Here is a 72,089-nt window from a genome sequence, read left to right on the forward strand (position 1 = left end):
GCACACATCAAGTTTTTTGGCATCGTTATCATGAATAGAAGACGAGGTGTTTTTCTTGTCTTGCATGTTTGTATACAGACGTCGACAATGTTTCTACATGAAAGCTTGGTGCGTCTTTGGTCACCCCGATGTAGACTTCCAACAATAAGCACTCCAGATGTCACGCTGCAAAGAATGACAAAGCTAGGTTAGAAATCCATACCAAGGATGGGACCCCGATATTTCTCTCCGATGCCAATGTTAGATGTCACATTTTGGATTAGGGTTTGACTGAAATTGCTAAAGATTGCTTACCCTTTCCGAAAGGTCGAGGTTCGTTTTAAAGTTAAGATTTTACCCAGTCCACAATCTTCTCTTTTAGGTCTTTCTTTGGTCCCAAGGTTGTAAGGGTAAGACCCTTACAATAAAATAAAGTTTCCTTTTCAATTTTTCCTGGGATATTGCTTTATAGGTTGTGTACAGGAGATTAGATGATTCTTGGTGTACGTGGTCGGTAGATCTTGGTGGGCGGACTACCATCCCATATTTATTTTTTGTTTATGTCTTTTCATCAAATTGAGTTTTTTTCCCATCCTAGTTTTATGTGTGCTAACACCAACACCCAATTATGGATTTCTTGTTTATATGTTAAATAGGAACTTATTCAATGACTTAGATGATGTTTGATGACAATAAATTTAATTAGAATGCTCAAATGTATCCATGATAGCAGAATCAAACAAACATAAGTTTTATATGGTTTTAGGAGAAATTGTGATGAAACCAATGGAGTATGTGAGCATTTTATGAGTATATGATACTCATAAACATGAGTTAATACTAATATTATGGTTTGCATTCAAAAACATGAGTGCTTGAATGATGCTTAGTTGAATCTATGGAATATTTGGCCACAATTGAATTTTTTTGAAATATATGCATAACTACATGGTGATTGACATCTAAGAGGTGAACGACATTCACGAACATGAATTGACAGTCTAGAGATTATATTGGAACACAAACATGAAGGGATGCTAGTAAAGTTCTAGCTCTAGTGATTATTTTGGACCAAAGGGCAATTTGGGAATATCAATGGAATTGAGGATTCCATAGTTATATTAGGTGTTTAAAATGTGATTAGTTATGGTTTTATGCACTTTAAAACAATCTATTGAGTTTTCAACAAGTTAAGAAAACGTTTTGTGAACTTTGGAATGTTTAAGTCCAAAATTGACTAGTTTACCCTTCTTTTAAACACTTTGGAATGTTCTTAATGTGTTCAATAAGAACTTAATGGATTATGTAGAGTGTTTTAAGATGATAAAACACATCCTAACCATCTCTAAGAACACATACAGGGGATTTAGAATGATGTTGGATGAGAATATTGGTCATTAAGAGCTTAGTTGCTAACTAGGATGCTTAGATGTCATTTTATGCTTTCTTATAGCTTTGGTGACATCTAAAGATATTAATGATTAACTGATAATGATGATAGGACTTAATTGAGTATTTGAGAAGTTGATAACCTTTATTTATTCCTTAATAACAACTTGGTAAAATTTGGTGGCCATTAGAGGTGTAGGGGACAAGTTATAAAGTTTTTAGCAAACTTTTGCACAAACGGTGACCTGCACTTTTGACATGGGGGCGTGTCAAACGGTGACCTCTGATTGCCTTCAAACTTTATTTATAAGGTAATGGAAAGTGGATAAGCTTAAGAGGAATATATAAATGTTAAAAATCATTGAAGGGTATTTTAGTCATTTGGTTGACTTTCTCAATCTCGGTATATAGGTGGTATTTGAGAGTGTTAATCTAAGGGAAAGGAACTAGAAGGGGACTAGCTAAACTTTATGTGATTGAGGTGAGTATGTGTTCGCATTTTCACACTTTAGGCTACATGGTGATATGATTTTATGATCATGAAATGCAATGCTTTGATATATGAAATGGTTTGAAATGAAAGTCTTAAATGTTTTTGAAAAAATGTATTGAAAGAATTCCTTTAAAGTAATAATGTTTTGAAAGCAGTGAATATTTGGAAGAATAAATGTTTGATATGTAAAATGTCTCTTTTCAAAGTATATCTTCCTAATAACATAAGCATTGATAATGTGGAAAGTTAAAGCTAAAAAGAAAGTAAAGAAACAACGAAAACTTCCCGGGACATGATGCCTCATATAAGGCACTATAGGAATCTAATAGGGTGGTGCATTCCCTGTTGCGAAGTATATTTCCTAATGGAAATGATATGTTAGTGGATTGATTTGTTCTTTCCACCGTGGTCTAGACTTGGGAGTGGTTTTTTTCTTGGACGTACACCCTAAATATAAAAATAGTAACGATTTAACACCAGAATTAGCCCTTAATGAAAGAAGGAATTGAATGTGAAAGGAAATGTCTTTTGAATTATTTTATGACTAATGAAATGTTTTGATATGGAACGAATTGTGGGAAATTTCTATTTAATTATGTTTTGCAAAGACAAAATGTTTTAATGAAAATGTGATAAATGCTTTGTGTCGCAAGCTCACAAGATATTTTTGTTGGGTTTTGTATACTACAACATCCTATGGTGCACATACAACCCTAAATGTTTTGGATCTATGTTTTCTCTAATTATACATGCAATACATTTCCAAAGCATAAAACCTACAACTAGCATACAATTGACATAAACAACATAAAAATGAGTTATAGAAATTACCTATTTGTTGTAGCTTGTAATTTTGGCCTTTAAGAACTTAGCACCTCAAATGTGATGCCTCAAATGGTTCACAAACACCATGAACAAAGTAGGTCTTGAGAGAGAGAATACTAGCTTCATAAATCGGCTCCAATGACCTCCAAGATAACTAGTAACTGATTTTAGGGTATGGAGTAACATATATAGTGTAGGATTCCAAAGGTCATGGGTGAACCCTAATCCATACACATGGGTTTATGATCCATGGTTCATGTGGGGTAACTCTTTATGTATCCTTTACATAAACTTAGTCCAACATGGATCAATAGCCTAATCCATATGTTTCACTACATTACCATAATTAGTCGTCTAAATTTAATTAGTCTCTTTTGATCAGCAAATTAATTCCAAATTAATTCTTGATCAATACTAATTAAATCATATGATTTCATATTAATATATTAGAACTTATAAGATATTAATATATCATAAATAACCTCTTCTCAAAAGTCCATCCTATCAAATTGATCTGGTGAAGGCAACCCAAATGGACAATGCTACTCTCGGGTCAAGTACATACCAATTATAGTTATGGGATTAGACACCTAATCCAACAGTCTCCCACTTGGATAAGTCTAATAGCTATTATTGCAAGTACGACTCCACATCCCGACTAGCAATCGTAGCTCTTAAAAGCCGCTGTCAAACTATGACCTAGTCAATGACGCGTCCATTAGATAAGGGATCATATATTCCTCCATTCTACAAGATATCATATGGATTAAGACATGGATTATAATCATTCTCTGTGTCCATCTGTTGTTTCCCTGTTTCCAATTTATGACAATTGACTAATTGAACAAATCAAATCAGTCCAGGCTTAGCCAAGCGCTTCGGGTGTCATCACTAAATCATCGAGGGCCCCATAGATATCGCTTTTTATCCCTCTAAGGGTAAAAGGAATGGATAAACTTTGACTCATATGCTTGCGATATTTACTCATCAAATCACACACAATAATGCATTTTATAACACCAAGTTATTGGTGCGTTTACGCATCATCAATGTGTAATCGATTTGTAAGCTACAACTCACACGTCTCTGTTTTAAGAATATAAGATATTATTGTCTCATAATCACTCATGATAAAATCCATGAAGTGATTCAGATGAGTGTGGGTTTAATCCAATACTCGAATCTTATTCCAGGAGTACTCATGAACACTGCAGCGAACTTGTGCTATGTCTAAAACACCTAGACAATCTACAGTCAGATTCATGAAAGTCTTGCCTCAATACCTACTTCCAAAGTATGATCAAATGTTGATAGTTTGAATAATCTTATTATTCTGGAAGTCAAATCATGCAAAGTGAAACACAAGAATAATTGAATTCAATATGGTCTCAGAACTTATGAATATAAACAAAACACCTTTTATTTAATCACCATATTGATTACACATTATTCATTGTACAATGTTTCGATTAATCAACTTAATACTTGAATTAAAACAATAGTCATTCCATTCTCCAAAAATGCACACTACGTATGCCTATGGTCCTCTCTTTGTGAAATAGATCAATGGACAACATTTCAATGATGCTCATTTCACAATTCCAAACCCTTATCATAAATGTAAGAATACCAAATTCTTTCCATTTGCTAAAATATGTTAGATTCTAAACTTGTATGCAATGATCCTCTTGTAATGACTATGCACAAAAATCATAAAGACTTGGCAACTACATTACATAGTATTCCCTTTGGACATTGGTTACTCGACCAATTCCATGGAAGCGAAGTCTCATATTCAAAGTACATTTCTTTGAACATCCTTCTTGCATTAAGGTTTCTAATCTTACACAGATTTTATGTTTAACTTCCACTTGTGGAACATTTCCATAATTCCATATGACTAGGACTTCTGAACAAGAGTTACCTCTTCTCAGAACTTGTCAATATGGACCTTCCAAAACTTATACTATACTTCCAACTCTCCATAAGCAACCAATCTTTGGTAAACCATAGATTGTCCTCGACAATTGCTTAACCATTTCAATCATATCTCATTCTAGTCCCTTTTCCCTCTTAATGCCCTACGCATTTGGAAAATTAGAACAGATTAATATTATAGCATATGTAATTGATCGTATATCCGAAGCATATGGAATACGATTCATAATGGTTTACATAAAGACATGATACTTTACCAGTCTCTCACTATAACATTTCCATATATAGAATTTCCTTATGTCAAATCTTTTCAACATAACATTCATATATATCCTTTGACTAAAATTGATTAAGATCTCAGTCTAAGCTTTTAGATTTGAAATGAAGTATGAATTCCTCTCTCTTAATTATAGCAAAACAACTTTTCAAACCCTGCATCTTTGCCAATTGAAACTTTTGTTTTCTATAATTAACATTGCTAACTCGAAACTCTTAACATAATAATTGTGCTCCCACTAGCATAATAATTACATTCTTATTTTCATAACACTTATGCTCCCACTAGCTTTGACATGTACTCAGAAATCAGCTGAACTTCTAGAAATCAATACTTATTGAAATCACCCAAAGTTCAGATTTCTGATATAAGATGCTTCGATAAGACTTTATCTAGGCTTATCAAACTCATACACCTTTCCTTAGATAACTCACATGTGAGTCTAAACAATTTTAGAACTTACAGCAATAAGTCTCAAATGTTTAGACCTTTGCCATTTCTCACAATTCAAACTATGAAGAGGGATTTCGTAATCATAATCGAATTTGAGAATGCAAATATCACAATACTATTTAAAATCTACTTAGTGAAAGCGTTTCCTCATAAGCATTTTCATGAATTGGATAGAAACCTTATGACATTTAGATTTTAAGGTGTATGTGTTCAATTTCTTGCCACTTGGCAGCTCAAGTGGCTACCATTGCTTTCAAGTTGTTATTCAAACAATTGAGCACCCGTAGAACTTACATGCATAGTAAACTTTAACTAGAATGGGCACAGAAACAAGAATATGTCAACACGATAGGTTGTAAATCTTAAGTCGTGTGCTAGTGATAAACAATTGGTTTGCTCTTGATTAGTTCTTGAAACTCTTCAAGATCGTTAAGACTCCCACTGACCTCTTGACATATAAGATTCTCTTTGTCAAGAAACATTACTTGACAAACAAATATTCAAGAATTAGTATGATTTCTTATCATGACAAACACTTCTGACAATTGGTCTAGTTGGTCTTTGTTTTATCCAAAACCTCACAACTTACTAATTTCAAATGTACAAGAGTAGAAAACATTTTATTCTACATGTGATAAGTGTTATAAACATTTCTTAACATTATGTCACTCGAGACTCGATCTTGGAGTGTTACTCTAAGACTCGATTTTGGAACAAAGTAGGATTCATCTTTTTGATTTAACCATTTCAACAATTCACGATTCCTCTTCTTAGCCATACAAATGCACTAAGATGTTCTTAGAGAATTAATTGTGATATGGTTTCATAATCACTAAGATAATCATAAAACATGATACTCAAGTACTTTCCCTTCTTTTCAGATTGGAGAAATTTTATCTTTCTGCCTAATTTGATTTTTCTTATTCGTTCTGCCATACATTGAAACTTTTCTAATGGTTCAGAATTATAATTAATCTTGTAAGTATAACCATATTTACTAAAATTTAGTAAATCATAACGAATATTCTTACCGTTCTTTGTGGTCAACCTGATCACCGAGTGCACCCGATGTACTAGTCCTTCACTTGACTCACATATACAGGTAAACAAGGAATTAGTCTTAATTTCCCAAAGATGAAGTTCTCATTCATCACACAATAAAAGTTGTATGTTTCCAAGTTTCTATCCAACTGAAACTTGGGTGATGAGAATCTTTCCTTATTTGGTAAATTATGACACTACCACAAATGAAAGAATCAAATCCATTTCCAATATTGCTATCAATGGAAACATATAAACAACAATTTTCACAAATGTCATTGTAAGGAAACTTAAAATAAGATAAATAACAAAAAATTTCTTTATTTATAAAAAATTGCAGAAAACTAATCCTTACAATGGAAATACATATGAAAACTATGTTGTTATCTATTCCTAAGCAATCTATCATAACTCTTAAGCAACGACTCAAAATTCTGATCATCGACCATGCGATTGAAATCCATCTCTTCACGATCAGAATCAGCTTACTCTTCTTTTAAGCTTCCTTTCATTTCTTCGATTCTACAAAACATCAAAATGTAATTACATTACATCATGTATTAAGAATCTCCAATTATGAACTTAATAGAGTTAGATAGTGGATTTTACCTGAAGTAGAGTCAAACATTTTGAGTTCGCCATCCTTGCGATCTTTCAGGTAAATATGGCAGCTTCGCAACCAATGCCCCTTCTCTTGGCAATAGAAACATATGGACTCTTTGGAAATGGTACACGCGACTATCTCAGACTTAGCCTTTCTCTTTACCATTTGGTCAATTGACTTGACCATGGGTGATCCCTTTCCATTGGGAAGAGAAGAGTTTTATGGACTTCAAATGTTTCCATTGTCAATGTCCATGGATGTTTGGGGAGTAGATCTTCCAATCAAATTTGCTTTACCAGTACGCCAAATCATCTTTGATTCAGTAGCAACAAGCAAATAGGTAAGATCGATAAGGGTCATTTCGTGGTCTGTCATATAGTAGTCTTTAATGAACTCACTATACAACTTAGGGAGTGACTGAAGAACCAAGTCAACAACTAGCTTCTTCGAGACTTCTACACCTAACTCTACCAGCCTGTCAATATGTAACTTCATCTCCAAGACATGAGCACATACGGACTTTCCATCTTTGTGTTTGCTTGCCAATAGGTCTTGAGTGACCTTGAACTTTTCAAGTCTTTGAACATGTGGGTTAGGGAAAATTATTGGAGGGGGTGGAGCAAGTGAAGTTCCACTGCAACACGAAGAAGGGATTAATCTTTCACCTCAATTGTCTTGCGGAATATCATCTTTACAAAGAAGAAGGGATTAATCTATAGGGGAGAAATTTCAAGTTTAGTTGATTTAAGTTCTTAATATAACACCCAAATGAAATATTAAGGCTAGGACCCAACACAATATTTCACAATTCGGAAGAGGGATTCCGTAATCCAATTGCAAAATATTTGAAGGTAGGTAAATGATGATTTACCAATTTTCACCATGAAAAACGAAAATGAACTTTAGGTTTTAAATAAATTGAAATTCCTAGTGTTGGATTAGTGTCTAAGGCTGTAACTATATTTGGTAAGTACTTGACCCGATTGTGCATGGTCCTTTTGGGTTGCCTTCACCATAGCAACTTGATAGGGTGATTTAGAGAGAAGAGATATTATTTATATATTATAAGAATAATATATTAAAAGAATAATTATATTATTTGATTAATATAAGTCATAGGTTGATAAGGAATTAATTTAGTGACTTAAAGAGATTAATTGAATAAAGGGGTATAAACTGTCAAATGTATGAAAGTTGTATTTTGAGCTGATAATCCTTATGGACATAGGGTTGGACGATTTTAGGGATATGAATCACCTAGAAATCGTCCAAGGCCTTATCCTGGGAAGGGATTTGGATTGCTTTGAGGCTAAGTTATCCAATTAGGGTTTAGGGGTGAAACCCTAGGAGCTTACAATATAAATAGACCCATAGGGTTGAGGAAATCGGCCACCCTTGTGTTTGGAGAAACCCAAGAGCCGACTTCCCTCTTCCTCATCTCTCTCAAGTCACCTTCTTGCTAGTTGGTGTTTGTAAGCCATTAGAGGAGTGACATTTGTGACTCTTAGCTCCAACAAGAAGAAGGTTTCAAGCAAGTAACTCAAGGTATTATTCTAGATCTCTTTTCATATGTTTTGTTCTTAGATCTAGCCATGAAAGTCTTGAATTATGGCATGTTCAATTAGTAAAACCTAGATCCAAGCTATAGGGTTGTATGTGCACATAGGGAAAGTTCTTATGTCCAAAACCCATCAGTGGTATCAGAGCCATGATTGGTTTCAATTGAATATGATGCTTAACTGTTTTACTTGCTGAAAATCGTTTTTCTTTCCCTCTGTCGACCCAACTCGACGAGTCAGTTTTTGGACTCGGCGAGTTGGCCCTACTCGGCGAGTCCGAGCGTCAGACAGAGGATAATTCGGGATTTTGTTGCTGTTTTGTCTTAATTTGATACCTAAATCGTTTTATTATGTAAAAATCCGAATTTTAACTTAATTTAATGATTATCTTTGACATAAATAAAGATAAATTCAAATCTTTTAAATATTGATTATTTATATGATAAATATTGGACTTTTTAAGATTATTTGGTAATTATCTAATGACTAAAATTGGATTAGGTCAAATATAGATAATTATGAAATTAATTGTTTAATTTGAATTATTTTTTATTTGATCCCTATTGTTTGAAAAGTTTAATTTCTATCCCGAAGTTTTGAAATTTGAATTTTGTGATTAGTAGTTTAATTTAGAAGAATTTAAATTTCAACCCCTAGAATTTTACAAGTTTAAAATTCAACCCTATACTATTATATTATTAAAGGCTTAATAAATATATAAGTAAGATTAAAATGCTAGTCTTACCGTTAGTAGGCCTCATTCACGAAGCCGGTCTATAAGGTGGGTATAAGGTTGCTGCATATAAAATGGCGCTTAATGGGTGTACACTCACACCTACCGCTTGCTTGATCGGTGGAGGGTCGTTAGCCGAACGGGTAGGATAGGGCAACTCTCTCTCCTCATTAATAAGTATATTGAATCTATAAAGTAACTAAACTATTTTATAAAATTCCCAATCTTAGTTACTTTAGGAAAAGTGAATTGATGCAATCCCATGAAATTGCACTTTGCACCCTTGCTAAGAAGTTAGTGGAGCATGTGTGGTTTACCGGCACACTAATTGGTTCTAAGCAAAGGTGGCAAAGGGTGATTCATTGTTTATCATAGTTCGATGGGGCGTGTGTGGTTTACCGGCACATCGAATAGATGATTGTAACAATGAAGGCACCATGTAGATTTGCATGGTAATTCACACCCGCTTTATGATCCTCGGTATCCCAGTCACAAACTAGAGGGGCATATCGAGATTTAAACATGCCATTGAAAGGTTCAATGAATCTCTAAAATCTAGGAATTCTCAATAAAACTTAAAGTTATGTTTTCGTGGTGAAGACCCGTCTATTACACGGGTTTATTAAAAATAAAATTTTAATATCAATATATAAATATGAAATATTTTATAATGTAATATTTTACATAACATAAACAAGAATATACACGAAAGGATTTACCCTGAATTACTTACAAACTACCAACAGACTAGCGACGAAAGTATATTCTCTAGGTGACTGGTTGGTATTCCATAGGAATTTACCTAAGAAATTTCAACGGAAATTAAGAAAACTCTAACTTTATAATCAAGTTTAATATATTGTAGGCCTTATGTACGTTACCTACAGATTACCTACATAATTGAAAAAAACGGGAGTTTTTTTTCATTGTCGTAGGTAATCTTTAGCCAATTGTTTTCATTTCCCTCTCTTTTATTATTGTGATTATTATTAGTTATTTTATTATTTATTATTATTATTGTTATTCATTAATTCTTTTATTATTATTATTATTATTATTATTATTATTATTATTATTATTATTTTTATTATGTGTTAATGTCTATGAATTTATAGGTATGTGTATATATGTATGTAATGACGCATTTTCTAGGTTACAATTAAAGTAATTAAACATGATTTGCACAACGGAATTTTACATAAACAATTATGGGCATATACAACCTAAAAATCTAATCTATGGGTTTTTTTTTGCATAATATCAATACACTTTAATAAACCCTAAATAATCTACGTATATAAAAAATCGCATAGAATGAAACACATATCTTTTGCTATAATCGAATATAGCAACCTACTTTGAAGAACCCTTCTTTGGAATTTCATACCCAATAATGTGGAAGCTTGTAATCCGTCACACCCAGAACCTAGTAAATTGTGACATCCTTATTTTTTCCGGCCAGAAAAGACCGATTCAGTTATGATTATTTCATTTCAGAGTATCCTTTTTAATGAATTATAATGTGGAATTTGTTCCAAATAATGTGATAGTATTACTACCAAGCATTTCCGAAGAAATGTGTTTCATTAAATTTGGGATGTCATCCTCAATACAGAAATATAAGCATAACGGAAATATTACATGCCTCATACTAGTTTATTACATTATGGTCTACAATTATCCATAAACCACTCAACATCTTGGGCCTTGATACCGTTACCTGTGATACAAGGAAACTGAATGGGTCAGACTAGAGAGTCTGGTGAGCACATAGGATTTTCAACCCACAATAATTAAGTTCTTTAATTATATATATATATATATATATATATATATATATATATATATTTATATATATATATATATATACATATATATATATATATAAAAACCCACAACAATTAACTTTTTTAATTATATATATATATATATATATATATATATCACATCAAATAATTTACCCGATTACCTATTCTCGTTATTCTCACCTACTGATCATAAAATACCGATCTCAAGGGATTTATCCTAAGGATCATCATCATCAACAGGTAAACAATATTGCTTAAGGGATTCCCTTAGCAATATGTGTCATTAAGGTAACCATGGGGGATAGAGTACATCATAAAACTTATGGTTCACTACACTTACAGGTTGCGAGCCTGCTAGTGTTCCACTGGACTGTCTAAAATAGTCTGTGGTCGTCATCTATACCCTGCTAGATGACTGGTTCATGAAAAGTCAAGTCCTCTCATAATCATCTCATCATTTTCATCACCCATTAATATTGCCATATTTATACATATTTTTAGGCAATATTTGAATACATATTGTTTAATATTTTGGTTATTTGCATAGATAAATGGTACGTATAAGATTAAATTACATTTTGCAGCCAAAAGAAGTCATCTTGAAGAATAAGGACTAAAAGCGATAAGGATTGGAACTTTGGAGGTTAAACGCTTAAAAGATGAAGAATTCAACAAAAATTCATCCTCGCGACGTGAGGAATCAAGCCTCAGGACGTAAGCATGGAGGTTCTAGAAGATAAACATTTGGATGCAAGAATCTGTGTTCGATACAGATTAATATGGAACTCATGATGTGAGTTCCTTTTCTCACGACGTGAGTAGGGTCAATTCGACATCTATAAATATCCTTGACACTTATGGATTTTAGAGATTGGTTAGATAGAATAGAGTTTCCAGAGACATTTTTTAGAGGAAAAGAAGGCAGAAATTTAGTAATTTCAACCATGGAAGAAGAAGAAGATCACACTTTATTTTTAGTTTGGTACATTACTATGTCTTTAATTATGAAGTCTATTTTTTTATTTCTTCTATGAGTAGCTAAATCTAGCTACTTCTGCTAGCTAGATGAAGCTAGAACTCATGGTTTGGTTATGTTAGTATGGATTTTTCTAGTTGGTTAATGAATTGTGTTTGATTGTTTATACCTAACATGCTTAATTTGATACTAGATTGCTTTAATTCATATTCTGTGTAGTTTAGTGACCATTAATCTGCATGAATTTGATTACCTAGTAATTTAGTGACCATTAGATTGTTAGAGCTAAGATCGAACCAATCTTAGATAAGTAATTAAAGTATTGAATTTGGTTGTGCTGGAGAACACATATTATGACCATAATTGTGTTTGTTAACTCAATCTTACATAGCTCCAATCCTATCTAATAATTGATTATGTGTTAAATTATGTATGACCATGCATAACTCTACATGAATTAATTTAACATTAGTAAATTTGGACTTGAATTTTAATAATACATTAATTGGGAACCAGCGAGAATTGTCCATAATTAATAGCTAACTATTGAGGGAAAGTGGATTCAAACTAACAGAAGTGTTTTTAATATTTGATTGAATAGTTGTTGAGAATTTAAGTTTGTCTAAACTTGCAAAATTAGATAAAAACCTTTTTACGTTTGCTTAGATTTTTAGGTAAATCTAATAGTGAGAATGTTAAATAATTAATCCCGTTCCCTAAGATCGATACCCGAATTTTGTGTTATACTATTTGCGAAGGGGTACACTACCCTAAGTCGAATAGCTAGTAGGATAGTAAGTAAAATTAGGTGTAGCTATTTGTACGCATCACCCATTACTACCCGACATATTTTATATAATTATATAAGAAAATACATATATGATTAACCAAGTAAAATCATATAATTTATCTAAGACAAATATTACGTAATTTAGATAATACACACACATATCAATTAATCATCTAGATATTTTATATCTATGTGTAAGTTGACGGTAACTATGCACTCACTTGTTAACATGGATGAATGGTAAGTTAGGCAGCGCTTCGCTTCAGCACTTAGACTTTTCTTTAATGTGACCTAGGTTCAAATATCAATAAGTCTTATTTTATTATTTCTTATAACTAATTAATAGTCTAGATTATTAAACAATCCTAAAGTCTACATCAAGATCTAACAAGTCAGGAACAACCATGTAGGATCATATCATAGGTATGGTCTGTTTGGTATACAGAGTATACTGCTTGCAAATACCACTTTAAACACCTCACTAAATCCAGCTTATGCATCATCCCCGTAAGTAGATCATTTGGTATAACAATTTGGAATCACTGATAAATCTTATTTATATGTTCATAATAATGACCCATGACTATAAATATAAGTTACACTGAAAGAGAAAGAGTGCAACTTAACTTACCGATTAGTTTGATGAAAATCGAGAAATATGCGGGTAGAACTCTGCCCTGGGTGCTTCTACTAGAGAGCTATTACTAGTTTGGTACTTAGGGTATCGCAGGGATTTGTCGGGATGCTAGAAAACTTAAGGAAAATGAGATACATGAAGGAGAACTCAAAGAGAGGGGATGTAGGAGCGAGATTTAAGGAGCATATATGGAATGGAGCTATTTATATGACTTTTTTAAATGCGCTTTACGCATATGGTCGGAAAATGTGACGTATCACTTACTTATGGTGCGACGTGTAGCTATTTGGGAAGTATACTAGTTATGTGGCACACACCTTTTCTGTGCGCACGGCTGTGCCTGAAAAATCTTATTTTCTTCCAAAATGCATATCTTATTCATATGAGCTATATTTTTGACGGGTTTTATATCTACATGTAACTATCGACGAGATCAACAACTTTCATTTAGAGTTCGTCGACTAATTTTTATTTATTTTTAAAGTTATATTTTTAACAGGCTTAGACTATTAAAGTCTGTGACTTGGTTGTCGCTTCTTTTCAACATAGCTCTTTTGTCGACTCTAAGTTGATAACATCCTTTCCCTTATTACTTTCAGTTTCTTTCTTGTTTGATATACAATCTCGAGACCCATAAACTGCTTCTCTCCAGCTTCAAGCCAACAAGACAACATACAACCTTTATGATCATACAACGCATTATAAGGTGCCATGTTAATGCTCGAATGGTAACTATTATTGTCAACATATCTTCCAATGTTTGAATTGTTCTTTCACTCTAACCATCAGTCTGTGGATGGTAGGTTGTACTCAATTATAACTTTGTACCCATTTCTTCCTGTAAGCTCTCCCAAAACCTAGGAGTAAAACGACCGTCATGGTTGGACATAACTGTCAAGGGAACACCGTGAACTTTCACTATCTATTTTACATAAACATTTGCAAGCTTATCCATAGACCATCTCATTGGCTGCTATGATGTGTGCACTTTTTTATGAATCGATCCACCATTACCCAAATCATGCCATGACCACTCTTTGTCCTAGATAATTTGGTAATAAAATCCATGGTGATGTCTTACCATTTACCCATGGGTACAGGTAAAGGCTCCAAACTACCATATGGTTTTTGATATTGCGCCTTAACTCTTGCACATGTCACACATTCACCCATTTTTCTCGGTCAGAACACACCAATTTAATGATGGATTCTAGCCATATGAACATTCCTATGTGCACATGCAAACCCTAATGCTTGGATCTAGGTTTCTCTAATTGAACATACATTGAATCCAAGACTTCTAATGGCTAATATACAATAACAACAATATGAAATCAGAGATTAGAAGTTTACCTTGAATCACTTGCTTGATCTTGTTGTCCTTGAGGCTTTAGAGTCACAATTGTCACTCCTCTAATGGCTTACAAACACCAACTAGCAAGAAGATGATTTAGGAGAGAGGAGAGGGAATCAAATCGGCCAGGGTTTCTACTCAAAGCATAAGTCACGAATTCCCTTAGCCCTAGGGTTCTATTTATACTTGTAAGGCTCCTAGGGTTTCACCCTTAAACCCTAATTGGATAACTTAAGCCCTAAGCAATCCAAATCCTTTCCATGATAAGCCTTGGACGATTTTATGGCTATCCTTAACCCTAGAAATCGTCCACCCCTTATCCATAAGGATACATCGCTACTCCCGAATAGATGGTTGTCTTTGAGACACACGAACGTGATGCAAAGAAAGTACATTGCATCATTATAGCCACTATGAACCAAGAATTCCAAAAGTCCTACGAGGACATGTATCCGTATGAAATGCATCAAGACTTGATGGAGAGGTACCACCAAAGCACGAGACAAGAGCGCTACGAGATCTTCACTAATATGATCACCGCTAAGATGGGAAATGGAGAATCGTTGACTGTGCACTTGCAAAAGATGCAACGATATGTTGATCATCATCGCAAGTTAAATGTTAACTTTGGGGAGGATTTGGCCATCGACATTGTTATTCATTCCTTGCCTTCATGCTACAACCAATTTAGGATGACCTACCACATGAACAAGGAAGAGGTCAACCTAAGCAAACTCCAAGGACTCCTTAGAACTGCTGAGAGCAACCTAAAGGACATGTCTGCTGCACCATCTCCCGCACCAACCGCTGCTCCTGTTTTGGCTATAGGGCAAGGAAAGGGCAAGAAGAGGAAAGCTCTGTCAAAGAGCCACCGCAAGGGAAAGTCCCAAGATGGTTCTTCTTCTAGTGGGACCAAGGTTGATCCCGCTAAGACCAACCCTAACCCGAAGGAGGCAGAGTGCCATCATTGTCACAAGATAGGGCATTAGAAGAGAAGTTGCCCGGAAAATCTGCAAGCCATCAAGGAGGGAAAGATCAAGCCATCTTTTGTAGGTATATACACAATTAAATCTAGTAATTCATCTCACACTATTTCTTGGGTTCTTGATACAGACTGTGGTTACCACATTTGTTCTGATTTGCAGGGACTAAGAAGAAATAGAGATGTGGAGTAAGGAAGAATAAATCTAATCATGGGAAACAGAAGATCGTCTCCTGTCACCAAGATTGGAGTGTATTCTTTAGTGCTTAGTAATGGATTAGGTCTAGATTTAAATAATTGTTGCTACTCGCCTGATATGGCAAGAAACATCATTTCATTTCATGGTTTGTTTAGACAAGGATTTAGATATTCGTTTAATAATATGAATGGTTCTATTTATGCTTATCTAAATGGTGTTTTATACTTTGAAGCAATGCCTTGTAATGGAATTTATGAGACTGTTATGGTTGTAGATAACCTAGGAAATGATGTGTTGTGTATAGATTCTTCCAATAGTATGGACAAGGCATCTTTGTGGCATTGTCGTCTTGGACATGTCAACAAGAAGCGCATAGCCAACTCCAAAAGGATGGAGTGTTGGAGTCATTCGACCTTAGGGAAGATGACACGTGCGAATCTTGTTTACTTGGAAAGATGACCAAGTCACCCTTCACTGGCACTTGTGAGAGGGGTGAGGGTTTATTGGATCTCATACATACCGATGTATGTGGGCCCTTTAGATCCACCACAAAGGATGGAAACCGCTTCTACGTGACTTTCACCGATGATTATAGTAGATATGGGTATATTTACTTAATCAAACACAAGTCTGAAACGTTTGAAAAGTTCAAAGAGTTCAAGAATGAAGTGGAGAATCAATTGGGCAGGAAAATCAAGATGCTTCGATCCGATCGAGGAGGAGAGTACCTAAGTTTTGAATTCCACGACTATCTCAAGGAATGTGGAATAGTTTCACAATTGACGCCACCTAGGACACCGTAGTTAAACGGTGTAGCAGAAAGGTGAAATCGAACCTTGTTGGACATGGTTCATTCTATGATGAGTCGTTCTTCACTACCTATCTCATTTTGGGGGTATGCCTTAGAGACTGCTGCTCATATCCTTAACCGAGTCCCTACAAAGAAGGTTGCCAAAACACCTCACGAGATGTGGACAGGGAAAGCTCCCTCGTTGGCACATATCAAATTTTGGGGTTGTGAAGTTTTTGTAAGACGAGAAACTCATGACAAGCTCGAACCTTGAAGTGAGCGATGTATTTTCATCGGCTACCCGCAGAAATCCTTTGGATATCTCTTCTATAGACCGAGTGACAATGTGGTCTTCGTTGCGAGGAGAGGGGTTTTCCGAGAGCGAGAACTCATAAACCAAGGAGACAGTGGGAGGCAAATCGATCTTGAAGAGATTCATGAGTCGAGCGATGAAGGAACCTCTACCGCAGGCGCTCAACCCGAGGAGGAAACTCCGATTGAACCAATTGACGAATCATTGCCTCTTAGACATTCCGAAAGAATTAGAGTTCAACCCCAGTTGTATGGTTTTCATATTACTACCGAAGGGTACACGTATATTAGTGATAGTACACTAATAAATCTAGATGAACCTAATTCCTATAAGGAAGCCATGGCAGGCCCGGAGTCTGCAAAATGGAAAGAGGAAATGGACAGCGAGATTCAGTCCATGTATGACAACCAAGTTTGGAATTTGGTTGACAATGTGCCCGGATGTAAGACGGTTGGGTGCAAATGGATATTCAAGAAGAAGACCGACATGGATGGGAATGTGCACACGTACAAGGCACGATTGGTTGCGAAGGGCTTTACTCAAACTCCCGGAGTTGACTATGTTGAGACCTTCTCACCAGTTGCGAAGATAAAGTCTATTAGAATGATGCTAGCTATTGCCGCATTTCATGATTATGAGCTATGGCAAATGGATGTCAAGACTGCTTTCCTTAATGGGAAGTTGGCTGAGGATGTTTACATGGCTCAGCCAGAGGGTTTTGTCGATCCGAAGCATCCGAATAGAGTGTGCAAGCTTGAGAAGTCCATTTATGGACTTAAGCAGGCATCTCGCAGATGGAATCTTTGCTTTGATGAGAAGGTCAAAGAGTTTGGATTTGTACGAAACGAAGATGAATCATGTGTATATGTCAAAGCCAGTGGGAGTATAGTTAGCTTTCTCATTTTGTATTTCGATGACATACTGCTCATAGGAAACGACGTCCCGACTCTACAGGAGGTAAAGTCCTGGCTCGGGAAGTGCTTCGCTATGAAGGACCTCGGAGAGGCTTCCTATATTTTGGGAATAAGGATAGTGAGAGAATGAAGTAAGAGACTAATAGGACTTAGTCAGAATACTTACTTAGATAAGGTACTAAAACATTTTAGTATGGAAAACTCGAAGAAGGGAGAACTACCGTTACAAAGTAATACCAAGTTGAGTAAGACTCAAAGTCCGAGTACCAAAGTCGAGATAGCTGAGATGAGCCGAGTACCTTACGCTTCCGCATTTGGCTCGATCATGTATGCTATGACTTGTACTCGACCTGATGTGGCCTTCGCTTTGAGCATGGTCAGTAGATATCAAGGGAATCCTGGTAGAGCGCATTGGATTGCGGTCAAGAACATTCTTAAATACCTTCGGAGGAACAAGGAATGGTTTCTAGTCCTCGGAGGGAGTGATGACTTAAAGGTGCGAGGGTACAGTGACGCCAATTTTCAGACCAACAGGGACAACTACCGTTCGCAGTCGGGATGGGTCTTTACCCTTAATGGAGGAGCGGTAACTTGGAAAAGTTCCAAACATGAAACTGTCGTTGATTCAACGTGCGAATCATAGTACATTACAGTGAGCGAAGCGTCAAAGGAGGCAATATGGTTGAAGAACTTCATTGGCGACCTTGGAGTTGTGCCTGTCATAAAGGAGCCCATGGAAATTTTCTGTGATAATGAAGGAGCGGTTGCCTTGACCAAGGAACCGAGGGATCATGGTAGATCTCGGCATATCGACAGAAAATATCACTTTATTAGGCATCGAGTAGAAGAAGGAGACCTCGTGGTTAAGAGGATATCATTAGAAGATAACCCAGCAGATTCGCTTACGAAGGGACTGATCAGGGTTAAGCACTTGCAGCATGCTAGGAGTATTGGGCTGAAGGATGATATTAGTTTAGATTAGATAGTATTAGAAACGTGTAATAGATAAAAGTAATTGACATTTGATGATTAAATAAAGGAGTATTATTTATAAGTATTGTTACTGTCTTATGTTAATTGTTTAGCTACTGTTTCACTTTGCATGTTTTGACTTCCAGAATAATTAAGTTTATTAAGAATAATCGAATTATTCAAACAGTCCACAATCGTTCATATGTTGGAAGTAGGTATGAATGAAGATTGTCATGAATTGGTGTGTAGATTGTCTAAATGGTATTAGACATAGCAAAGGGTTGCTACAACGTTCATGAGTGCTTATGAACAAGTTTTGAGCATTGGAATAAACCCGCGCTTGCTGGAATCATTTTGGAGTGATCGCAAGATGATAATATCATATGGTCTTAAAACCTAGATATATGGTTTATTATTTACTAATTGGTTGTACATTGATAATGCGAAACCGCATCAGTAAATTGATGTCATAAAACGCATTGTTGTGTGTAGTTGGTTAGTCGATAAGTAAATGCATATAAGTCGAAGTTTATCTGTTACTTTTATTCTAAGAGGGTAAAAGCGATATCACGGCCACTCGATGATTTGATTTGACTTATGTGTCGGGCCCAGTCAGGACTGAATTGATGTGTTCAATTAAGTTCTATGACAAATAAATCTAAGATCGAGAAAATAGTTGCTAGACAATGAGTATGACAATGTCTCATGAAATCATCTGCACGATATCAAAACAGAGGGTTGTATGATCCCTTATCTAAAGGACAAGTTACTGATAAGATCAGAGTTGACAGCGTCTTTGAGAGCTACGATTGCTAATCAGATTGTGTTTGCGTTTATAGTTACTAGACTTATCCAAGTGGGGGACTGTTGGATTAGTGTCTAAGGCTGTAACTATATTTGGTAAGTACTTGACTCGATTGTGCATGGTCCTTTTGGGTTGCCTTCACCATAGTAACTTGATAGGGTGATTTAGAGAGAAGAGATATTATTTATATATTATAAGAATAATATATTAAAAGAATAATTATATTATTTGATTAATATAAGTCATAAATTAATAAGGAATTAATTTAGTGACATAAACCATCTTTGTGTTTGCTTGCCAATAGGTCTTGAGTGACCTTGAACTTTTCAAGTCTTTGAACATGTGGGTTAGGGAAAATTATTGGAGGGGGTGGAGCAAGTGAAGTTCCACTGCAACACGAAGAAGGGATTAATCTTTCACCTCAATTGTCTTGCGGAATATCATCTTTACAAAGAAGGGATTAATCTATAGGGGAGAAATTTCAAGTTTAGTTGATTTAAGTTCTTAATATAACACCCAAATGAAATATTAAGGCTAGGACCCAACACAATATTTCACAATTCGGAAGAGGGATTCCGTAATCCAATTGCAAAATATTTGAAGGTAGGTAAATGATGATTTACCAATTTTCACCATGAAAAACGAAAATGAACTTTAGGTTTTAAATGAATTGAAATTCCTAGTGTTGGATTAGTGTCTAAGGTTGTAACTATATTTGGTAAGTACTTGACCCGATTGTGCATGGTCCTTTTGGGTTGCCTTCACCATAGCAACTTGATAGGGTGATTTAGAGAGAAGAGATATTATTTATATATTATAAGAATAATATATTAAAAGAATAATTATATTATTTGATTAATATAAGTCATAAGTTGATAAGGAATTAATTTAGTGACTTAAAGAGATTAATTGAATAAAGGGGTATAAACTGTCAAATGTATGAAAGTTGTATTTTGAGCTGATAAACCTAGAAATCGTCCAAGGCCTTATCCTGGGAAGGGATTTGGATTGCTTTGAGGCTAAGTTATCCAATTAGGGTTTAGGGGTGAAACCCTAGGAGCTTACAATATAAATAGACCCATAGGGTTGAGGAAATCGGCCACCCTTGTGTTTGGAGAAACCCAAGAGCCGACTTCCCTCTTCCTCATCTCTCTCAAGTCACCTTCTTGCTAGTTGGTGTTTGTAAGCCATTAGAGGAGTGACATTTGTGACTCTTAGCTCCAACAAGAAGAAGGTTTCAAGCAAGTAACTCAAGGTATTATTCTAGATCTCTTTTCATATGTTTTGTTCTTAGATCTAGCCATGAAAGTATTGGAATTATGGCATGTTCAATTAGTAAAACCTAGATCCAAGCTATAGGGTTGTATGTGCACATAGGGAAAGTTCTTATGTCCAAAACCCATCACCTAGATCTTTTGAGATTCATTGAACTTTTCAATGACATGTATAAATCTTGATTGTGCCCTTCAAGTTTGTGACTGGGATGCCGAGGATCACAAACAACATGTGAATAACCATGCAAATTAGCTTGGTACTCTCGATGTCGTTTATCACCTAATCAATGTGTCAGTTAAACACACACACTCCATTGATTTATGACAAACATCGAGCTACCCTTTGCCACCCTTGTTAGTCCAAGTTAGTGTGTCGGTTAACCACACACGCTCCACTAATGACTTGGCAAGGTACAAAGTACAATTTCATGAGTTAGCACCAAATTCACATTTTTCCTAAGTAACTAAGATTGTGAATTTATAAGTGTTTAGTTACTTTGTATTTTCATTATACTTTTAATGAGAATTAATTTCCTATCCTACCCGTTCGGCTAATGACCCTCCACTAGTCAAAGAAGCGGTGGGTGAGAGTGGACAGCCATTAAACCACCATTTTATAGGCAGTAACATTATACCCCCTTCTAGACCGGCTTCGTGAATGAGGCCTACTAACGGTAAGAATGACTTGTCTTATACATATATATAATTATTAAACTTTTAATATTATAATAGTATAAGGGTGTATTTTAAACTTTTAAAATACTAGTGTAGCACCTGGCTCCTAATTTGGAGAGGGAAGTAGAGTAGATCAAGAAGAAGAGGAGGAGGCTAGGAATCTTTGTGTTACATCAGTGATTTCCTTGAGCCGGAGGATTTCCGGGGCAGCAGCATCAGCAGACAGTCAGTTCCCGCGCAGATCAACAGCTACTTTGAGGTACCTCTTCTTCAAAGGGGAAGGAGCTGGCGCGGTAGCGGTACATCACACACATGCTTTATATTTCGCATTATGATATCACCTGGGGATTTGTACTCTGACACTTTTATGTTTTATAAAAATGTTTTCCAGACATGCAATATCTTTTGTGACATGATATGATCGTTGAACGTTTTATTCCTAATGTTTTGCTAAGTACATGTTTTTAAAAATGAAATTTTTGGCTCGTATTTTTGGGATGTTACAAGTTGGTATCAGAGCCCTGGTTTGAGGGATTCGGACACACCTTCGGGGGTGACTGAACTCAAATCGAGGGATTGAAAATTATTAAAGAAGAAAATATTTTCTGAAAAGCTAAGTGAAGAGTTTTAAGAAGGAACGAAGTGTGTGATGTGCGCAACCGGCCGAGCTCAAGTAAGTATTCCCCAAAGTACCCATACGAGCTTATGTTATGTTTATCAGTCTCATTAGAACAGCATGCTAGAATAGGACTAAGGATCTAGGAGTGATGCCTTATGTTCCTTCTTTATGTGCTTCAGTATATGAAAATTGCATGCTAGAATTGAGTAGACATCAGTAGGGTAGCCTGTTTAGGTTATGCCTGATAGTACGAGTTTAGCACTGTATGCTACTTCAGTTTTTCTCTATGAGAACGGAATTGCTTGAGATTGTTCCCTTTTGTCTGAATGTTGCTTGCTTTGTGCTTTGTGGGATTCTGAGTGATGGGAGTTAGCCATTAAGTGAATACGTCACATCACATGTGATCAGGGTTGAATAATTAGAGAGTGCTGGATTTGGCCCTATTGCGCAGCTCTTGTTTGAGTCTAACCGTTATAGGGACGAATCTGTTACTCGAAGGATTATCTGAGCCTCATCACATGTGATGGTGTTCAGGTAATGGCTAACTGGCATCACAAGGAGGCCTTCAGCAGCTGAGGACCGGGTCGAGTGGAGATAGAGATTTTCCTATGGCAAGCCTAGGGTGAGTATAGCGGTGATCAGCGATAGTGACAGGGATCTGGTGGAGTCAAGGCAGTCCTTGGAGAAGGTACGGATAGATGTGGAAGGTAGTATGGGCCCATACTACTGAAAGCAGAGGATCCGTACCCGAACCGAGGAAGGCCAAGATAAGACCAAGAAACTTGTAGTAGGTGTGATTCCTCCAGAGGTATGAGTATCACTAACGGTTATTATTTATGTATTTCAGAATGGTAGTACTACGCTCGAGGCCAGTAGTTGGCAGTACAGGAGAGGGATCGGGTTCGGGATCAGGTTCCGAGCCAGTAGATGAGGGGCTACGTGAGTTCATCGCGTCAGAGATCACCAGAGGCATCCTTGAGTCGACCCCCATTATCTTCGGGTCGATCAAGGAAGGGATATTGGAGTTGATGGAGGATCGCCTTCGGGCATTCAGGAGCGACATGGCATCTGGCCAGTCGGGATCTCGCACACTGTCCTTCAAGGACTTTGGGGGCAGTGGTGCGCCGGATTTTCATGGGGCGAAGGACCCCATAGCTGCCAAACGATGGATTGTAGACATTGAGTCTGCACAGATGATTAGCTTCTACCCTGAGGGGTCAAAGGTGAGGTTCGCAGCAGGGTGTTTAATAGATCGAGCTAGGGATTGGTGGGAGTCCGTGGGGGACTCGTTGGGAGCCTCGGCTGTCGAGGCTATGACTTGGTCGGACTTCGCGACCAAGTTCAGGGCAGAGTTCGCGCCGGCTGTCGAGCTTCAGCAGCTGGCCAGGGAGTTCTTGGATATGAGGCAGACGACGGAGACTGTGGTGGAGATCACTGCCAAGTTCCGGGAGAGAGCATTGTTGGTGCCCAAGTATGCGGGTGATGAGGACATGAGGAGGACCCGCTACCATGATATGCTCCGAGCTGATATTCGGGAGCATATCAGTTTTTTAGCTTGCACCACCTTAGACTCTATGATTGCCAGGGAAAGGGAGAGGGAGATAGATCTGGAACACATCCGGAAGAGGAAGGCGGAGGAGAGGCATGTTATGGGGGCTTCGGGGAAGAAGCCCAAGGGATTGGATGCGGGGCCGAAAGGCCAACATGGACGGGGCCGCTGTAAGAAATGCGGCAGGGCGCGCAAGGGAGCGTGCAAGATGGGATCGTCAGGCTGCTATAAGTGCGGCAAGTCAGGGCACTTCAGCCGAGATTGTACCGCCCCTACACCGGTGATGCAGACGTCTGAGTTTCTGTGTTTCCACTACAACCAGAGGGGCCACAAGAAGGCCAATTGCCCCCAGTTGACAGCATCAGCGCCGGTTAAGGCGCCAACTCCAGCTACCCTGCGGATTACAGATGGCCGGCAGGGCAAGGCAGAGGCTCCAGTGGTGAGGAGCCGGTCGTTTCAACTGACGGCAGAGGAGGCACGCGCTGCACCCGATGTGGTGACGGGTATGATTCTTTCCCTCTACTTTATTTTTATGATGTTATGATATTGATATGTGCTCTGTGTATATGCATTAGGATCGTTCCATGTGAACGGTATTCCTGTCCAGGTGTTGTTTGACTCGGGTGCCACCCGGTTATTTGTTTCCCTTGCACTTAGCAAGAGGTTTATTGAGTCTTCGGGCATGTTGGATTGCCCTTTAGAGGTAGAGATTGCCGATGATCGATCGGTACGAGCATCAGCAGTGTTCAGGGATTGTGTTCTGAGATTATTTGAGGAGCGTTATTTGGTGGATTTGGTTCCTATCCCGTTGAGGGGGAACAAGGTGATTATAGGCATGGATTGGTTTAGCCCTAATGGGGCGGTGATAGATTGCGCACAGCAGCTAGTGCGGATCAGGACCCCGAGTGGGGGAGAGTTGGTGATCCATGTCGAGAGGCCACAGCGTGGACCTGCAGTATGTTCAGCAGCAAGAGCTAGGCGCTACCTTCAGGACCCCGAGTGGGGGAGAGTTGATTGATACTTCTTGTTGTACATTGAGGTCATGGTTTGGGTAATTTCGAAGTACCCCCTATATCTTTTCCATGCTTCATATAAAGACTCTCCACCTTGTTGTTTGAAGTTGGCTATATTCTTCTTGAATTTCACAACCTTGGATGGTAGAATATATTATTGGATGAACTCTTCACGAACTTGAGCTCATGTGGTGATGGCTGCGGGTGGAAGTTCTTTAAGCCGCTTTGCCGCTCCTTTAAAAGTCATTGGAAGCATACATAACAACACTGTTTCACTAGGAACATTGGGAACATTAAAATAGTTCGCGATTTCGTTCAATTCGTCAATACGCTTGTAAGCATCTCTGTGATCTTTCCTGTAGAATGGGATATCCTTAAGCATAGCCAAAATATGTTCCTTGAGTTCAAAATTGGCGGTGTTCGGAATCTCTGGTTGAACAAGACCCAAACTGTTATCACGTATCCACTTCTTGTACTCTTCCATTGTCGTATATGCTATGTCCGCTATCTCTTCTACTTCGCTCAGGATGTCGTCCTCTGCATCATCTTCAGTTTCTGGCTAGTATCCAGTTCCTTTCTTTCTTGGAGTCTTCTCAAAGTGTTCGAATTTTTCAAATTCAAAGGTGCTACTCGACTCACGAACCTCCTTGTTTTTCATCTTGTGGAATGTCGATTCATGATCTTCAAGTGGTGGAACTATTTGAGTTTTGAATCCTCGGGTCATATATCACTGAATTTGAAACAAAATAAAAACAAAACACGTAAAACATATAAAAATAAAATTGATTTTTTAGTGACCATGACGTTGCCAAAGGTGACCATGACGTGGTTACTGGACTAACATAAAAATTTAAATAATACAGAAAAATAACTTTTTGCGGTTTTTATCCCACAAAAGGATCAAATAAATAAAGTAATTAAACTAAAAATCAAATAAGTCGTCCCCAACAATGGCGCCAAAAACTTGAAACGTGCAAAAATACCTATCAACTTTTAAATTTATAAACCTAACTACTTAACTAATTTATGCACCTATTGATAGTGTACCTAGTTGGATCATAGAATAGTTCAGGTAAGTCGGATATTGAACACAGATAACTCAATTTAATTAATATAATAATGACTAAAATCTAAAGTAAGAAACAAACTTAAAATGTGGGTTTTACTGATTTTGCAAGATCAGAAGAACTTAAATCAAACAACTAAGTTAAGCAAATTCAATATTAAAAAGATACTTTCATTAGATCCGAATCCCCCCTTTTTCATATGGTTGATTTCTTATTAAATTACTATTATTGGTTACCAAATTATTATGAAACTATTTATTATGATCAAATAACTAGTTATTACCAATTTATGACTACTATGTTATGATCAAACATAAGTAAACACGAAATTGATATTAAGATGAATTTGACTATGTACGATAAATCTAATAGTTACTTTCCTATGATCAAGTCAAGCTACCAAACACAAATTATGGATCAATTATGCTCTCTACACAGTTAAAGTTACTACCTTTAATTACCTAATCTAAGATTTGTTCAACCCTAACTCTAACAATTTAATGATCATAAACCACTAGGAAATCAAGTTCATGCAAATAGAATGATTATCTACTACACTAAACGTATATCAAAGCAATCAAAGACTAAACCTAAAACATGTAAGGTTTCAATTTATCAACATTAGAAAAACCAACAATAATTAATCATAAAATTGACATCAACACATAGTTTAAAGGGTTCATCTTCACCAACGAAAGTAAAAGGTTTTTAGCCTCTCATCATAATAGAAAAACATACTAAGTCAATGTAAATAAGACTAGACATGATTCAATCTAGCAAAAAAATAGATCAATGTTGTTTTCTTCTTGATCTCTTCAACTATTAAGCTACAATCGTTTTCAGAACTTCAATACACTTTCTAGAGGGTTTTTGTCGCAATCCTTCTCCATAAAATCAGTCGGAAGCCTCTTTTTTCGACCTAAAATCAAATATTTATACTTTCCTTAAATTTGACTCCCACGTCATGGCAAAACTCATCATCGTTGGTCGGGAATCTTCCAATCGCCACGGCGTGGAAGGAAATCCCTACGCCGTGGGCTTCAAAAATCGTGACTCTTTCGCCTTCAATTGTCTCCGCCCACTCTTTCTTGCTTCCAGCTCCTCATTTGCTTCCTTTTCATCCCGAGCATGTCTTTGCTACTACAAAATAAATTTCAAACATAATAAGTACCTTTTGTGCTAAAGTAAACACAATTATAGCTAAAAATATTAGGAATATGCACAAAATACATGATTGAATATCCATATATCAGTGTCCTAAAAAACTAGTGTTTCGCTTTGAACTTTCAATTTTTTTTTATCAAACTAAGAAATCAACCCAAAAAACTTACTTTTACATACAACTGTATCACTATACAAGTTTGAAACAAAATAATAATAATAATAAAATAATACGTAAAAAACGGAAACCGTAGGTGTGGTATGCCATCTACGGTGTACAACCTGATAATACACAATTTGTGCATTAACAACTTGTACACCGTAGGTAGAATACCATACTACGATTTCTATAACTTTTTTTTTCTTTTCGTTTTTTGCAAAAAAAAATATATCAAATGCTAGTAGATTTTATAAAAAAACTATAAGCATAAAAAAATAATAATAAAAACGAAAACCCGGAAGAATACGAGAAATACATGGTTGTTTGGAACCGCCGTTAAGAGTGTTTTTATAGCTTCAAATAGTAAAAAATGAACTAATTTTCAACTTTATATATTCTTTATATATTTTGTACTAATAGACCATCAAAAAAGTAAACATGCTCCAAAACTATAGCTCAATGCCCTCAAACCGTAGGTTTCTTGAGGAAACCATATTTTTCTTTAATTATCTACTGTTTGGTGTCTATTTTAGCTTAAGGCTAATTTTTGACTATTTAGTAGAAAATAATTAGTAAAAAACAACTAAAGTTAATTGTATCATATTTAGATGGGTTAGGTTAGCAAGCAAGCAGTTTAACCCGATTGATGAACATCCAACCTTCAGATTCCGAGTTCTCATGTGTTTTCCTCTAAATGAAATAATTCTTAGACCATCTAATATGCTCACAACGGCCAGGTCCGTGGTCTAGCTGTCCACGATCGTGGTCCGTGCAAACCATACCGGCTGGTCGTGGTTCAGCGTTATGGTTGAGGTTCGTTGTGGGGAGGACGAAAAGCAACGACCAATAGGAAGAACGGAACCCATTAGTTCCCTGAACACGTGATTGAGTTATAGAAGTTTTAATTCGATTTTGCAATTAGGTCCCTCTCTTAGTTTACATTGCACCAAACATACCCTAATCCTAGATTAGATTAGAGGTATTCACGGTCCGGTTTTTGCGGTTTTAGCTCAAACCGAAGCCAAACCGTTAGTTATGGTTTTTTTCAAGCTCAAACCGAAGCCGAACCGTTTAAAAATTAAAACCGAACCGTTACTAACAGTTTGGTTCTGGTTTGGTTTCACGGTTTGGACTTGTTAGACCCATTTTAATCGAGTCCATTAGATTGTTAAAAAAATTCAATATTGTTACAGCAACAAAAAAATCTGCCAAATATTGTTAAAAAAACTACAATATTGAAGCTGTCAAAATAGTATAAAAAACTGTCAACAAAAAATCTGACAAATATTGTTTTAAAAAACTACAATATTGTTAAAAAAACTGCAATATTAAAGTTGATAAAACTGCCAAAACAGTAAATAAAAAGCGGTAAATGAAAACAATAAATATTGTTCTATTACATCAATTATTTGTATCGATTCATACAACCTAAAAACCATCCAAAACAGCAAATAAAAACAACAAATATTGTTCCATTATATCAAAGATTAAACTAATACACACAAAACAACAAATATTTTTCCACTATTCGTTAGCTCACTTCCAAAATGCCATCTAATTCATAAACTTATTAAAAGATCACACCAAAAATTGAATATAAAACCATGAGAAGAAAAATACATTTCAATCGATATTATAATTGTATTTTATTGTATTAAATACTAGTTTATATATATATACATATATATATATATATATATATATATATATATATATATATATATATATATATATATATATACTTTAAGTTCCATGGAAAACAAAAAATCCTAAAAATCATTAAAATGCATAAAAAAATACTTAGAGATCACAAAATTTTTTTATCAAAAAATCGCAATTTTTAGGTCAAAATCGCTGAAAACCTTTTTTGATTTTTTTTTAGAAAAAAAAATTGATTTTTTTTTCAACGAAATTGTAAAAAATGCTGCGACTTTTTGATAAAAAAAAAAAAGTTTTGTGGTATCTTGGTATTTTTTTTATGCATTTTTATGATTTTTAGGGTTTTATATATATATATATATATATATATATATATATATATATATATATATATATATATATATATTATTTTTTATATATATAATTGTATTTTATTGTATTAAATACTAGTTTATATATATATATATATATATATATATATATATATATATATATATATATATATACTTTAAGTTCCATGGAAAACAAAAAATCCTAAAAATCATTAAAATGCATAAAAAAAAATACTTAGAGATCACAAAATTTTTTTATCAAAAAATCGCAATTTTTAGGTCAAAATCGTTGAAAACCTTTTTTGATTTTTTTTTAGAAAAAAAAATTGATTTTTTTTTTCAACGAAATTGTAAAAAATGCTGCGACTTTTTGATAAAAAAAAAAAAAAAAAGTTTTGTGGTATCTTGGTATTTTTTTTATGCATTTTTATGATTTTTAGGGTTTTTTAAGGTTTTTTTGTTTTCCAAATAACCCTTCCCTATATATATATATATATATATATATATATATATATATATATATATATATATATATATATATATATATATATATAAACTCTACGGTCCGATCCGATTTTTATACGGTTTAAAATCTTAAAAACCGTAAGCCAAACCGTTCACTACGGTTTGAAATTTTCAAATCTACAAGCCAAACCGTAAATATCCCTCTCTCATTTAAAATTAATATAATGTGTGTTTAATTGAATAAAAAATTAGTTTAAAAAATATATATGTTTATTGTATTTTTTTAATATAATGTGGTATTTTAATATAATAAAAATCTAATATTTAAAAAAAAATCATATGTTTTTATTGTATTTTATATTAAATTTAATTAAAAAAAATGAAATGAAATGATGTGTTAATAGTAAATATCTCATACCTAGGTTGTGTTTGGCGCGCCATAGCTAGCTGATAAGCTAGCTTATTTTTCGAGCTTTTTTATGTTATCGTGTTTGATAAGCCAAAAAGTAGCTTATAAGTTAACTTATAAACTAGCTTTTTGAAAAGTTACTTATACGAGTTTTGTTAAAATTTTCCAAATAAACCCCTTAATTAATTATAGAAACACATATTCTTATATGTCCTTTTATGTAATTATATATATTTCAGCTAATTTTACCAAACGTTATTTTTTATCAGCTAGCTTTTCAGCTATCAGCTAGCTTTTTATTTAACATCTAGTTTTTCAGCCACCAGCTAACTTTTCAGCTAACATCTAGCTTTTCAGCTAATCCGTCAAACATAGTCTCCACACCGCCCTTAACAAAACAACGAAACTGACGTGTACCATCAAACTAAAATAAAAACTTTATTTGAAGACCAAAAACTTGTAAAAATGAAATTACAAAACAAACATATTCTTCATAAACATTAACATGTCCAGAAAGCATTAATGGATTCTGGTATACAGTAAAGCCAACTCAAATGGAGAAATTATCTTTATCTAGCCTCCTTAAAGCAGCACGTGTTTTCTTCTTCTTCCTCCTCAGCTTGTCAGTCCTAAATGCCTCCTCCAACTGCTCCACCCTTCGACTTAACGAGTTGATCATCCGTGTCTGCATTTCGTTCCTCTCGGAAATCTGTATCATGAGTTTCATCATCTTCTCATTATCAGCCATCAACTTCTCCACGACTTCCCTCTTCCCCTTATCATCATTTCCTCCGTCGCCTTCCTTATGGACTTTCTCTACTTCCATTGAACCTGCAATGGATGTATGATCCTCTTCCTCAATTTCCGTTAAATCTGCTGCAATTTCCACATGATTGTAATTGACAACCATCTCCTTTACGACATCATTTTCTACGGATTGCGAATTGCCAGTGTCACCGGAGGTTTCTGTGATCTGTTCGGAGGTACTTCTACAGACATTGTTAACATCAATTTCGCCAGAGTAGTTAAGTGAATCTAGGTTTTGTTGATCAGCGTGCGCAATCGAGTCCACCTTCTCCTGCAGCGCGATTGCCTTACTGGTAACCGCTTTCCTCAAAAGCCTAACGCCACAATCAACACCACGAATCGAATCCAATTTGAAAAGCAAAGACATTAGGGTTTCGTTCACTCTCAACCGCTCCTTTGCATCTCTACGAATCAAATCAATAACTTCGATATCGTTAATCCTCCGTTCGATTTCACTAACCTCGTTTCTAATTGAACCGACCTTCTTCACGCTCTTTCTCACAATAAAACCTCTGACCACTTTTTGGATCTTAAGCGCCGCCGAATCCTTTAACATCGATAATGTAGTTCGTGGTTGCTCAGATGAAATGAAGTGAACTGGCACAGAAACCACCTTCGGCGATGATCTGTGTTGTGTTTGCTGGACTGGAACAGATCGTGATGGTTTTTGAATGGAATAGTTTCTGAAAAACGGACCGCCGTTCATCGTCGATTACCGCTAGTCGCAATGAAAATGATGAAATTTGTAAGTATTTTACTGAATTTGATGCGTAAAATTCTGATGTCGTGATCATAGTTGGTACAGATCGATGTTTATTTATACCACAAGTTTATAATCTAATGGAAGGAGAATTGCGTTCTAGAGCGTTCTCGATGTCTGGCTGATATTTGTCATTGGGGTCGTGTGTTATATTCTAGACGCCTGTAGAATGTTCTGTGCTCACAGTATCACGCGCGTGACTTGTCATCTCGTTCTCAAAGATTTTTAACTCTTTTCCTAATTTTTTTTTTAAATAATTATAGACATCGACACAAAAACATTTGAGTTTGTCAAAAATAGATGGTCTTTTTTTTTTCCGTTAGATGTCTAAACTTTGCATGGGTATTTTTTTATTGGGTTATTGTCAAGCTTAATTATGTTTCGTATATTAATTTAAATGGTTCCTCGTGATTTTGTTTTTGCATTATAAGGTACAAATTCATGTTTTTAAGGTTTAAAAGATCATTTGGAAAAAATTGAAGGGGTCATCTGGTAAACATTTCCTAGTCAGCAGGTTTAATATGCAAAGTCAATTATTTAACTCCCACCCCAATTGCCACTGGCCGACAATAACCCTAAATTCAATAATGATGACCATGAAATCAATGAAGACTCCTTCTGCTTCTCGTTTTTTAGAAAATCAATAATCACATATGAATTGCATCATAAGAAATCAGAGGTTCTAATAAGAAAAGATAGCAGCGGTGTCTCTTTTGATTTCAATCAACATTCTTCTAGTTCTTCACTCTGTACTTCATGACTCGGTTTTTTTTCCAATCTTCAATCAATGATTTATGTTGAAGTTGTTGAAGGGCATCCCTTAGCTCTCTCTAGAAATGATCGAAGAGTGTAGGGTAGTGATTTCAGGCTTTTAAGCATACATATTCAAGGCTGAAGAGCATTGGAATGACGTCGATGTAACGATGAGCTTGTATAACAAAGGTGAGACCCCACCCGCTGTCTAACCTCGATAAACTCTCCCTGCAACTCCGCCCACCTAAAATCGGTGGTGACTGCCTTCATCCCCTGGCTTATCCATTTGACCATAGATTTCCCCAAATTTCTCTGGTCTATCTTCGATTCTGTCTACCTGCTTTCCTCTGATTTTTGAGTAATTATCATCCACCACAGGTTTACCTGTGATTTCCGTATGGGAGATATTGTTAAATCCAAGTTTTTTGTTGTAGTTGTTGCCGGTGCCGGTGTGTCGTCGCCTTTTGGTGGTGCTGATACTGACAACGATTTTCTAATTAGAACTGTTCTTGATGTTGATTCGTAACGGAAACATCCAAGAAGATTGCGAATAGGAGCATCCCTGAAAGGAAGAAGATGAGAATGAGGAAATTTCCATGTCAAAGTGAGGAAATCGGAGGAGGGTTAGCGACGCTTCCATCATTCATCTTTCAATACCCACAATTCTTTTTGTTGTTACACTCACACCTCCCACACGAGAGTCGCTTACCTGCATCACCATTTGGATCATGTTTGTGTTTTGTATGCTTATACCTCCAACAGTTCCGCCATGTCGGGTTGTCGTATTGGAGAATATTTAAGTAAGCAGCAGGCAACAGCCTCCTCCACTCCTTGAATGGGAAGGTGTAAGCCACGTGGCAAAGGAATCTCCTTTCTCTTTGATTCAGAATTTTAGTAGGAAGATAAAGATTCTTGTAAATGTAACGGTTTCCTCTTATTAATTTTAGAGATGACCTTAGTCGTAAAAATGGAAGAAATACACAAGCTCCTCCCTGGTTTAAGCTGGATCATAAGTTAGGTAATGAAAATGTATTCTCAGTTCTTTGATTTTGTTTCAAGTTTATTAGAATACTGATGTAGAAAGGGAAGACAAGAACAAAAAATAGTATGGGTTTAAGCTTGAATTTAAATGAAGGTGAAGGAGATGGAGACAGTGGTGGTGATGATGAACAAGGAAGATTAAAAGAGGGGCCCACAAGGAAGTGTAACCTTCAAACATAGGTAAAGGTACCGGATTAACAGGTAAAATAAAAGTTCGTACCCTTCAAAGGAAAAAAATCACCAGGGACCATTTAAACCAATATACGAAACATTGTTGGGTTATAGTGACAATAACCCTTTTTCATTTATCTCATTTTGAATGTCTCTCAAGTCACATATGTTTGTGTGGTGTTGATTGGAATTTTCGATAACCATGTTAGTGTGTTGGTGGGTTACTAGGTGTATGTCTTGTTGCTTTTAATTGTGTTTGTTTGAAGAAAGCAAACACCTAAAGTTAATGGGTGTCATACCATATTTTGCATTGTTATGTTATCACTATTTTATTTGTTTTTTACCTTATAAAACTACTGAATGTCATGTTATATATTTCCACACTTTTATTTAATTTGTTGGTGATTTGTTTTACTAATGTGATTTAAGTGTAATGGAATTACTTTGTTGACCAAAAGTGATATTGATAAATATTAAACAAGTAAGGAAGGTGTGAAGTGCACACTTGTTTAAATTTATTCAAGATTAAAAGTAGACTGTCATTTAGGGGCGAATCCCCTGAACGAATGGGGGTCTGAGGGTAGCACCGCTGGGAGCGGGGTCCAAGGGGCAGAGCCCCTGGCTGGGATCGAGCAGTTGCAAAATTCAGAATATTGTTGTATTAAAAATGCATGAGAAATCCAAAATTAGAATATTTGACTCGTTTTTTTGGATTGGTATTAATCATTATAGAAAACCCAAACTTATGACAGTTTGCCAAACTGTTTTATGACAGTTTTGACAGTTTTAAGACAAAGGAGGTATTTAACCAATCTTTCTCAGTTTTTTCTGGTACTCACGAAATTCATATATCTCATTCTCTGTTCTTTTCTCTTCTAACTCTTATCCAATCAAAGATTAGAGAGTACCACCAAATACTTTGATTTGATAGTGAAATCACAATTCTCAGAATTTCCAAGGCTATTATTATCCCATTTTTCTAACATAATCTTCCCATACTAACAGATTAGTTTTGGTTTACCATATGTAATGCTCTTAGAGCTCCTAATTAATGATATTCCACATGTCACTCTACTACTTCTTCATTTTAAAAACTAATCGAATACCTGCGCGTTGTGCAAAATACAATAATGTATTTGAAATCTTTATAAATATATATTTTAAAATATATCAATGAATTGTTAGCTCTCATATAATAAGTCGGTATAAACATTGCTTGTTTTGAATTATATGATAATGTAGTAGACATCTTTTAAACTTCTATAATCTCAATTGTCTCAATGGCCTCTACATGTGGGTTACTCATGAATAAAATTAAAATATAATATATGGTTTAATGATATTTATAGTTGTTATAATTAATTAATTTTAAAACCCTTATTTGCTTAAGATTTTAATTTCTATCATTGTAATTATTTTAAACATCAAACATTATTTTTGTTTTTAAAGGTAACAATATATTTTTTTTATATATAATGTTACCTTTAACTATTGTTGTTGTAAGTTATTTAAAATAACGTATTTGAAAACTCTTAATTATTATAGTTTAGTTTCAGAAATTTAAGTTTTTTAAAATTTATTTGATGAATATTGTTCGTTTCTTTAATTATAATTATTTAAAACACCAAACATTGTTTTTATTTTTAAAGGTAACATTACAATTTTTTTATATAATATTACTTTTAACTATTGTATGTTATTTTTAAGCTACCTATTTGAAAATTCTTAATGATTACAAAAAATAGTTTCATTTTTTTTGTTAATTTAAGATTATAATTTAGGTTTAATACTACAATTTATAAATTTTAACTATTTATAAAATAGTCTCCATTTTTTTCAAGTTTAACTGAGATTTTGAATTAAGTTAATCGTTTAACGTTATAAAGAAATTAATAATTTAACTATTTTGCATAAAATCATAAATTATAAAAATTTGTAACTTTAGATAGACAATTGCTCACATACGACAATATATCTAAACTAATAAGTTAACTATAATATGTTAAAAAGTTAAAGTCATAATTTTATAAATAGAACTAAAATATGATATTTTAATATTGTAGTCTAGTTAATTTATGATTAGAATTTAGTTTTTGCATTAATTTAACATTTTTAACCAATTTATAATAATTATTAGAAATAATGTAACATCCCGAGTTTAGAAGTGCAAGTTCAAGGTTCAATGTGTAAATGTGAAAGGGCAACTCGGCGAGTCCATAGGTGGACTCGGTGAGTAGGGTCGCGATTCTGGTCGCGTGTTAAGTGGCCAACTCGGCGAGTCGGCGGCTGGACTCGGCGAGTTGGTGTTGTGTGGAGAAAACCCTAATTTCGGAGGATGAGCCCTATTTAAAGGAAATTATACCCTCTCCCCAGCCTCTTTACCCTCTCTTGAAGTCCAGAAACCCTAGAATCATGTATAACCTCCATTGATGAAGAATTAGAGCTTGGGAAGAGAACTTGAGAAGAAGAAGGTTGAAGATTAAGAGGCTAGCATTTGGATATTATTATAGATCAGGGATCTACTCCTCCTTTGGATCATTTCTGAGGAAACAATCTGTTACCTTGAGTTTCCTTCTTCTTGATTTGTTCTTAGTTGCTATTTTGGGGATTATGGCTTGAGTGGATTTAATTGAAAGTTTTGAAGCTAGATCTGAAGTTGAAACTTCAGATCCAAGTTGGTAATGATCCTATTTGTTGTAAAGGTGCTGCCCAAGAATGGTTGATGAAGCCCTTTTGTCCCAAACCCAAACCCTAGAGTGTAAAATGCTTAGATCTACCTGGCTTCACGTAAAGTTTGCCACTTTACATGATGGATGGCTTGTATAAGAGTAGATCTATGGATTTGAGACCCTGCATGGCTTGAAAAGCCTCTGTATGGGTTATGAGCTAGTGGCACTCGGCAAGTCACATGGGTGTACTCGGCGAGTTGCATGAAGGTGGGCAGAAACTCAGCGAGTTGGAAGAACAACTCGGCGAGTTGGTTGAAGATAGCCTTGGACTCGTCGAGTCTGGTCGTGAGGTCCTAACCTTCTTCTGGTTGAGCCGTGAACCGGTTAGTCAAGGGAGGACTCGGTGAGTTGAGTGCGAGGGGACTCGGAGTTGTTGGACTCGGCGAGTCTCGGGGTGACTCGGCGAGTTGAGTCGCGGATTGGGGAAGTTCTGAGCTTGGGGACTCGATGAGTCATCGGGTTGACTCGGCGAGTAGAGTCAGTCAGGAGGTTGACTTTGACTTTGACCTTGACCAAGGGCTGACCATTTGACTTCCTGGGGCATTTTGGTAATTATTGGCATTTGTTTTGAGTTCAGTGTTGGTGTTGGCTAGTGGTGAAGATCGTGTCAGTGGTCGGAGCATCTTGATATTATCTTTCAGTCGGTAGTTGCGAGGTGAGTTATCCTCACTATATCGACAGGGTCTAGGGCACCAAGGCCAGCCCTTTATCGGATTGTGATCCGGGTATCGTTGTTATGTTTTTCTTTGCTATGTTTGCATCCGGTAGTTATGATGGTATATGTTAGAGACCTGATTAAGGTCGGTATCCTGGTATATAGGATGATGCTATGCTAGTGACCGGTTAGGTCGGTATCCTGGTTAGGATGATGTTATGCTATGTGATCTGTTAGATTGGTTTGTTTAGATGCGATTCGTTATATGATTGAATGTTTATATGCACGTGGTTGTTGGACTGGGGTTGGGTTGAGGCGGGTCCTGCTTTGTGCTGTAGGCCGACATACCCAGGGCGGACCGGTTATCCCGAAGGCCCAACGAGCGGTCGGGATAGGCTGTAGGCCCCAAGAGGGCGGATCAGACGTGTCGAGGCTCGGAGAGTGGACTAGGCCGACTGAAGGCCCAGTGCGGGCGGACCAGTCATATTGTAGACTCAGAGAGTGGACCAGGTGGATTGAAGGCCCGGTGTGGGCGGACCAATCACACTGTAGACTCGATGTATATGGCTAGACTCGGAGGGTGGACTAGGTGGACTGAAGGCCGGTGCGGCGGACCAGTCACACAGTAGACCCGAAGTGCATGGCTGTTATGTGTTCTGTTATGATATGGCATGTTGTGCGTGTATGGTATATGTGGTTGGTATTTTGGGGGTATCTCACTAAGCTTTCAGGCTTACAGTTGTGGTTTAATGTTTTCAGGTTCTTCAGGAGACCGTGGCAAGGCAAAGGCGTGATCGTATCGATCCTCATGATTGTGTTTTATGATGTGGTTCTGGGAAGACTCTGATAATAATTGTACTGAAAACCTTTTTGTAATAACTTTATGAAAATGGGTTGTTTTTGAAAAGTTTAAATTGATTGAAATTTTTAGACCGTTACAAGTTGGTATCAGAGCCTTGGTTTGAGTGAATTGGAGGAACATTCGTGTGAATCCAATCTCAAATCAAGGAGAGTTTTCAAAAGAGAATTTAAAATGGTTTTCAAAATGAGTAAAGGAGGACGCAGAGGTACGATCAGCCGGAGCCAGTAAGTAACCCCAAAATACCATACATGATATTTGTGTTTGAGCTATGATAGAACAACATGCTAGTACTAGCCTAGGGATCTTCAGGATTTCATGATAATGTTGCCTGATTTATGATGCCTGCTAGCCTAGGGTTCTTCTGTGGGAGATTTCTAGTGTTCCTCTAGGAGTGAGGGTTGAGTGCTTGTTATGTATGTTTTTCTCTAGGGTGTTATGGTAATACTTGATACAAATGTGGGTGGGTATGGAAGGTAGTATGGGCCCGTACTATTGAAAGCACAGGACCCATATGCGTATCAAAGAGACCATGCCCTCTAGGGTTGGGTTGGGGGTTGGTTCTCGGGATAGTGGGAAGTATCTGAGATCTTGTGATGTTTTTCAGTATAGTGGTTACGAGGCATGCTGGGAGCAGATCCGGGTCAGGATCGGGAGCAGGAGAGGGCGGTCAGGGTGGGTCAGTACCACCCGAGGTTATTGGTTAGATGAGCACAGGCGAGTTGGATGCTAGGATTCGTGAGATCCTGCATGATGAGGTTGCTACGTTGTTCCGGACCGAGTTGTCGGAACTGTTTGGGTCGATCAAGACCGCCATGGTTGAGTATTTTGATGAGCGCTATGCGGCACTCACAGAGACGGCTACCGCGGCGGCTACAACGGCTGTAGCAGCGGCAGGGGGAGGAGCCGGTCGAGGTTTTCAGTATCGGGACTTTGATAATACGAAGCCCCTACCTTCAATGGATTTTAGGACCCGATTGTCGCTATGAGATGATTGTCGGATGTGGAAGGGTGTTTCTTCACGTGTTCATGCCCTGCTGATCAGAGGGTGAGGTGTGCTCTGAACCTGTTGAGGCTCGGGGCGAAGGATTGGTGGAGATTGACCACGGGGTCATTTTCGGATGCGAAGAGGGCTGCGGTTTCTTGGGATCAGTTTTGAGAGATGTTTAGCACTCGTTATGTTCCGCAGGTTGAGAGAGAGAGGTTGGCTCAGGAGTTCCTGGAGCTGAAGCAGGATTCAGATGCGGTGACGGAGATCACCAGGATGTTCACGGAGAGGGCGATGTTTTGCCCTGAGTTTGCTTTAGAGCAGGCTCAAATGTCCCGATATCTGAGTATGCTCAACAGGGACATCAGAAAGTTTGTTTCTACGCAGAGGTGCGAGACCTTGTTGGAGTTGCAGGAGGCCGCCAGGCGGCGTGTGTGACAACCCGAAGTTCGTTTCATCATTTGTAACCCTTTCTGTTAATAAATGCGTCGTTTTCAAATTCATTTCCGTTTACGCTATTAAATTAAGTCATTTAATTTGAGGTTGCTATTATGACGTAATGGGTGTCTAAATGCATTTAGAACTCATATTAACACCCCATTCTAGTAATCGGAATATTTTTAGAATCGACCATATCGGGTTACGACAACTTAATCGGGTGCGACCAAAAGCCACGTCTAACGTCGGTATCGGGTAGAATTCCACCGTGTCCCAAACTTGGAACATATTTAAAGTGGATTAAGCTTCCATTTCAAGCTTTTTCACTCTCTCACTACTCTCTCTCTAACCTCTCTCCTCAATCCAAACTTAAGGTCCAAAATCATCAAATTAAGGCTCCAATTCATCAAGGTAGCCTCCCTAACTCATAGATTAGCATCCTTAGCCTTAAAATTCGTGTTTAATCTATGGAAAAGGACCATGTTCATGTGTTTACGGCCCTGGAACATGCTTGGGCCGTAAACACACATAAAATGGGTTTTTGAGCCTTAAAACCCTTCCAATCCACCTTTGGAGCTTAGATATGGCTAAATGACTTCAGGGAACAGACTTAGAACACCTTGATTCAAAGTCTAATTAGATACATTTGTATACCATTTCATATTACATAGGAACCTCGCGCGTTATCAAGCCCCGAACCGACGCTTAGCATTCAAACTGTCACGTTTTCTCGCCTGGTGAGTTCATACCCCTACCCTTTTTCAATGTTTTTCACTGTTTTCAGGGGGGAATACAAGCAAAGTACAAGGAATAATTGTACTCAAAAACTTGTTTTTACATGTGTTGTGTTTCATATTTCATATGCTTTTAACGCTGACAATCATAACAGATAACTGTTTGAACTTGCAGAACACATTACCGTATTATTTGTGAAAAACATTATAAAATGTTGTATTTTATATTTTCACAAATGGTTTTCCACATTATATCAGTTGAAAGCATAACATTTGAACTTTGAACATGAAACTTAGTACACTGTTTTGTCCTCGGTAACACTCCACGGAGATACACGAGTGGTGGATCATTGTTTGTAACAGTATCTTTCTATATTATTACTAGTAAATTTGTTATTCCTATAAATTGGAGACACGTCCTCGGAGAACACTCCACAGAGATACGCGAGTGGAGGATCGCACCCGTAACTAGAATCTCTTAGATAGGGAGCGTGACTTGAGTGTATAGATCTATACAGGGCTGACTACCCCACACCTGGCTGATAGCTACAGCCGAACCGAAAGGTTCAAGGGTGACGAAAGTCATAAGGTGATGTGGAATACTTATTGTCGTATCTAGTCTATCGTATGGTTATGGAACTCGCAATTTGGATAACAGAGATTTACTTAATAGTAATAATGAATAAAATATATAGTTTACTTGTACATATTAGTTTTATATACGTGTTAAAACTAATACATTTCACAAGGACAACCAGGTTTTCAGTATACATCTTTCACATTTCGGATTAGTAACCAACTTTCATGAAAATATGGGATTTTCCTGGGGAACATTGTACATAACCAGATTCGTGTAACAAACCAGATAACTAAACTTTACAATTCACAAGAGTAACCAAGTTTTTAGTGTACATCTTTTACATTACATTTCGGATTAGTAACCAACTTTTAAGAAAATATGGGATTTTCTTGGTGTGTAACTTTTCAGAAATAGAAAGGAAACAAATACATTTTCAGAAAACAAAACCGCTTATGAACTCACCAGCTTTATGCTGATTTTCAAACTGCTTGTATTCTCAGATCCACATTAGACAGGTACCCGATGATTCCTTTTAGCGAAGACGGATTGCGTAGAAGACACGTCTTACTTTTGTCTATATATATATATATATATATATATATATATATATATATATATATATATACATATGTATCACTCTTGTAATACTTTTTACTTTAAAACAAATGTAAAAATCTTTATATGTAATGTAATGGTTGTTTACTTTGCTTACTATGTACATTGGATTTGATACTCAATGTGGAGTCCGCCCCGGAAACGTTTCCGCCTTGGGTTTCGGGGTGTGACAGATTGGTATCAGAGCCCGTGTTTATAGTGAACTAAGTATACCAAACCTTACATGGTATAATACTATAAACATTAAGGGGCCTAAGTGCTCTAAACTAAAAGTATACTTCAAAATATAAGTATTTTCAAAAGCATACAAGTATACCTAACCATCGAGATCCGTAACTACAAGTAGAACAAAACACAAGTAAATGGGTGTTGTACGCTGCGGTTAAACCTGGGCAGTTATGTAGTCGTGTCTAGGATCAATATAGCATGGCCAACTATATTCATTCGAGACACGACCAACATGGGCTTGGGAGTGACTGTGGTATGCGGCATGCCTAAAACATACCCAAATACCACAAACATCGAGCCTGTGTAGTAGCGTATCATGAAATACTATGGGAGTATTTCTCGAGCCAATCCTTTGTAGAAATCTTCATTCAAGCATAGTTCCTTGATAATTTCTTTAGCGATAATTTATCTGCTTTGATAACTCATACCTGCTTTATCGCTTAATAGAATTCAATATCTGTCATATCTCTTGATTCAATTCAGAGTACTTACCATCCTCTCATTCCTGATCTTTATAGATCAAGATGCCTCCAAGAAAGAGACCCAGTTCAAAGAACAACAATCCTCCTCCGCCACCACCTCCTCCTCAATTTGATCCTGTAATGTTCCAGGCAGCTGTTACTGCCGCAGTGGTAGCTGCTATGTCGCAAATGAACCCCGGTGGTTCAAGAGGTGGTCCCCAGCCTCAAAACCAAGAAGATAGCCAGGGACACTGAAAAGAGGGTTCCTATAAAGATTTCATGAACGCAAAGCCCACGTCCTTTGATGGCACTGGAGGTGTCATTTCCCTTTCTCGATGGTTTGAGAAAATCAAATCTATCTTTGAAATCTGTGCCTGTTTGGAATCTGACAAAGTAAAGTTCGCAGCCTGTACCTTTATCGATAAAGCCTTGACTTGGTGGAACGGTCGAGTCAAATCCCTAACCCTACCTGTAGCCAATGCCATGGGTTGGGAAGCCATGAAAGAACTCCTTCTAGCTGAGTACTTCCCTCGGGGCGAAATACAGAAGTTAGAGCATGAGCTCTGGAACCTGAAGATGAAGGGTTCTGATATTGCTGCATACACTTCTAGATTCGATGATCTAGCATTACTCTGTCCGGGATTGGTTACCCCGGAGAGTAAGAAGATAGAGAGGTTCATCTAGGGGCTGACCCAGCCAACCAAATGAAATGTTTTATCTGCGAGGCCGGATACATATGACAGTGCCAAAAGCTTAGCCCAGACTCTGATTGACCACAGTGATGATGTTGAGGAAACAACCACCACTCCTGAACCGACCAAGAGGAGTGGTGAGAAAAGGAAGTTTTGGAAGAAGAAGAAGGGTCAATCTTCTCAAGGATCCTCAAAGAAACAACAGACTGTAGCAGTCCATGCTGCTACTACCCCTGTTGCTGCTGCTTCTGTTGTGGGATCTACAGCTCAAACACCTACTAGTAGGTATGCTGGTAATCTTCCCCAGTGTGAAAAGTGCAAATATCACCATAAACCCGGCCCCTGCCGTGATCTGTCATGCACCAACTGTGGTAAAAAGGGGCATACGGTCCGATTCTGCAAAGCACCAGCCCAATCCGCGAATCAATCTTCCGAAGCAGGTGTTGGTCATGCCTGCTACAATTGTGGAGAAGCTGGACATTTCAAGAGGAACTGCCCCAAGAAGACGACAGTTGATAACACCGGAAGAGTCTTAGCCATGGGACGGGAGGAGGCAGTCACCGATCCCACCGTTGTTTCGGGTACGTTCCTTCTCGACAACTCTTATGCTAGTATTCTTTTCGATTTGGGTGCTGAAAGAAGCTTTGTTAGTCATTCGTTCAAACATAATCTTAAACCTAATCCCCAACCATTAACCGAAACGTTTACCGTCGAGATGGCTAACGGTGAGAAAGAAAGCGCTAGCGATGTGTTCATAGGTTGTACCCTTACCCTGAACGATCATTCATTTCCCATCGATCTTATGCCAGTTTCTATAAAGAGCTTTGATGTCATCATTGGCATGGATTGGTTGAGTCCCAATCATGTTGATATCCTTTGTTTCGAAAAGGTGATCCGTCTCAACCTTCCTGTGGGTCAGACTCTCATGATCTATGGCGATAAGCTCAGCTCTAATCTTCGCATCATTTCTTGCATCAAAGCTCAGAAACTCTTACGAAAGGAATGCCAAGAATTCCTAGCCCATGTAATCAACGAGAAACAGGAAGTTAAAGACCTCGCGAGCATCCCCGAAGTTTGTAACTTTCCTGAAGTCTTTCCCGAAGAGTTCCCGGGAATTCCTCCTGAACGTCAAGTTGAATTTTGCATTGACCTAATTCCTGGAGCTACCCCCGTAGCCAAACCCCCGTATCGGTTAGCTCCAGCAGAAATGCAGGATTTATCTAGCCAACTCAATGAGTTGCTCAGCAAAGGGTTCATCCGACCGAGTTCCTCACCCTGGGGAGCTCCGGTATTGTTTGTAAAGAAGAAAGATGGATCCTTCCGGATGTGTATCGACTATCGTGAGTTGAACAAGTTGACCGTCAAAAACCGATATCCCCTTCCGCGAATAGATGACCTCTTCGATCAACTCCAGGGAGCCAGCTACTTCTCAAAGATAGACCTTAGGTCATGGTACCATCAGTTACGAGTTCATGAGAGTGATGTTTCCAAAACAACTTTCAGGACTCGGTATGGACACTACGAGTTTGTAGTGATGCCCTTCGGTCTAACCAACGCACCGACAGTGTTCATGGACCTGATGAACCGGGTGTGTCACCCTTTTCTGGACAAGTTCATCATCATGTTCATTGACGACATACTTGTCTACTCCAGAAGTGAAGAAGATCACAAGAAACACTTGAGGTCAGTGTTGGAAACCCTTAGATCCGAAAAGCTGTACGCAAAATTTTCCAAGTGTGAATTCTGGATTCGGAAGGTAACTTTCCCCGGCCACGTGGTAAGCGAAGAGGGTATTCACGTGGATCCATCCAAGATCAAAGCGATAGAGAATTGGTCGGCACCGAAGACACCCACAGAAATCCGTCAATTCTTGGGTCTCGCCGGCTATTATCGGAGATTCATCCAAAAATTTTCCAGAATCGTCAAACCTCTAACCACTCTGACATAGAAAGGTGTACCCTTTTGTTGGAGTGAAAAGCAAGAGACTGCGTTCCAGACGTTAAAGCGAGCCTTGTGCAGCGCACCGGTCCTGTCCCTGCCCGAAGGGACAGAGGACTTCGTTGTTTATTGTGATGCGTCTAACCAGGGCTTAGGTTGTGTGCTTATGCAAAGGGGAAAAGTGATTGTATATGCCTCAAGACAACTGAAGGCACAGGAGATCAACTATACCACGCATGACTTGGAGTTAGGTGTCGTAGTCTTTGCACTGAAGATTTGGAGACATTATCTCTACGGAACCAAGTGCACGATCTTCACTGACCATAAGAGCCTGCAGCACATCTTCAATCAGAAGGACTTAAACATGAGGCAACGACGATGGGTAGAACTACTCAGCGACTATGAGTGTGAAATCCGATACCATCCCGGCAAGGCCAATGTGGTAGCATATGCCCTTAGCCGAAAGGATAGTTCAAGCCGAAAAGTGAAGACCCTGACGATGACTATCCATTCCCATCTATCCATGCAAATCCGAGAAGCCCAATTAGAATCCCTCAAACCCGAGAACGTGTTGAGCGAAGCCTTGAGAGGAATGGATAAGAAACTTGAGATCAGAGGTGACAGAGTCTACTGTTTCATGGACCGAATCTGGATTCCAAAGTCCGGAGGATTCAGGGAGATTGTCATGGAGGAAGCACACAAGACTAGATACTCTGTTCACCCTGGTTCGGACAAGATGTACCTGGATCTCAAGAAACAATACTGGTGGCCAAACATGAAAGCCGAGATCGCTACATTCGTGGGCAAGTGTCTGACCTGCGCCAAAGTGAAAGTCAAGTACCAGAAACCCTCGGGTCTGCTCCAGCAACCCGAGATACCAGAGTGGAAATGGGAGATGATTACCATGGACTTCATCACCAAGTTACCCAAGTGTCCGAGTGGGTACGACACCATTTGGGTAATTGTCAATCGTTTGAAAAAATCCGCTCACTTCATTCCGATCAAAGAGTCATTCAAGATGGAAAGACCCACGCGAATCTACATCCAGGAGGTAGTCCGACTACACGGTGTGCCTGCGTCCATTATCTTCGACCAAGATAGCAGGTTTACCTCAAGGTTTTGGCAGTCCCTTCAGAAAGCTCTTGGAACTAGGCTAGACATGAGTTCGGCCTATCATCCTCAGACCGATGGACAGAGTGAGAGGACTATCCAAACCCTGGAAGACATGCTTAGAGCATGTGTCATCGATTTCGGAAAGTCGTGGGACACACATTTGCCTTTGATCGAATTCTCGTACAACAACAGTTACCACACCAGCGTCAAGGCTACCCCGTTTGAAGCCCTCTACGGTCATAAGTGCAGATCCCCTCTGTGCTGGGTCGAGGTAGGGGACACACAACTAGCCAAGAGTCGAGTCCCCGACAGTACTCTCACTGGTCCTGAAATCATTCGCGAAACCACCGAAAAGATTATCCAAATCCGAGAACGATTGAAAGCTTCACGAGATCGCCAAAAGAGTTACGTTGATAACCGACGGAAACCTCTGGAGTTCCAGGTTGGAGACCATGTCCTGTTGAAGGTCTCGCCCTAGAAAGGCATGGTACGCTTCAGAAAGCGTGGGAAACTTAATCTGAGGTACATTGGACCCTTCGAGATCCTCGCCAGGATCCATCCGGTATTCCATGTCTTAAATCTCAAGAAGTGCTTATCCGATGAAACCCTAGTGATTTCCTTAGACGAGATTGAGATCAACGAAAACTTGAACTTCGTGGAGGAACCAATTGAAATCATGGATCGAGAGATCAAACGCACGAAACAAAGTCGCATCCCGATAGCGAAGGTTCGCTGGAATGCCAAGCGGGGACCGGAATTCACTTGGGAGCGTGAAGACTTGATGAAACAAAAGTATTTGCATCTCTTCCCAGATCCATGATTTGTATCTTAATTCTGAATTTCCGGACGAAATTCCCTCTAACGGGGGGATAATGTGACAACCCGAAGTTCGTTTCATCATTTATAACCTTTTCCGTTAATAAATTCGTCGTTTTCAAATTCATTTCTGTTTACGCTATTAAATTAAGTCATTTAATTTGAGGTTGCTATTATGACTTAATGGGTGTCTAAACGCATTTAGAACTCATATTAACACCCCATTCTAGTAATCGGAATATTTTTAGAATCGACCATATCGGGTTACGACAACTTAATCGGGTGCGACCAAAAGCCGCGTCTAACGTCGGTATCGGGTAGAATTCCACCGTGTCCCAAACTTGGAACATATTTAAATTGGATTAAGCTTCCATTTGAAGCTTTTGCTCTCTCTCACTACTCTCTCTCTCTCTCTCTCTCTCTAACCTCTCTCCTCAATCCAAACTTAAGGTCCAAAATCATCAAATTAAGGCTCCAATTCATCTAGGTAACATCCCTAACTCATAGATTAGCATCCTTAGCCTTAAAATTCGTGTTTAATCTATGGAAAAGGACCATGTTCATGTGTTTACAGCCCTGGAACATGCTTGGGCCGTAAACACACATTAAAGGGGTTTTTAAGCCTTAAAACCCTTCCAATCCACCTTTGGAGCTTAGATATGACTAAATGACTTAAGGGAATGGACTTAGAACACCTTGAATCCAACTTTAGAGGAGTAAACATGAGTTTACTGCCCAAGAACATGCTTGGGCCGTAAACTCATCTTCATGGGGAGTAAACTCTAATTTGAGTGTTTAAATGCCACTTAAACACACCAATAGCCTTGGATTAAATTCTAGAACCAACCACAATCGATTTAGGGTCCTTAAACATGATGAAAACCCTCTCTTTAGGAGCTTACGGCCGTAAACCCCCCAAGAATGGGTTACTGGGCCGTAAACTCACATAAACTAGTCAAATGATGCCCTAAATCCATTCTAAGGCTTGTAAAATTTGTTTGAATCACATGTGATTGATCTAAGGCCACCAAATCATTAATATAAAAAGGGTATAGGAGCTTACGGCCGTAAACTCCTAGTTTAGGGCCGTAAACTCCCTTTGATGGTTCCTTTGGTGGTTTAACTCATTCCTATGCCTTAGATTAAATCATAGCAACCTTCCCCAAGTGTTATTTGACCATTTAGCAACATAAAACCCTCATCCATGAGTTCACGGCCATGAACTCATGTGGAGTTGGTCTAGGGGCCGTAAACTCCATGAGGAGTTTACTCTTGAAGAGTAAACACATTATCCAAAGTCCTATACGTCCGTAGATGTCACCCGGGTCACTCCAAACACTTGATTTGAAGTGTTTTCGCATCTTGGAGTGTATAATCATATCTAATTAGTGATTCAAAGTCTAATTACATACATTTGTATACCATTTCATATTACATTGGAACCTCGCGCGTTATCAAGCCCCGAACCGATGCTTAGCATTCAAACTGTCACGTTTTCTCGCCTGGTGAGTTCATATCCCTACCCTTTTTCAATGTTTTTCACTGTTTTCAAGGGGGAATACAAGCAAAGTACAAGGAATACTTGTACTCAAAAACTTGTTTTTACATGTGTTGTGTTTCATATTTCATATGCTTTTAACGCTGACAATCATAACAGATAACCGTTTGAACTTGCAGAACACATTACCGTATTATTTGTGAAAAACGTTATAAAATGTTGTATTTTATATTTTCACAAATGGTTTTCCAGATTATATCAGTTAAAAGCATAACATTTGAACTTTGAACATGAAACTTAGTACACTGTTTTGTCCTCGGTAACACTCCACGGAGATACGCGAGTGGAGGATCATTGTTTGTAAGAGTATATTTCTGTATTATTACTAGTAAATTTTTTATTCCTATAAATTGGAGACACGTCCTCGGAGAACACTCCACAGAGATACGCGAGTGGAGGACCGCACCCGTAACCAAAATCTCTTAGATAGGGAGCGTGACTTGAGTGTATAGATCTATACGGGGCTGACTACCCCACACCTGGTTGCTAGCTACAGCCGAACCGAAAGGTTCAAGGGTGACGAAAGTCATAAGGTGATGTGGACTACTTATTGTCGTATCTAGTCTATCGTATGGTTATGGAACTCGCAATTTGGATAACAGAGATTTACTTAATAGTAATAATGAATAAAGTATCTAGTTTACTTGTACATATTAGTTTTATATACGTGTTAAAACTAATACATTTCACAAGGACAACCAGGTTTTCAGTATACATCTTTCACATTTCGGATTGGTAACCAACTTTCAGGAAAATATGGGATTTTCCTGGGGAACATTGTACATAACCAGATTCGTGTAACAAACCAGATAACTAAACTTTACAATTCACAAGAGTAACCAAGTTTTCAGTGTACATCTTTTACATTACATTTCGGATTAGTAACCAACTTTTAAGAAAATATAGGATTTTCTTGGTGTGTAACTTTTCAGAAACATAAAGGAAACAAATACATTTTCAGAAAACAAAACCGCTTATGAACTCACCAGCTTTATGCTGATTTTCAAACTGCTTGTATTCTCAGGTCCGCATTAGACAGGTACCCGATAATTCCTTTTAGCGAAGACAGATTGCGTAGAAGACACGTCTTACTTTTGTCTATATATACATATGTATCACTCTTGTAATAATTTTTACTTTAAAACAAATGTAAAAATCTTTATATGTAATGTAATGGTTGTTTACTTTGCTTACTATGTACATTGGATTTGATACTTAACGTGGAGTCCGCCCCGAAAACGTTTCCGCCTTGGGTTTCGGGGTGTGACAGCGTGAGTTGGAGATTGAGTTGCAGTTGCGAGAGCTGAGGCAGGCCTCGGTGCCGTCACAGTGAAAGACCCTAACTTTCGTATTTATGAAAGACCCAAACTTTCATATACGACAATATAGTTACTCCAAAACATGCTACTTGCATATTCATAAAAACAATATTTTACATTGATAAAGAGGTTACAAACTACTGGATACAAACCGACTATTTTAAAGTGTTATATATTACATAACTTCCCAGGATTCTATAGTTTTATACATATGGGAGTGCAAAATACAATAGTTTCAAACTATTCATAAACTTCTATCGATACAATAGTTTCAAACTATTCAAAAATCTTCTACCAGTATATAACTATATTGGATGCTTATCTCCTGCAAATTTGTTAAAAATTGAGAGGGTAAGCGGTGACGCTTAGTGAGTTCAATAATAGATACAATATAACGTTATGCCATATATATACTTCAATATGACTGAAGCAAAGAGAAACAGGGAACAACAAGGGCATATGTGAATCATGTGATCAACATTCCATATCAATCATTGACTTGATTTAAAGATATACAATCAATGAGGCATAACAATTTCCATGCTTGATATACATCAATAAAGCTTTGGCCCAAACGACATAGAAGATATACAATTTCGGATTAACATTTTGGTAGATTTCAGGCTTATAGCCCTGTCTAACCTTCTGCCACTACCATAGAATAGAATTCATTCTCTTACGGAGACATGTTCCACATGGCCAGAGGCTACATACCAGTACCAACGTGAATCTAAGTCCTTTCACTGATCACATGGTCAAAGGTATTTCTTTGCTATTAAAAATGGCGAATAAAAATAACCCGGAATAATAACATTGAAAAGCACGTAGCACATATAGCACATAACATACAATTGTTCCTATATATTAAACTCACCGTGAAATAACTGGGGGCTAAAATATTAATTTGGGCAACACTTTGGCTCTAAATATGACTTTCGTCGTTGAAAACCGGGCTCTGCGAAGGTAGAGCTTCGAAACCGAAAAGATAAATTTTTCGGGCTTCTCGGGAGTCTCGGGGCGTGTTTCGGGCTTTGGAATCAGTACCGGGGCTTTGGGGGAAGTGGAAGTAGAAAAAATATAAGTTTAGGGGTGAAAAGGGGCAAATTTCAAACATTTACCCGGGAGGTCTCGCAACCCTTATATAGGGCCGAGGTTCGAATCCGAAGCGAAGGGAAGAGGGCAGGTGGCTGCGAGGCTCAGACCAGATGGCAGCTTCGGCGAGGCTGGGATGCGAGGAGTCATCAGCTTCAGGCGCGTCATCGGCTGGGTCTTCGGCTCGGACGCGGGGTGGAGGCCGATGCGAGGCGCGTCAGATAGCCATTGGACCGCACCCTCGGTCAAATCAGCATGCGACACGCGAGTTGGGCTCGAGGCAGGCATGCGAGAATCACGTGACGACTTCGGACTCCTGTGTGACACGAGTCGCTTCGCGGACGCTCCACGCAGCAGCTTCGTACACGTGGCCAGCTTAGAGCGAGGGTGACGTGGCTGACACTATTCATACGAAAATTAAATGAAAAATGTGCCAAATCTTGTAAAATCCATAACTTTTGCATACGAGCTCCGTTTTTGACGTTCTTTATATGCACGCGAAGCTAAAATTATGCTCTACAACTTTCATTTAGACTTCGTCAGCTAATTTTGACTTTAGTTTTAATATTATTATTTTTAACAGACCGAGACAGGAAAATTCGTTAAAAATTCATAACTTCTTCATCCGACGTCCGTTTTCGTCAGACTTTTTACCGTTGTATTACAAATGACGAGACCTTCAATTCTCGTTTAGGTTGTGTCGGCTAAAAATCACTCAATCTAAAATTCGAGTTTTTAGCTGTCTACTGCTAAGCTGAAACTTCGAAAAATCATAACTTCCTCATACGAAGTCAGATTTTGGCGTTCTTTATATGAAAGTTGATTATTTTCACGAGTTCTACAACTTTCATTTACATCACTAAGGCTAAAATTTAGTTTATCGAAAACTAAATTTTTACGCGACAAAGTATTTTCCGGATTTATCACGGATCTTCGTTTGGTCATAACTTGTTCGTTATAACTCGGATTTCGACGAGGTTTTCGCCTAAATGTTTCTAATGAGATTTTCTACAACTTTCAATAATAAAATTTTACTTATTCCAAATTTTATATTTTCGCTATATTTCACTATTTGACTTTTAATTGGAATCTCATAAGACTTCCAACATTTTATGAGTGATTCTAAACATAGTTTTATTTTATTTCTAGTAAAAACTATCTGTTAGAACTCAACATTCAAATTCACTTAATATTTCATAATATTATTTACTTAAAACACGATTTCAAAACGTGTATGATACACACGGTCCAAGACCGTTGATTCTAAATTGGGAGATCAGAGCAGCCACACTTGTGGGAAGTGTGGGAAGGGTCACACTGGAGTTTGTAGGTCCGGTGGTGCATGCCGCAAGTGCGGAAAGGAGGGGCACTATGCGAGGGATTGTCGGCAGACAGCCCCGGTTCGGGATTTGAAGATTTGTTATCATTGCCATCAGGTTGGACACTTGAAGGTCAACTATCCACAATTTGCTGCAGGACCGGTGCAGGCTCCAGCACTGGCCACTTTGAGGATTACGGGTGGAGGTCGGGGTGGAGCAGAGCCCCCAAGGGCTCAGGGTCGTGCTTTTCAGCTTACAGCAGAGGAGGTCAGGGCAGTGCCAGATGCAGCTGCAGGTATGTTTCTTTCTTGATGTCTTATTATCTTGTGATTATTATGGAGTATTGTGTATCTGCTAGGCTCGTTGTGTGATTTTGTTGGTTTTGTATTCGTTGTTCCTTGAGGGTTATGGGTTTGGTGTTGGGGAATTTCGTTGGTTATCATTAATGAGGTTTATTAGTGAGAATCTAGCTTTTGGTCTGAATGTCGGGGAACATATGCAATCTGAGAAGTGGTTAGCTGGAGGTCGGGTTTCTTTCGAGTCCGAGAGGATCAGTGCTGATATGTGATTTTATGAAGGTTGCTCATTCTAGTGGGAATCAGTTCGCGTGTAAGGGTTGTGTTGTGTAAAGTTGATAAGGAAGGTCGGTGATGCGAACGGTGGTTGATAGTCATTGCTTTAAGTGGGGGAGAATTGGAAAATTCTTCGGAAGATCGATAAGCATGAGAGGTTGTTTAGCTGTTGGGATTCAACAGTGGTTCTGTCAGCCGAGCGTAGGCTGGTATGAGCAAGTGTCAGACAGATGGGGCGGGATGCAGACCAAGGGTGATTGATTGTGGAAGGCCTGGGATCGGGCCGGGATTGAGTATGTAGAATGGAGATAGAGTTCGAAACCCCTAGATGGCTTGAATAGTATGCATGGGAGAGTTTTCCTGGAGGGATAACGCGGGATGATGAATGCAAGTTGGGCGGTCCGGATAGACTGAAGGCCGGTGGGCATACCAGTCTGGCCGAAGGCTCGGAGAACAGTCCAGACAGGCTGAAGGCCCTGGAGGGCAGTCCAGACCTGCTGAAGGTTCTGAGAGTGGTCCAGATGGGCTGAAGGCCTAGAAAGGCGGTCCAGTCATGCTGAAGACTCTGCATGTGTTGGTAGATCGGTATGAGGAAATGAAACGAGTATGTCGCGATGTGATAGCATCAGAAGGTCTGGCCCCGAGTATTGATCATGAGAAGTGGAGGGAGTGCGTAGACTCGGGAGTCCCGGCGAGCGGATTCAGAGTATGTGTGGTGCATGGGATATTAGTTATGCTATAAGAAAATGGTGTAGTATTGGGTGAGCACCGTGGCACGTGTGGTTGTGTCAAGGAAGCCAAGTGGATTTCCTTGGTAAGGAAAGGGAAAGGAATGTAGCTCCGAGAGGGAGTGTAAGTTCACGGAAGTGATAGCAGTAGTGCGGAGTTATGATTGGGGTGTTCCAATTATGGTTGTTGAGCAGTGTGTTGCGGTGGTGGTATGGAATCACATCCGGGCCGGATGTCTGCTGAGGTCGCAGAAGGAATTCCGCGGGTGTAGAGCCAAGAGGCTCGGAAGGGATGCAGGAATGGAATCTTGAATTTCCAGTTTGATTTTGATGAAGGAATTATGTATGTGGTGGAAAATTCATCCTGGGGGATGTTTGGAGGTGTCGTCAGTGTATCGGGTTTTCCCAACCCAGGGATGTTAGAGCCAGTTCAGCATGGGTGTGAGATCGCGGAGGAGAACTCATGGGAGTTGCTATGAGGCTGAAGGATGTGTCATCCTGTCAGCATGGAGTGGATAAAGTTGGTCTCAGATCGGGATTCCGGTGGTTCAGGGTTATTTCTAGCTCGTATGGGTCGAGTGATTGCTGTGATTTGGAACGAGTGAAGTATCATGGAGTGGAACTCGGTTGATAAGTGATGGCGTGCCTAGGGCAACACAGCAGAGTTGCATCCAAGCCCTAGAACCGGGCACGCCAACCAGATCCAGCCCAGCAGGCTCAGCGCCCGATGGCGCCCCCGGGAGCGGAACGCCCAGGCAAAAGGCTCGCGCCCGCCAAGTGACGCTCTTCGCTCCAAGACAAAAGTACGGCCAGGAGACAAACAGTGGGATCAGAGCATTACCGTCAAAGCCAATGAGAGCGCTCTGACAGTGGAAGGCGCATGACCCTCCAATCAGCTCCTCTGATCCTGTCTCCCCAAAAAAGCGATCATGTCTGGTACGGACCAGGCAGGGGCGCTAGGTATAAAAGGAAGCATTCTCATACTAGCGAGGTAAGCTCCCCAACCGATCTAGAAAGAACAAACACAAACCCTAAAGCCATCCTAACTTGACCGTCGGAGCGTTCTCCCGGGAACTCCTCCCGGGAAGCGGCTGACGGCCCTTGTTCTTTATGATCTTGCAGATACATCCAGGCAACCAAGAAGGTCCCGCCCCAGAGTCAGAAGCGAGGTCTCATCAAGAGCAACGTTCCATCATTTGGCGCCATACGTTTGTGAGACGAAGAACACAAACAAAAGCACGAAATCAAGCATCAATGGCGTCTAACGGTAGCGAGGGACGACCAGTTAGTCCCATACGTCCCATGGCAACGTTGGACGAAACGCCACCGTCTACAGCGACCAATAGGCCAGTTTTAGGCGAAGGAAGTTCTACAGCAGCCGCTAGAAATATTTCGCAACCGTTGTCTTCTTAGCAAAGAGCAACTCCGGTGGAGCTACTTTCGCCCACACAGCTTCAGACGCCACCGTTCTTTGCGCCGCCGCTGCAACAGACGCGGACAGTCCACTCAACTGCACCTCCATCGAGCCACATTTTCAACCTTTCACCGTCGTTTGTAACACCTACATCGTTCCAGACGACTGGTGGACAAAATTCCGCAACACTATTACCACCATTGGCGCAAATCATGATGAACAACTCACCACCCGTATACCCAACGGTCGGAGCATGGACTGGACCGACTATTCCCCCGAACAACAGCTTACAACAGCCGATAATAATCAACCCTGTTACGTCCATACACCCTTTCTCCACTAGCCATCCCCTCCAGTTACCATTCCAACCATACCCCTTTTATGGACCAAGCCCAAGCTACCTTACGCCCCTACAGCATGGAATGAGTTTGCAGTACCAGCAAGGGACGTCAACTGCTCCAAACCAGGATGGTTTTTCCCGGAGTGTAACATCTCCGTTCGTTAAAGAGTTGCTGGATTATGAAATACCAAACACCACGAAGCTCCCGACGCTTAAAACGTACAATGGAACCACCGACCCAGATAGCCACATTGATACGTATGAATGGACGATGACGTCGTTAAAACTTAACGAGAAGTTTTGGTGTACATACTTCCCGACGACGCTCGATGGCAACGCTGGCACATGGTTCAAAACGCTACAACCGGGCAGCATTTCAAACTTCGCTCAGCTCAAATACCTCTTCCTCACCAACTTCATGCAGCTACGTAAATACAAAGGCGATTCTCATTCAATTATAGGCTGCAAACAAAGGGAGGCGGAGACTGTTCGAGAATACTTTACAAGGTTCATAAACACTACGCTGGATGTACCGGGGCATGACGAAGGGCTCATCGCTGGTGCTTTCGCATGGGGACTCCTGCTTGGGCCGCTCTCGCAAAAACTCATGGGAAAGAAGCCTCTAACACGAGCTGAGTTGAAAGAAAGAGTGGAGCGGTACCTACGACAGGAAGAGGGTGAGGCAGCCAAGCAGGCCTACTTGAAGGCTATGGCGACTAGACATCACCACCCGACCCACACGGACTTCCGAGGGGGAGGAAGACACTATGGCCAAGCAAGAAGACCATCACCGCGTTTCCGACCATTTATTAAAGACGACAGACGGGGTCGCCGCCCAGAAGTATATGCAGTGTCTGAGAAACAGCAGCCAGCCAATTCGTCTAAGAGTCGGTACTGTGAGTACCACAAAAGCAAAACGCATGATACAGCTAGCTATTCGTTGCTAAAGAAGGAGATGGAGGAAAAACAACTTAAGGGAGACCTGGTGGAGGTGGCGCGAAGCCTACACACCAAATTCGATGCTGAGAACGCCAAGGGTCCATCCCGCGAAGGAGTTCAGCCCAAGGAGATATTCATGATACGCAGCAAAAGAAGTAGGGAGGAACAGCGAGGAGAGCAAATCATTGTTAAACCGCCAGCACGCACGCTCACGTTCTCCATACAAGGTCCTCGGCCAGACGGTTGGAAGGGTGACAACCCTCTGATAATACATGCATCCATCAAAGACGTGACTATCCATAGGGTCTATGTCGACACCGGGAGCTCATCAGACATCATATATGAGCATTGCTTCCGGCTTCTCCCGGATCACTGGAAAGACAATTTGCGACCTACGACGGGTAGGCTGGTGGGATTCACCGGCCACAGCCTGTGGCCGTTGGGCACGATCCACCTCCCCTTAACAATCACTAGCCACGACAAGCAGCGGAAAAAGACCGCCCTGATAGACTTTGTGGTCATTCGGCACTCGGCGGAACACAACATTATCTTGGGAAGGACCGCCCTCTTGAAGCTAGGGGCCGTACCTTCAACCATGCATGGGATCATGAAATTCGACACACCAAAGGGCGAAGCCACGATTTTGGCCACTCCGCCCAAAGAATTGCGGTGCTATACGATTATGAAGCCAGCAGAAATAACCAAAGGGCCCAAGAGGCCCAGGGGCAGTCCGGCAAAAGGGAAGGAGGTAATTAATGAGGGATATCCCGATCATCCGATCGATGTTGGAATCGACCTCCCAAGCCACACAAGAAGAGCACTGGTTGACCTGCTCAAACGCTACAAACATGTATTTGTTTGGACCCCCACGGATATGGTGGGGGTAGAAAGGAAGGTCATCGAACATAAGCTGATGATCAAACCGGGGGTAAAAGAGGTTAAGCAGAAGAAAAGGGTACAAGGAGGAGACCGTAACAGGGCAATCAATGCAGAAGTGTCTAAGCTGATGGAGGCCGAAATAGTAAGGGAGGCGACGTTCCCAACATGGATCGCAAACTCAGCTATGGTCCGTAAGCAGGATAGGTCGTGGCGCATGTGCATCGACTTTTCTGATCTAAACAAGGCATGCCCTAAAGACTGCTACCCACTCCCGGAAATCGATCAGAAGGTAGAGTCGCTACAAGGATACAAGCTAAAATGCTTCTTGGACGCATACAAAGGGTATCACCAGATATTGATGAGCAAAGAAGACGAAGAGAAAATAGCCTTCTATACAGACCATGGCACGTTCTGCTACACCAAGATGCCTTTCGGGTTAAAGAACGCAGGGGCGACATACCAACGGCTAGTTGACTCGATATTCGCCAAGCAAATTGGAAGGAATATTAAGGTATATGTAGATGATATGGTGATCAAGAGCCCAAATGAAGAAAAAATGCTGCAAGACATCGAAGAGACTTTCAAAACATTAGAGGTAACCAAGATGAAACTAAACCCAGCCAAATGCACGTTTGGAGTATAAGAGGGGCAATTCTTGGGTTACTATGTTACTAGGCAAGGCGTCCAGCCCAGCCCGATCAAGGTTGACGAGTTCATCGAGACGCCAACCCCAAACTCTCTTAGAGATGCACAAGGTCTGAACGGGAAGCTCACGGCTCTAAGTAAGTTCATCTCAAAATCTGCCGACAAGGCTATGCCACTGTTCCACACCTTAAAGGGATGCATCGAGAAAAACAATTTCCAATGGACGAATGAAGCTGAAAAGGCACTCCAGAGAATCAAGGAGGCACTGCACAAGCTGCCGACCCTGGCAACCCCCATCCCAGGAGAAACATTACAAGTGTATCTATCGACGTCGGGTGAAGCGATATCATCGGTATTGGCTGTGGAAAGGGAAGGAGAGCAGAGACCGATATACTTTGTTAGCAGAGCGCTGCAAGGACCAGAACTCAATTATCCCACGCTGGAAAAATTGGTGCTGGCACTTATTTACGCTGCGAGACGATTAAGGCGATACTTCCAGGCACATCAAATCAAGGTACTCACAAGCTACCCCATTAAACAGATCTTGCTTAAGCCGGAGACGTCGGGTCGGCTGGCCAAGTGGGCAATTGAACTGGGAGAGCACGACATAAACTACCGCCCAAGAACAAGTATCAAAGGGCAGGCGTTGACCGATTTCTTACTAGAAATTCCTGACGGAGGGAATCCGGCGAAAGAAAAGGTGTGGGTAGTTGAAGAGGCCCCTACCGACGATGGTTCATGGACCCTATACACGGACGGAGCATCCAGCAGGGAAGGCTCAGGGGCGGGGCTGATCCTGACTAGTCCAGAAGGAGAAGAGGTAACCTACACCCTCCGCTTCGACTTCCGTACATCGAACAACGAGGCGGAGTATGAGGCACTGCTCGTAGGATTGCGACTCGCCAAACAGATGGGTGCGAAAGCTGTAACAGCGCTAACCGACTCGAGGTTAGCAGCGAACCAAGTCAATGGGAGTTTTGAGGTAAGAGACCAAAGAATGGGAAGGTATGTAAAGATGGTAAAGCAGCTGGTAGGATCATTCGGCCAATTTACAATCAAGCAGATACCCAGAAATGAGAATAAGAGGGCAGACGCTTTGAGCAAGCTAGCGTCCACTTGTTTCGACCACCTGTCAAAGAAAGTTTTAGTGGAGGTGCTCCGGGAGAGAAGCATTGACGAACAGCAGGTGAACATCCTGACCCCCGCAGGACCCACATAGATGACGCCGTTCCGGGAATACCTCCAGATAGGGGTGTTGTCGGACGACCATGACGAAGCCAGAAAAATACGTATAAAGGCGCCCTCATACGCAATGGTGAACGGGGAGTTGTACAAGAAGGGGTTCACGTCTCCATGGCTAAAATGTTTAGATCAAGCCAAGGGGAGAGAGATATTGCAGGAAGCACACTCAGGGTAGGTAGGCGCACACGAAGGAGCGAGGGCTTTGACAGGAAAGGTGCTACGAATGGGGGTATATTGGCCAACGATACATCAAGATGCAGTAGAAGTAACCAAGAAATGTGGGGAGTGTCAATCTTACGCCCCAGTCCAGGCGGAACCCCCGGCACCGCTAAGCAACATATCCAGCCCATGGCCTTTCTACCAGTGGGGCATAGACATAGTGGGTCCATTCCCAGAAGCACCAGGGAAGCTGAAGTATATGGTGGTAGCCGTGGATTACTTCACAAAGTGGATTGAAGCTGAACCATTGGCATGCATATCTGGGAGGCACATGATAAAATTTGTGTGGAAAAACATCATGACAAGATTTGGAACACCTAAGGTTCTCATCATTGACAATGGTTTGCAATTCACTGAGAACCCGTTCAGAGAATGGTGCACTACCAAAGGGATAAGCCAACGCTTCACATCGATGGCACACCCCCAAGCGAACGGTCAAACGGAGGTGTCCAACCGAACCATTGTCAATGGGATCAAAAATCGGTTGGGCAAAGCAAAAGGGAATTGGGCAGATGAGATATCAATGGTGCTATGGTCATATAGGACTACACCATGGAAAAGCATAAGGGAAACCCCTTTCAGCTTGACATATGGGACTAAAGCCATGCTCCCCATGGAAGTGGCAGTGAATACGCTAAGGGTGGCCAACCAAGATGAGGAAAGCAACGTACAAGGCATGAGGATAAACTTAGATATCCTATAGGAAAAGCGCGAAGAGTCGGGAGTACGCCAAGCTGCGTATAAACATGCAACAGAAAGGTATTACAACCAAAGGGTAAAGGAGAAGGCCTTCAAAGTGGCGAGTATGTTTTGAGGAAAAATGAGGTCAGTCGGGCACAACCCCAGGGAAAGCTAGGCCCAACGTGGGAAGGCCCATACAGGGTCACAGAGGCAAACAGGAATGGGGCATATGTGTTAGAGACGATGGAAGGAAGACCCATTCCAAGAACATGGAATGCTAGGAACCTAAAGAAATATTTTTTCTAAGGAAGAGGAAAGATGTAACTCTAGTTGGTTGATATCCCATTGAGTATATTGCACCTTAGAGGTACTTAGAGTACATTTATCCATGCTAAGTGACATGAGAATTGATACTCAGTGTGTTCCTATATTTAAAGGCATGAGTTTAGTACTCGACACATAAAATTTCATGCATAAGCGACATGAGCTTAATACTCAGTGTATTTAAAAAACCCGCGGTTAAATAGTAATGCAATTGCTGATTTCTCATACTTAGTGTAATAATCTCCAGCGATTGAATGATGAGTGCTAAGCGCACTCAATGTGAACACTTAGCGTGTCAATAATAACAAACAAGGCAAAATATTTGGCACATCTTGAGCAATTGGCAATAAACGAATAAGCCAAGCACAAAACACAAAAGGAGATAATAGATAATGCTTAGTGCATATCAAACACATACATATAAAAGAAAAAACATTGTTCTGGGCAATCCAACCATTGCAAAGCAAAGCACATAGACTAAACAAAACAAGGAAATATTACGGCTTCGAACCATCACCAATAGACTTATCACTAACCACATCCCCCTCCACAACATCATCCGAACTCACTTTCCCAGCCAACCCATCAGAAACCTCCCTATCATCTGCCACCTCATCAACATCGCCACCTCCAACGCCTGCTCGACCATCACCACTAGCACCACAATCTTTACCATTCCCTCCCACACCAATATCATTCACAAGCACCATTTCACGACTCGCAGCATCCTCAGGAATGCCATCTGAACCAAAAGAACACAACTCTCGCAAACCATCAATACCCATCTCTCCCAGACCCAACAGACTTGCGTGATCCATACTAGCAAAGGATAAGAGAGCATCACTTACGCTAACCACAGGCCCGACAGACAGCGAACTAGCACCCGCCTCCCCACTTTCACCACCACTTAAAGTTTTCTGGGCAGATTCAACCCCGGCCACATATGCAGCATGGCAGATAAGACTAATAGCATTGGCAAAGTCAGGATGCTCTATCAGCTTATCCACGATACACACAACACCAATTTGCAGCAGCCAATCCAAATCTCGACGAACAGCGCACACATCTGCTTGCAGCGACGACACAAGCTTGTCACGGTCAACGACGTCACGCTCGAGACTTTCAACCTGGATCATTAAGCCTTCATTCATTTGAGTGAGAGAATCAACCTTGGCCTCTAATGCAGCCCTAGCCTCATCAAGAGCATTCTTCTCAGACGCCAGCAATTCACATTTCTTTTTGGAGGAGCAAAGATCATCGCTAAGCTCATTCAGACGGCGCTCCAAGCTTGCCACACGCGATCCACAGGTGGCATGTGTAGTCTCCACCTCACCCAGGGTGTGGATACGCCGAGAACCTGCAACAAGATAAAACATCGCCTGTGCAGCAGCATAAGCCATATTAGAAGCAAGGGCAGGATTACCCATCGCTTCCATATCCTCAACAGCAGCTGGGGGGAGGCATGACGCGAGAATTCCAGAGCGTTGGCACGAACAGACAAACAAGAACCATCATGAAGATTCCAAGATGGCACAAAGACTGTAGGCTCATAGGCATCGCCACCAGGTCCACTGTCATTGGAAGCCGTAACCGGCCCAGGAGGGCCGAATTCCTTCGCCGAGGAAAGCTTGGATGGAGCAAACAGAATAGTTGGAGAAGGAATGGAAGAGAAATCCAGAATAACGGGTTGTTCAGTCGCCCTATTGACCCCCTCAGACTGTTGCACGTCATCATCGGGAATCACAACCACGCCAGCAGAGGTGGAGTTTACTGGCGTGGAACTCATCAAGCTCAGCAGGCGAGAAAAGTTGCGCCTAGTATGCACTCTCTTGGGGGCGGGAGGAGCGCCAGTCACCAGTCACCAGCTCACCCATCGCCTGCATAGCCTTCCGTTTCGCTTGCATCCGCCGAACGTTAGCAATAATACCCTCTTTGCTATCCTCACAGTCCTACGGTGAAGAGGAAGAAACACCGCCCGTTGGCATAACAGAGGAAATTGGGCGGGCAAACAACGGATCTCCCCCAGGCGTCGACGAGCCCGCTGGAGGGACTGGAGGAGTAGGGGTGTTGGGACGATCTGCCCGACGAGGAGGGGGAAGATGCTCGAACAGATCCACCTCACAAAACTCCAGTTTGCGTCGATAGCGTTTACGCAATACCTCATCCATGGATAAGGAAGACTCAACACCTAAAGAAAAGTAGAATGAAATGCAAGTCACATGGAGGCGGTTAAAAGAAACACCAAAAGTAAAATAAAGAGAGCGAATGCGACACTCACCATCAACGACGGAGTAGAACACCGCCATCTTGCCACGCCGCCTCCAGGAGGGGCTCATCCCTACCCCGGACAGGATCGCTTCGGAGTAATCTTCAGCGGTTACTTGCACACTTTTCAGGTAATCGGCGACTTCTTGATTGTGAGGAAAGAGCTTGGGGACAGTATCGGTGAAAGTATTGGCACGGTAACGACCACTCCCAACCAGTTCCTGATTCACCCACAAACATTTGTCTTGCTAATTCTTGGGGGTACGCCCATCAAGAACTAAGGCATGCCCCCCTCGCCGGGCCGAAAAAGTACACTTGTCACCGGTAAGGTAGAACCGGAAAAAGAACTTGAAAACAAAATAGTCGGGAACATACCCATTGGCTCTACAGATCATCTCGAAGGAAACCACTTTGTTAACAACGTTAGGGGTCAACATCTGAAGACTACAGCCATCCTTCTGAAGAACCTCCTCTTGGAAATCTGTCAGAGGCAATCGTATGCCAGCATCTAGGGTTTTTAGGAAAACCCCAATTTTTCCAGGGGGGGGGGAGAAGAGATACTAGAGCCAGCAGAGGGAAATTCCACACCTTCTAAGGAGGATAAGCCATACATGACCTCCAATTTTCGGTACTCGGCAGAAGAAAGGTCGATCCCAGGAAGATTAGCCATAAGAGGGAAAGATGAATGAACACGAAGAGAAAAGAACAGAGGAAGCAAAAGAAACTGTGCAAAGACCCTATTAAAGAAGAAGAAGAAGAGGCGGGACATTTAAATGACCGATGTGATGATGTAACTGCCAACAGTCACGTCACCATTAAAAACGGAGCGACGGATAAAGAAAAATGAGCACGCGTCATTCAGTTAAGTCCAGAACGTCGTAACTAGCGCTGCAACGCTACGGCTACTAGACTGGGGGACTTAATGGCGTGCCTAGGGCAGCATAGCAGATATGCATCCAATCCCTAGAACCGGGCACGCCATCCAGATCCAGCCCAGCAGGTTCAGCGCCCGCTGGTGCCCCCGGGAGCGGAACGCCCAGGCAAAAGGCTCGCGCCCGCCAAGTGACGCTCTTCGCTCCAAGACAAAAGTACGGCCAGGAGACAAACAGTGGGATCAGAGCATTACCGTCAAAGCCAATGAGAGCGCTCTGACAGTGGAAGGCGCATGACCCTCCAATCAGCTCCTCTGATCCTGTCTCCCCAAAAAAGCGATCCTGTCTGGTATGGACCAGGCAGGGGCGCTAGGTATAAAAGGACGCATTCTCATACTAGCGAGGTAAGCTCCCCAACCGATCTAGAAAGAACAAATACAAACCCTAAAGCCATCCTAACTTGACCGTCGGAGCGTTCTCCCGGGAAGCGGCTGACGACCCTTGTTCTTTGTGATCTTGCAGATACATCCAGGCAACCAAGAAGGTCCCACCCCAGAGTCAGAAGCGAGGTCTCATCAAGAGCAAGGTTCCATCAATAAGTGTGGTTATCAGAGGATGAGGCCGTTGGCCGGCTTGAAGCGGTGGTTAGGACATCGCAAGAGGGAAAGTTGGCTTTTGGGTTTCGGTTGTTGTGTTTTGAAGAGCCTGGTCTGGTTAATGCCAAGTGGTGCATTGCGAGAGTAGTTCTGGAGTTGTGTTGCTGCAGGCTTCGAGGACGAAGCCTAATTTAAGTGGGGGAGAATTGTAACATCCTGAGTTCAGACGTGCAAGTTCAGGGTTCAATGTGTAAATGTGAAAGGGCAACTCGACGAGTCCATGGGTGGACTCGGCGAGTAGGGTCACGATTCTGGTCGCGTGTTAAGTGGCCAACTCAATGAGTCAGTGGCTGGACTCGGCGAGTTGGTGCTGTGTGGAGAAAACCCTAATTTCGGAGGATGAGCCCTATTTAAAGGACATTATACCCTCTCCCCTGCCTCTTTACCCTCTCTTGAAGTCCAGAAACCCTAGAATCGTGTATAACCTCCATTGATGAAGAATTAGAGCTTGGGAAGAGAACTTGAGAAGAAGAAGGTTGAAGATTAAGAGGCTAGCATCTGGATATTATTGTAGATCAGGGATCTACTCCTCCTTTGGATCATTTCTGAGGTAACAATCTGTTACCTTGAGTTTCCTTCTTCTTGATTTGTTCTTAGTTGCTATTTTGGGGATTATGGTTTGAGTGGATTCAATTGCAAGTTTTGAAGCTAGATCTAAAGTTGAAACTTCAGATCCAAGCTGGTAATGATCCTATTTGTTGTAAAGGTGTTGCCCAAGAATGGTTGATGAAGCCCTTTTGTCCCAAACCCTAGAGTGTAAAATGCTTAGATCTACTTGGATTCATGTAAAGTTTGCCACTTTACATGATAGATGGCTTGTATAAGAGTAGATCTATGGATTTGAGACCTTGCATGGCTTGGAAATCCTCTGTATGGGTTATGAGCTAGTGGCACTCGCGAGTCACATGGGTGTACTCGGCGACTTGGAAGAACAACTCGGCGAGTTGGTTGAAGATAGCCTTGGACTCGACGAGTCTGTTCTTGGACTCGACGAGTCTGGTCGTGAGGTCCTAACCTTCTTCTGGTTGAGCCGTGAACCGGTGAGTCAAGGGAGGACTTGGTGAGTTGAGTGCGGGGAGACTCGGAGTTGTTGGACTCGGCGAGTCTCGGGGTGACTCGGCGAATTGAGTCGCGGATTGGGGAAGTTCTGAGCTTGGGGACTCGACAAGTCGCCGGGTTGACTCGGCGAGTAAAGTCAGTCAGAAGGTTGACTTTGACTTTGACCTTGACCAAGGGTTGACCATTTGACTTCCTGGGGCATTTTGGTAATTATTGGCAGTTGTTTTGAGTTCAGTGTTGGTGTTGGCTAGTGGTGGAGATCGTGTCAGTGGTCGGAGCATCTTGATATTATCTTTCAGTCGGTAGTTGCAAGGTGAGTTATCCTCACTATATCGACAGGGTCTACGGCACCAAGGCCGACCCTTTATCGGATTGTGATCTGGGTATCGTTGTTATGTTTTGCTTTGCTATGTTTGCATCCGGTAGTTATGATGATATATGTTAGAGACCTGATTAAGGTCGGTATCCTGGTATATAGGATGATGCTATGCTAGTGACCGGTTAGGTCGGTATCCTGGTTAGGATGATGTTATGTTATGTGATCTGTTAGATCGGTTTGTTTATATGCGATTCGTTATATGATTGAATGTTTATGTGCACATGGTTGTTGGATTGGGGTTGGGTTGAGGCGGGTCCTGCTTTGTGCTGTAGGCCGACATACCCAGGGCGGACCGGTTATCCCGAAGGCCCAGCGAGCGGTCCGGATAGGCTGTAGGCCCCAAGAGGGCGGACCAGACGTGCCGAGGCTCGGAGAGTGGACTAGGCCGACTGAAGGCCCAGTGCGGGCGGACCAGTCATACTGTAGACTCAGAGAGTGGACCAGGTGGATTGAAGGCCCGGTGCGGGCGGACCAATCACACTGTAGAATCGATGTATATGGCTAGACTCGGAGGGTGGACCAGGTGGACTAAAGGCCGGTGCGGCGGACCAGTCACATAGTAGACCCGAAGTGCATGGCTGTTTTGTGTTCTGTTATGATATGGCATATTGTGCGTGTATGGTATATGTGGTTGGTATTTTGGGGGTATCTCACTAAGCTTTCGGGATTACAGTTGTGGTTTAATGTTTTCAGGTTCTTCAGGAGACCGTGGCAAGGCAAAGGCGTGATCGTACCGATCCTCATGATTGTGTTTTATGATGTGGTTCTGGGAAGACTCTGATAATAATTGTATTGAAAACATTTTTGTAATAACTTTATGAAAATGATTTGTTTTTGAAAAGTTTAAATTGATTGAAATTTTTAGACTGTTACAAATAAATTGAAAATTCATGGTGGTTTCAAATACATGTGGTGCAAGTAAAAATGTCTTTTTTATAAATATACTAGACGAATTCCCGCATGTTGCGCGACGCAGGTTAAAAATAGATTGTTAAAATATTGAAAAATATATGTTTAAAATGGTTATTTATTGACATTAACTTTGACATAATATTTTTATTCTAAATTATATATATATATATATATATATATATATATATATATATATATATATATATATATATAATTTGAACTATTTTAAACAATATTATTCATTGACATCAACCCACCTTCCTCATTAATAGAATTAAATATAATTATCTATTTAGTATTATTTATAAAAAAATATTATGATTGATTAATTTAGATTTTTTACATATGGGATTATTTTCTAATTTCAATACTGATGATCATTTAGAATACAATTTATTTGTAGCTAAAGTTACATAAATTTTAATTTGATGTTATTATTATTTAAAATTATTGTTTATTAACTTAAACCACTTATTCTTATTAATAATTTAAAGAAGACTTTTAAGAAACACTAAATATTATTACTCAAATATGAAACATATACTAAATAATAAAGTGATAAGATTGACAATTTACATTTCAAAAGAGACTTTCATGGATAATATAAAATATCCATGATTTTTCTAATTTACCATTTATTATTATTATTATTATTATTATTATTATTAAGTGAAAGAAAAGTTTTAAAAAGCACTTACTAATTAAAATGTTAAACATATATACTAAGATATAAAGTGATAAGATAGACAATTAACATTTTAAAAGAGACTTACATGGATAATGGCATATCCATGATTTTTAATTAATTATTTGTTTAAAGCAACACAAATATACAAATATATATGTAATATCTAATTAAATACTATTTATATCACATTCCATAACATATGATTGATAATATGAATCTAATCTAATTTACATTCAAATTTCAACCACGACAATAATGATTGTCTTAAAATAATACTTAAACCAAGAAATATATATATATATATATATATATATATATATATATATATGTGTGTGTGTGTGTGTGTGTGTATGTGTGTGTGTATGTATATAAGGATTAGTATATAACAAACTTACAAATTAAAACTTTAACATAATAACATGGCTCGAAAATGGTCTAAAGCCCTCAAACCAACACAAAAAACTTTAAACTTGTTTTCTTTGTGAATTTTGTATGTGATTTGTATTTGTGTTCTACTCAAAGAGGTTGGCCTTTTATAGTATATTATCCATTTATTGCTTATTAAACATATTATATAAGTTATATAACTTTTGAATAGTTAATCATTATTAAGAGACTTTTGAGTGGTATTCATTTAAATAGGAGGTTTCAAATGAATATGGTTTGAGTAAAAATATAAGTTGAATAGCTTTGGGAGTTTCGAATGCATGAGGTTCAAATAATTATGGAAAAAAATAGAAATATGTTGAAATTTACGTTTTTAGTCATGTTTTGGGCATTAACCGAATTATCAAATAACATAAAAATTTATCAACTTATATTTTGATACTATCTAATATAGTTCATACCTTATAAACTTTACCTTTACTTTTATAATATTCAATATATATTATAAGTTTTTGTATAACATTAATATAATCTACTTTTCTTATGTCCGATAATATTTTTGGATAAAATAAGAAATAAGTTGTTTTGAATGGATTATTAATAAACAATATTGAACTAATAAACGTTGAATTACACTATTTATATTATACCAAAACATCCAAGGTTTTATATATGAACTTTAAAATATTAAACATTGAAATTAAGAATGAAGTAATACAAAATATATCATTATACATAAATGTCATCAAGAGCTTTAAAATAAGTCGATTAGTAAATATGATATTTAATTTTAATTACATGTTTTGCAAGGCGTACGTTTGACTTTATGTTGGTGCTCCGAGAATCCTTTTCCTTAATTTGTACCTAAAAATTAAGGTAAATAAGAATATAAAATAGATATTACTAAGCATTAATATAAATAATTAAAAAGAATGTGTGGATCTCCTACCACCGGTTAAAGACAACATACATCTCTATGGTATCAATTTCTACGTGAAATTGAAGTAGTCATTCTGTGTACACCTTCTTTTCTAATTACATAAACAAATATGAGCAACCAAACATAAAAATGTTATCTTTATATAAGAAAAATATTTTAGTTAACTAAAAAATTAAATAATATAAGTTTAAGAGTTAGGAGTTTCAAAACATTAATATTTTTATTAATCATTCAATTAAGTAACATATGTTGAAACTTTTACAATCATTATTAAAAAGCATTTGAAATATTAGATTTTAAATGAATTTTGGTTGAAGTGTTTTGACTTCTATTATTATTATTATTATTATTATTATTATTATTATTATTATATATATATATATATATAAAGAGAGAGAGAGAGAGAGAGAGAGATGGAAAGTATAACATATGTATGAGTTTTAATAAATTATCTTTTTGAAACGGTATAATAACAAAACAAAAAAAAACATATTTAAAATATTTAATTAAATATTTTCAACATCACCCTATATAACATATGATCAATATATTAACGATTAAACCATAATATACAACGACTGTATTACAATAATCCAAAAACGAATAAAATATAAAAACGAATTAGTATAACAAACTTACAAATTAAAAGCTATAATATAATAACATATCTTCAAAAGTGTATTACAATAATCCAAAAACAAAGAAATATAAAACGAATTAGTATAACAAATTTAAAAATTAAAAGCTCTAATATAATAGCACATCTCCAAAAATGGTTATAAGACCTCAACCCAACACAAAGACCTTTAAGTTTGTTTTCAATCTGAAATTTGTTTATGATTTGTATGCATGTCTTCCCAAAAGATTGACCTTTTTATAGTAAACTTTTCACTAAATGCTAATTAAACATAATATAATTTATAAAACTTTTGAGTGTTAAATCATAATTAAAAAAAACTTTTGAGTTGCATTAGTTAAAAAAGGGGGTTTCAAATGAATGTGGTTTGAGGAAGTTAAAAAAAGAGGGTTTCAAATGCATGAGATTGAAGAAAAATGATAGGTTTATAAGTATGTATGATGATTAGGCGTATTCCTACACATTGCGCAGTAAAACAAATATATGGTTAAAATATGTTGAAATTTATAATTTTATCTGTGGTTTTTGGTTATTTTTTATATATAGGCCTATTAAAATTGGAACCTATGACCCTAAAATATTGGAACCAATCCTGGAACATGTTTTCTCGGTTTTTAATATTCCAAAACTGCTCCTAAAATTCTTGATATTGGGATTCTAATTTTTTTTATCACGGAATAAATTGATTGACTATTACAATATATGAAAAAATAATTAACCATATAAATTATTGATAACGTAAGTATAACGAATTTAAAGAAAAATTAAAATTATAAATAAAAGATTTTTATAATTGATGTCAAAATATTTTGTAATAGATTTTAACCATACTAATAATAATTAGAAAACCCAAAATGAGTTTTAGCCCTCATATATTATTAGAAAACATAAGTTATAAAACAATTAAACGATTTGTATTTTATGAGTCTCGTGCCATTGTGCTTTTCATTAGCATGACATAAAATTAAAGGTGCAAATTGCAATGGCTAAATCTTATTTCACTTTTAATTACCTTACAGTTAAATCATAAACGTCTTGTTTAAAAAGATTATGAACGATTAAACGAGTTATAATCAAATAATAGCTTGTAATGATATATCAACAACTCAAATTTACAATTTTTATGGAATATAACAAAATCAAATTTAATAAGCTTTATCAACTACATGATTGTCATCTATATGACCATTTCAATGTAAGCCATTGTGAACATCCAACATAACATGAAGGCCTATAAAATTAAATGCCGACATGCACTCTATTACATTATTCTAGAAATTACACACAATGAATCTTGTTAAAAGTCTAGTTCTACAATTTGAAGTGAAATGAACATTAACCTGCACCATCTTGCAAACTCCATTATAATTTATACGACATGAACCATTATGTTTAGACTTTAGACGGTTAGTTGCATAACATCCTTTTGGGACCCCGCTAAACATGATTATAACTTTCATTAAAAGAAAATGCAAAACTTTAAAATAATTTGAACCATCAAAATTTTAAAATCAAGAAACATGAACTACACTAGTTGTATCCATTCTTGTTTTGTATTGTTGCTCATGTGAATCTAGAGACATTGATTATAACATCTTCATATATAATATTTTTCATTCCAACCAAAATCATAAATATACAGTATAAATTTGGATAATAAGAAAGAAGAAAATGAAGTAATATTTCTTACCATAAACTTTCATATTTCCTTCTCATCGTCATCTTCCTCTTTATTATTATATATGCTCTCCATCAACAATATTTTTGTATGGAGTTTCTAATCTACCTTTCAACCACTCATACAACTCTTTAAACCATTATAATAAAACTCTACCATTGTGAACTATATATATATATATATATATATATATATATATATATATATATATATATCTCATTGTTAATCAATTGGTGCCATAAGAATCATTAAGTATCATAAGTTAAAAAAACTATTGAGTTGTAGTTGTTAATTAAATGATAGTGAAAAGTTATGTATGTTTAAATAGATATTATAGAACCATTATTATAAAGAAATATAAAAAGACATGTAGGTTTCAAATGATTGTGATGATTGAAAAAATATCTCCTTTGTAAATATAGTATGATTATTTACATGTACACTAAACACTTTAACAATAAAAAACATAATAATTAACAATAAAGATAAGCATGCTAACTTCATGGAGTTTGTTACTTTGCTTGTATTTAAAACACACTAATTAAATAATTACATTAAATTAAAACATTATTATCATTAAAACATATTATTCTATATTATAAACATATATAATTACATAACATATACACGATTATATAACAGAAAATACCATATAGTTAATTAAATAAATTTTTTAATTTCACATATTTATTTTAATCAACGATTATAATTTTATAAAACTAAAAAAATTTCTCTTAATTAATAATTTTTTTAAAAATTATTTATTTAAAATAATTCATTAATAATTATCAATGTTTACTAAAAAATTTTAATTAATTTTTTAACCATAGTTCTCACGGGTTATAAACTAGTTTTGAATATATGTAAACAGTATATCAATATTATACTCTATTTATAGATAACTAAAAACCATGAATATATATATATATATATATATATATATATATATATATATATATATATATATATATAAAAGAAAGAAATAAAGAGAAGGTGAGGTGAAATCATAATGTGCGACAAGCTTACCTCAAAGCAAAATGGGTCGGTAGGGTGTTTATTGCACACCGCGGTACCACATCACATACCACGGTGTGTGGTATATGGTGCACTGTTGGGTGTAAAAGACCCAAAACGCTTACAATAAGGCTTAATACCTAGATACAACAACCTCCGTCTTTAGCAGTCCTCCTCTCCGTCTCCATTTGACTGCCGTCGCTCCACCTCTACATTTAAGCCTCTTTCTTAGGCATCCCCAACCCCGATCTAAACTGTCAAAATCGATTTTGAATATGTGAGTTTGGTCGGAAGCACCCTTATCTCCCCCTGTTTTCTAATTGTACATCTCCATTCTTTACTCGTCGGAAACACTTGAACCAGGAAGTTGATTTTTGCATTTTGATTGGATTTATTATATCTATAACATTGAAAGAGTTTTATGAAATTCTATTTCTCATAGGAACCACAAAATATTATGAAATTCGAATTTTTGGTTTAATTTCATTGACGAGGGAGAAACTCGAACAAGCAACCACAAATCAATTTATGATTGGATTTATTATATCTCTAATTAGGAACCACATAGTTGATTTCAAAAATTTTATTTCTAACCAGAGAATTTCTTATTTATGGTCATGGATGGTGGTTGTTTTTTCAATGTTAGTAAGACTAGAAGGTAGTTATAATGATTTTGGTATCATCTTTTGGTTTTTGGAATGAATTTTCTAGCTAGAGTTATGATGAGTGGTGGTGTTCG

At 38.6% G+C, this 72,089-nt stretch overlaps 3 protein-coding genes and 1 non-coding gene across 4 annotated transcripts; 3 read left to right on the forward strand and 1 right to left on the reverse strand.

Annotated features, from left to right (window-relative positions):
* Positions 1–24,985: 24,985 nt before the first annotated feature.
* Positions 24,986–25,091, forward strand: LOC145103544 (small nucleolar RNA R71). The gene has a single exon (XR_013706629.1). It is a non-coding gene; the product is annotated as a small nucleolar RNA R71 (small nucleolar RNA).
* Positions 25,092–30,628: 5,537 nt separating this feature from the next.
* Positions 30,629–31,895, reverse strand: LOC145100878 (uncharacterized). Its single transcript, XM_079038002.1, has one exon. It carries the CDS (start codon positions 31,725–31,727, stop codon positions 30,765–30,767), a length of 963 nt encoding a protein of 320 aa, XP_078894128.1. The 5' UTR covers positions 31,728–31,895; the 3' UTR covers positions 30,629–30,764.
* A 23,121-nt stretch (positions 31,896–55,016) lies between these two features.
* Positions 55,017–57,395, forward strand: LOC145097170 (uncharacterized). Its single transcript, XM_079034688.1, has one exon. The coding sequence runs from the start codon at positions 55,017–55,019 to the stop codon at positions 57,393–57,395; it is 2,379 nt and encodes a 792-aa protein (XP_078890814.1).
* Positions 57,396–57,566: 171 nt separating this feature from the next.
* On the forward strand, positions 57,567–58,616 carry LOC145097174 (uncharacterized). Its single transcript, XM_079034694.1, has one exon. The coding sequence runs from the start codon at positions 57,567–57,569 to the stop codon at positions 58,614–58,616; it is 1,050 nt and encodes a 349-aa protein (XP_078890820.1).
* The last annotated feature ends 13,473 nt before the right edge of the window (positions 58,617–72,089 follow it).

Source organism: Lactuca serriola, chromosome 4 (genome assembly GCF_051521515.1).
Source record: "Lactuca serriola cultivar US96UC23 chromosome 4, Lser_US96UC23_V15, whole genome shotgun sequence".
NCBI lineage: Eukaryota > Viridiplantae > Streptophyta > Magnoliopsida > Asterales > Asteraceae > Lactuca > Lactuca serriola.

Coding starts and splice junctions, on each gene's coding strand:
- LOC145097174 (XM_079034694.1), top strand. CDS start 57,567: ATGCCACTGTTCCACACCTTAAAGGGATGCATCGAGAAAAACAATTTC.
- LOC145097170 (XM_079034688.1), top strand. CDS start 55,017: ATGAGTTTGCAGTACCAGCAAGGGACGTCAACTGCTCCAAACCAGGAT.
- LOC145100878 (XM_079038002.1), bottom strand. CDS start 31,727: ATGAACGGCGGTCCGTTTTTCAGAAACTATTCCATTCAAAAACCATCA.